This window comes from Rhodamnia argentea, chromosome 5, assembly GCF_020921035.1.
Source record: "Rhodamnia argentea isolate NSW1041297 chromosome 5, ASM2092103v1, whole genome shotgun sequence".
Lineage (NCBI taxonomy): Eukaryota > Viridiplantae > Streptophyta > Magnoliopsida > Myrtales > Myrtaceae > Rhodamnia > Rhodamnia argentea.
The window spans coordinates 28,449,469-28,521,557 of NC_063154.1; the positions used below are offsets into that span (position 1 = coordinate 28,449,469).

The following is a 72,089-nucleotide window of genomic DNA, read 5'->3' on the forward strand; positions in this document are numbered from 1 at the left end:
GCGAGGGCCAGCCGGCCCTTTCCTATGGTGGGCGGGGTTGCCGGCCCTCGCCGAGGTGCCAGCGACGCAGTCGGCCATTACCGCCGCTCCATCGGTAGTAAGACGGCGGCCATAGGCAGGAGGTGGCCCCTCCCGCCCTAGATGCGTTGCCTTTTTTTTTTTAGTTGAGTTTTTTTAAATTTAATTTAATTAAAAATTAGGTTAAAATTGTAAATTGATATAAAAAAAAAAAAGCCTTTGATTGGTCTGAGTATTTGGTTGGTTGGCTGGCCGGCGAGGTCAGGCCATTATCCGAAATAGCCATGACCACTTTAGGCCCTTATTTAAGATAATTATGACACTTCAGGCCTTTCTTTGAAACAATGTCAACTTCAGGCCCTTGTTTGAGAAATTAAAAGTACTCGGAGCCCTTATTTGGAATTTTCCTAAAGAAGTTGTGTCTTTTTAGGAAACAAATAGGGATAACTGCGTTGAAAATTCTTAAACTTTTAAATGAAAATGAAAGTGTAATTGAATCTTAATGTTTTTAAATATGTAATTAAGTTTTAAAACTTATCGACAAAGGCAATTGAATTCTAAAATATCGTGCAATTGAGACCTAACACTTTTTAAAAATACAATTAGCTCCTAAAACTTTTAAAAGATATAATTAAATTCTAAAACTTTTCAGAGAATGTGAGTAGCTCCCAAAACTTAAAAAAAAAAAAATGTAATGAAGGATTAGGACTCGATTACACCGCTGCGACAAATATTATGATGTAATTGCATCTTTTAAAAGCCTCTGAATTTTATATTTTGAAAATTTTAGGAGACAACTTCCCGTGCATTCACCCAATTAAATATTGTAAAGTTTTATCACCTCATCCTCCTCCTTCAGCGACCCCTGCGACACTACCGTACATGGCTTGCGGTCGTCGTCGGCCGAGAGAAGATGGAGGTGCCGAGCCAGATATCGCGACTGGATGTCGTCTTCAGAGTCCTCACTTCTTCAAGATCATTCTCTCCGACACCCTTCAATCTGGGAGGCTCGTAAGTCCCGCATTTGCCCTGTCTGTTTCTTACGATTCAGCTCCCGGTGTCACGAGAGTTTCTGTCACGATTTCGGATGCTGTGTTCATCAATCTGGAAAAATTTCCATTCGATTGGCTATGAATGCACATTTTGATTCTTGCGAAAAGAAAGAAAAAACAAGAACGCTGCAGAAAAAAGTATTAATTTTTTATGATTCTACCATGAAAATCAGTTCTTTAACTGGGAATTGTCTGATCCAAAAAAAAAAAAAAAAGCTTGGAATTGAGGATTGGTTGGCTAAGGATAGTGTGGACACAGGTGTCGGGTCTTTCTAGCTTTACTCTCGTCAAATGAAGCGATATTTCATCCCCGTGTTGCAGAACTTAAAATTTGCTCAGTGCTCTACCTTTTCTTCCCCTGCACTTTCGATCTAATATTGATGAATTCGAGTCCCGGACATATAACTTTTGAGTTTCCCTTAATAGGGAATCCCGAAAAAATTCTTAGGAAGATATGGAAAGGATCTCTCAAGCTTGGTGCTGCTCAAAGTTCCGGGCAGTTCGACCTGGACTATAGGAGTAGAAAAGCGTGACAACGGCACAGTTTGGTTGTGGAAAGGGTGGCGAGAATTTATGCAGCATTACTCCATTGGTCATGGTCACCTCGTAGTTTTCAAATATAAAGGAAACTCCACTTTTCACGTGATGATATTCGACAAGAGTGCTTCAGAGATTAATTATTCGTTGAGGGCCTTGTCGAACATCAGGAGTGGATTTATCTCGCCGAAGAGGGAGCATGTGGTAGAAGTTGAAGATTCGGAGGATTCCGCTCCTCATCAAAAAATGAGGGTGGAACCTCATTCACCATGTTATCAGCCGAGTCCAAGCTGCTCGTCACAAGATCTCGAAGGTGTGTCTTGTCATTTTACGAGTCTTGTTTCTTCATATGGAGCTCTCTCCTTTGTTAGTTCCTTTTCCAGTACTTGAGAACTTTTTGATAAGCTTGTTTATGTTGACTGATAACATAGTGATTTCCATCATGCGTATTGTGGTTTAGTACTTACAACTTCTAAGGTGAAGAGAAGCAAATTTTTCGTTTGGCTAACTTATCTAAATGTTGATTTCCATGACGGCATTTTCTTCCATTCTGTGGTAATATATGTTCATGGTAAGTAAATCAATTAATGAAAAGTTCAAATTGGCATAATCTAAGTATTTCACTTTTACAAAGAACAGACAGGGTTGGACAGTTTAGAAGCAGAGCTAGCCATTCTAAGCAGGTTTTTGGTGGTCCAACAAGTCCGCGGCCTCTCTCTAGTTTTGAATTGGCTAGCAAATTTGACTTAGAGCATCCTGTTTTCAAGGTGTTGATCCGGCCATCTCATATTAAACGTGATATAGTTTTAAGATCGAGAGCTTAATTCATTACTATTTTGGCTTTTTTCTTAAGCTGATTGGATTTCTGTAGGAAACTACATAGCGTTTCCCTTGGATCTGTTCATTCTCATTTGTTTAAAAAGGCATAGATCCTCTACCCCTCATGCTAATTCTAAGAGCAGAGACTTTGACGTTTTGACTTTTGTCCTGTGAACTTGCTTGCTTGCTTGAATAAGGGAATGCTCCTCAGTCTTTCTTTATAAAGCATGGGTTGTTCAAACATGTGTCCGGGCAGAATGTCCCTCGTAGTTTCGTCATGCAGCACATTCGGAAAATCAAGGAAATCGGGACTCTCAGGCATTCAGACAGAACATGGCTGGTGAAGCTTAGTAGCTATCCTAGTGGGGCCATGTTCTCAACTGGTTGGATGGCATGTGTGAGAGGAACTTGCTTGCATGTAGGAAATGTCTGCGTGTTCGAGCTGATTGATAGAGATGATATTGTGTTCTGAGTCTATATTTTCAGCAGCACAGGAAGAAACTTGATTTACATTGTTTGGAGTGAAACTTTAGGCTGTTTATGGCATGGTATGAGTTCTATGCTAAAGATCTTCATAGTCAATTAAAGAACTATTCACACCAATAATGTCTCTTAAAGTTCTTGTTTTAACTCCAGGCAGGAACAAACGGTCTAAATGCAGAATGAACCATTCTGAGCCGGTATTTCGTGATCCTACTCCTCCAAGGCCTCTCATTACTCCTGAATTAGCCAGTGAATTTGATTCGGAGCATCCCTTCTTCAAACTGGTGATACGGCAGAGTCATTTTCAGGGAATGGTACAATCTCTAGCCTAATCCATCGCTGTCTTATATCAAGGTTTATTACGATCGCTATCTAATCTTGCCTCAGTTTTGTGTTTTCCCTGGTTGATTTGGTTTGTATTGGGAACCATATGACATGCTATTATTCTTGGAGTGATCGTGGAGCATCCCGGTGGTGGAGTGACGCGGAATCAGGGAAAACAGAAGTAGAGTCTGTAATTAGGAGGTTGGGACTATCCATTCGCTTGGATGTCCTTGACAAGCTGCTCCATCACTTCCTGCGTGAAAGGATGGACAGTCACTTGAATCCAGTACTAACCTAAAGTGGCAATATATGGCAGTAATTTGTTCGAAAATGCTTTACATAGCGGAATAAGATCGATGGCTTTCATGAGCCTCTTAAGACTAAAAGCGAGTCCGATTATGCCAATCCTAATCCTAAATTGGTAAAGGTCCTGAAACTCACAAATATGGCCTTGTATGTTTTTTTTTTCCAAGAGTGCAGGCTTACATCGTTGTCCTTCTTTCTGCATACATTGGTTGTTCAAATGTTGACTCATGTGCAGCATGTTCCCCGTCAATTCACCGAGCAACATATTCAAGAATTCGAGGGAACGGCAACTCTTAGGTATTCAGGCAGATCGTGGCCGGTGAAGCTCTTAAGGTATAAGCAGGATACCCGCGGGTACTTTTCTGCTGGTTGGGCTGCATTTGCAAGGGAAACTCCTTTGCGTGTAGGAAATGCCTGTGTGTTTGAGCTCATTGATAGGGTTAATGTTGTGTTCAAAGTCTCCATCTTCAATAATGGTGGTGAGGACCAGATTCACATTGATTGAGGTGATCATGGATGTGTTACTCTTGGAAGCTCCCAGCTGTGATATATATTCAGGATTCTTAACTATGTCTTCTTTATTCTGCAGTGGCGTATTAATCAAAAGAAGGCTCTTTTCTGTTCATGTTTTGTTGTTTTCCGGTGCTAGTTTCGATTCTGTACTTGACTCTTTTCGCAATATTTAGGCTCTGTTTGTTTTACAAAAAATGGATGATTTGCAAAATATCTTCTTATAATTGATCGCATAAAATAATTAGTCGACCAAAATGTTTTCATTTGATGACAACAATTTATGTCTATATTTTTTAATAAATGTTGGACCTAAGCAAGTCTTTAAACTATTTCATCCGAACTCTGGGATGTAAAACTTCAGGATATTCCATATGATAAAGGGAAGAAAAATATTTTCTCCCAACTTGGAGGTGACGGTGAGAAAGGTAGACTTCACGTCATTTTCGAATGGTTACTGTCGTGCTTATAATAGACTTGCTGGCAACGTACCCTCGGTTATAAGCACTATGCGAAACACAAGCTAGCAACGCAGGAGCCGAAACTTTGATGACTCACTCTAGGCATGGGTCACTACTATATAAGCCTATCCGGCAGTAGCCATCCGAAGATGGCATAGACTCTACCTTCGCCAACGTCACCCTCCAAATAATATTTTTTTTCCTTCAAAAAATATTTTCATTTGGCGACAACAATTTATGTCTAAACATTTTAATATATGTTAGACCTAAGCAAATCCTTATATTACTTCATTTGAACTCCAAGATGTAAAACTTCGGGGGGTTCCATGGGAAGAAGAAAAGAAAAATATTTTCTCTCAACTTGGAGGTGGCGGTGAGAAAGACAGACTCCACGTTATCTTCGGATGGCTATGTCATGCTTATAATCGGCTTGCTAACAACGTTCCCCCTGGTTATAAGCAATGTGCGAAGCACAAGCTAGCAGCGCAAGAGCCGAAACTCCGATGGCTCACTCCGGGCATGGTTCGCTACTATACGAGCCTACCCGGCAGTAGTCATTCGAATATGGCATGAAGTTTGCCTTTTCCACCGTCACCCTCGAGTTGAGAGAAAATATTTTTCTTCCTTTAAAAAATATTTTCATTTGACGACAACAATTTATGTCTAAACTTTTTAATAGATGATGAAAATATTTTTTGTGTATTCATTTTTATAAACGATATAAGCAATCATTGTTATGATAGTACTTTTCAAATCATTCATTTTCCATATTGGATAAGTGCTTGATTGTACTTTACTTTGACTAATTTATCTTGAATTGAAGGCCACGCCCACCACTCTATTGAAGGAGCCTTAACTTTTCTTCTTCTTTTGTTCGGTCGTCGAAGGAGCCTCATTGAAATATACATGAATGTGCCGATTCAGAAATTGAGAAATCGGTGTTGAGAACTTAAGAACTGTTTTTTGAGTGTTAACACTCTTAAATGCTAAAATATAATTTTTTTTTGTTAATCCCTAAATATGTTTCCGACGTAGGATCGCGATCATGATGGGTCGGTCCTAACCATATAGTTGGCAAGATTCTACTTACCATCAATTATTTCTTCTGCGGGATGAATTAAGTAACCCTTTTTAACATTAATCGAATCTTTTAAGATCACTCTCATTAGAGTTATCTAACAAGCTTAATATCACTAAGTTCTGAATTTTTAAGTTTCAAACTTTTAGATATGACGTGTTCTTCAATAGTTTTTATAGCACTATTAGGGTATGTGATTTCTTTCATGAATAATGATACAAATGGTCCATAAACTTTGACTTAATGAGTAATGTAATCCATGAACTTTTAATTCGACCAATATGGTCCATAAATTTTAATCCTATGTGCAATGTGATTCCTGAACTTTTTCTTTGACAAATATGGTCCCTGAACCATTGGAACATGTTCAACTTAGTCCCCGAACTATAGGAAGATGTTCAATGTAATCCTTTCATTGATTCAAGTTCGGAGAATAAGTTGAATTTGTTCTAAAAGTTCAATGACCATATTAGTCAAATTAAAAGTTAAGGGATCAAATTGCACATTAGATTAAAAATCAGCAACCATATTGGTCGAATTAAAAATTCAATGATTACATTATACATTATGTCAAAGTTAAGTGATCATTTATGTCATTTTACTTTTCTTTTCTTTAAGGAGGGCTTTGTGTTGATTGTTTAATGGTTTGGTACTGGGCCGGGCCATACAAGGCCCAAGCTGAACCAGCCCGTCTGCCGCCCCTACTTTACTGGTTATCTCCTTTCTTTAGTCCATTTAGAATCCCAGACGAAAAAGTCTAATCATATGAAAAACAATGATCCCCAAAACCACCTAATTTCCTTTAGGCACCCTCGACGCCGAAGTAAGGGTGGCAATGGGACCACCACATATATATATTTGGATTAGTATTACGAAAAATTCAAACTGGCATATCCGTGACAAATATATACAAATTTAATTTTTTGACCACAAAAAGCTCCAAACCGATATGCTCGTGATAAATTTACCTCAAACTAATTTTTTGATCACTAAAAATCTCAAACTGACATACATATGATAAATTTACTTCAAGCTAATTTTTTTTTACTATCAAAAACCCCAAACTGGTAAACTTCCGTCAAATTTATCCTTCGTTTGTTTCTATTAAGTATTATTATAAAATTTTTGAGTTAGATGACACGTGTCAGGTGACGAGTATATCAGTTTTGAGTTTGAACCCTTCGTTTGTTATAAGTGTATTAGTTTGGGATTTTCATTGTATTAACTCAATTTTGCGGAAGCTAATGGAGGGCAAATTTCTCACATGAGTACCAATTTGGGTTTTTTGATTGTCAAAAAATGAATTTGGATAAATTTATGGTAGGTGTATCAGTTCAAGGTTCTTTGTGATAAAAAAAAAAATCGTTTCAATAAAATTGTCATAAGTATATCGGTTTAGAGAATTTTTTCTTGTCAAAAAATTAATTTAGGGTAAATTATCACATATGCATTAATTTAGGATTTTTCATGGTATTAATCCTTATTTCTGTTATTATGGGCGACCTGTGCACTTACTTGGTGGTTCACCATCTCAACCGTCATAAAAAAAATTTGAAAAAGTCACATTGGATTTTAAGTTCCTTTTGTCTCGCGAAAAATGAGTTATTTGGAAAATATTTGCCCAAAAGATGATCACATGTATTATTGAAAATAGTTAGTTAATAAAAAATATTTTCATCAATAATAATAATTTTTGTCTAAACATTTATGTAAACAACGAAAATATTTTCGGTTCATTCATTCTTGGAAGCAATACTTACGATCATTTTCAGGAAAATATTTTTCAATTCACTTATTTACCTCGAAACAAATGGAGCCTTGGTCACAATTTAATCTACTTCATCCTCACACATGACTTAATTCCACATTTTTTTTTACAGAATTTATATGACAACGATATAGCGATTCCAACTTTTTATGTCATCTGATTTTTTTTTTTTTTTGGAGAAAATTTGGAACAAGCTTCACTTCCCTCCGGTGAGGCCCTGTCAAGCATCTTTGCCTCGAAGAAATCGTGAAATTCATGTTTATGACTTTTCAATTTCAAAATACCAGTTAATGGGAAATTTCCACCAACTAAACATCGAGGCTTAATTCCTTACAAAACCACAAATTTTAGGTTCAATCACAACTCCACCTCGAACTTTATTTTTTGTGTAAAAGAAAATTCGAAACTTTTATTTGAATCCTAAATCTATAATTCATCGTCCAAATCATCATTAGTTATTCTAACATGGCATGCCACACGGGACAACATAAATGGAAAGAATAAGAACAACCGAGAGAAATAATGAAAAATAAAAGGAAAAAAAAGTTGAGAGAGAGTGGGGGGACGCGGCCATGGCCACTCGAGCTCTGAGATCCTCGCGGTCATGGCCACTTGAGTTTCCAGCTCACGACGAAACTATCTTCGAGCTCGCGGCGGCCATGACTGTTGGAGTTTCGAGCTACGAAGCTCACGACTGCCATGGCTACTAGAGTTACGATCCATGAAGCTTGCCGAGGCCATGGCCACTCAACATGATGACTGAGCAGAGAAAGCAAGCAGACAGAGCTCTGTTTTTGTTTTCTATCTTGCGAAATGAGCGTGTTGTTGTTTTTTGAGTTGGTGTGTTTCGAAAATTGAACTGGAAAATGTTCAGGAGTGTATCCCCACGTTTGGAGTTCACGTTCGATCCATGTTAGCTAATATCTTTCAAGAACGTGAATTCCTTTAGGGATTAACTTGCAATAGAGCAAAACGATGGCGTCACTCTCGCTTGCTTATCTGCTACTCTTCTTAACCCTCAAAAGGATTGCCCGCGACGGCTTTCGCTTTCAGTGGCTTCACTCTTGCGAATTCTGGCTTGACGGGGAGGTCTCACCTCTGAAGTCTTCCAGTAATTCTAAGCTAACGTCTTCCTATTCTCTGGTGGCATGCTCAGAGCGTCAATCAAGCTTGTGAGCTTTCAGGTGAGTGACGACATATGGCCAATGCCGCCGTCGCCCCTCTCTACCCTTTCGCTTGCCCCCATCTCTGTCTGCTCGCTGCTCTGCTCAGTCATCACGTGATCACGGTGGCCATGGCCACAGGCCGGTCGAGTTGCGTGCTCACTGCAACTGGGAACTTGGAGCATGAGCGCCCATGGCTGCCTCTCTCTCTCTTATGCTTCTCTTTTCTGACAATATTTTTTAGAAAGTGGAAAATGGCAATATTTTTTGCTGTTTGGCTAAAATTTAAAAGTAAATAGGAAACACTTTTTCGCCATTTGATATTGAAAATATGATTTATTTTTATTGTTATTTTCGCTATTTTTTTTTTCCCCTCTTCCTCGGTCAGTCGCCAGCTGCTGCCACAAGAGAGGGACAAGCACGGAGCCTCGCCGGCCTAGGGTGAGCTCGTCCCTCCCTTGTTTGGCTCGTTGCTCTTCGTATCCGATCACACCGTACTTGGTATCGCTCTCTCTCGTCACTCCACGAGTGTGAATCTTGAGCTCCGTGTCGAGCTCACGACTTCAATTGAATTCTCAGAGGTTTTTTACTTCCGCTCTATAAATGTGGAGCTGAAAGCTTCTGTATTTGTCCTAATTCGAGCGAAATTGGCGAGTCGTCGAGGCTGATTTGATTCTTGGGACGTGGTTTTGGTGTTTCCAGTCAGAATGTGAAATTTTTGGTGTTTCCAGTCGGACGCGAGAGGGAGCTCCGTGGAGGCGGCGGAGCGTAACATGGGGAAGAGATTGGTAAGGAGGTGGATTTCACGGGGGTTGGAAGAGCGAGAGAGAGAGAGAGGCATTGCCGGAGCATCCATAGCTGCAAGCTGTTTCTCGAGTGGTGGTGATGCAACCGTCGGCCCGTTGCAAGTGGTGGCGGAGAGGAGGAAGAAGTTCGGAGGCGTGGAGGAGGAACTTTGGAGCCGAAGCGAGATGGTGAGTGCACAGGCTTGAAGAGGGAGATGAACGAGTGCAGGAAGGAAAATTTGTTCCGAGCGAAAGAAGGAGGAGGGAAAATGATTTTATCTTTTTAACCTATTGGCCCTAGGCGAAGAAAGATAATGGAAAATGAATTCATCTTTTCAAAAAAAAAATCATTTTCCCACTTGTGAAGGTATTTTTTTTCATTGACAAAAAAAAATTTCCTTGATTATTTTATTTTCTATGAACTAAATTCGGAAAATAGAAAGTTGTTTCTTGTGATATAAACTAACTTTAGTTTTGTTTTTTTTTTCCTTCTTTTTCCCTTTCTCTCTCTAAGTTTTACTTCCCTTATAAATTATGTGGTCTGATGTGGTAATACGGCCATCTTGGATAACTAATGATGACGACGATAATAGATTTGAAAATCAAGTGAAAGTTGAGGTTTATTTTGTGAGAAAAAGCTCGAGATAAATTTAAGACTAGACCTAAAATTTGGGGTTTCTTATGGAATTAAGCCGATTAAGGACGTGACCCCTAATATGATAAGATGACTCTACATGATACGCAGGCAAGGAACTATTTATGGTAGAGAATTTCCGGTTCATGGAAATAGAGCAATGGAGGCTATATTTGATTAAATAATAGCTTCATATGACTCTTTACTATCTAAGTAGCACCGACACTAAAACGTGACACGCGACACAACACGATATGATACGCCGATATGTCATTTCTCAAAAATAGAAAATTCCGAAACATTGGAACACGTCGTATATTAAATGTATATTTTTAAATATACATGATTATATAAAAATATCATTGAGTTTTTATTCTTATTACGCTAGGGATTCACGATTAGTTTTTTTTTTTAGGCTGATAAGTTACATTAATTTTGGGGTGGCTGTAAATATGACTTACATATATATATTTCGATGAATCTATATGTTGATCTCTAATTAGTTGAAAATGCTCAAAATGATGTGTCGGGATATTAGACTCATGTGTCTTTGGCGTGGCTATAATGCTGATCACTTGTGGATCACATGTCGAAGAGTGTCGGACACGATACGGAAGCCTCCGGAGAGTGTCGGTGTTTCTTAGTTTGCTATAGATTGGATTGATGTGTGGACTTTTCTATATGTAGCAAATAATTTGTGCCTTTTTAGGAAATAAATATTATAAATTTTATCGGTAGAAGGACACCGCAAGTGCTAAAGTTTATGTACGACGCTCACTTTGGTACCAAATTTTTTTTGGATCACTTAAGAGCTAATTTTTTTTTAAAAACGATTATTTGAGTAACAACTCGGATGAGCTTCGTTGGAAATCTTATGTGGCATCTACATGGCTCTCCCAGTAATAAAAAAAAGATAAAAATTAATAATAAATTTCATGTAAAATTATAAAATTTAAAATAAGCTAAAAATTTGAAAATAAATTAAAATTTTAACAAATAAAAATGGTTAAAAAGATAGCTAAAAATCATCGGGACTTTAACATTTTTATTTGCAAAATGACAATACAATCTCCAGCACTTTTATTTGTAAAAATATCAAATTTGCTCACTTATTTGTACTGAAAAAATAAAAAAATCTAGAAAAATAAGCTAAATAACTAAATAAAAAATTAAAAAAAATTAAAAAAAAAAAAACAAAGGCTACAACAGCGAGGGTTGGTCGGCGGGGTCGTGAGGCCTCGGTTAGTGGCCTACGTCCCCCATCGACTGCTAGCGAGGGCTAGCAAGTCCTCACCCAAATTGGGCGAGGGTTGCCGGCCTTTGGATTGGTAGGCGAGGGTCATGGGGCTCGGTGACCCTTGCCTACCAATCCCCATCCATTGCAAGCCATTGTTAGCAACGGTGGCGAAGGATGTGCAAGCTCTCGCCCGCGGCCTTTTTTTTATTTATTATTAATTATTTTTAACTTATTTTTTTTAAATAAAATAAATTTTTCCACGCGGGCTAATTTTTTTAATAAATTTGCTTGTGAATTGATTTTTTTTCCTAAAAAATTGTTACGTGGCATGCACGTGGACTTATAAATGACGTGGGATTAAAATATTTTAAGTATAAATGTCAAGTATATTTTTCGATCGGAATCTCTAATTGTTGATATTTAAATCATTATTTTTATTTAGCACTAAAAAAATTTTAACATCAAAATGAGCACCGTACGTAAATTTTGACACTAGAGCTGTCTTTCTCCAAGTTTTATCATATCATCAACACCATTATTAATCTGTGTCAGGTTCTCTTATGATAAGGTCGCCTCAGAAAAAGGAAATCGGACAAATCACCACCACCTCCTCCTTCAGTGACCCCTGTGACACTACCGTACATGGCTTGCGGTCGGCGTCGCCCGAGAGAAGATGGAGGTGTCGAGCCACATATCGCGACTAGACCTCGTCTTGAGAGTCCTCACTTCTTCAAGATCATTCTCTCCGACACCCTTCAATCTGGAAAGCTTGTAAGTTCCACATTTGCGCAGTCTGTTTCTTATGATTCAGCTCCAATGTCTCGAGAGTTTCTGTCTTGGTTTAGAACTGTCGCCCTCTTGCTGTGTACATTCAATCTGGACATCTTTCTGTGCGTTTGGCTTCGTATTAACCTTTTGAATCTTGCGAAAACACAGCATAAGCAAAAGCCCTGAAGAATAATTGTTCATTTCGAGTTATTCTAGATGAAAATCAGTTCTTTAACTTGGAATTGAGGATTGGTTAGTGTGGAGAAAGGTGTTGGGTCTCTCTATGAAGCAACTACAACTAAAACTCGATCCTTAGTTGCCCGACGACACCCTGTTTGTGTGCGAACCGAATCTTTCATGACCATGTTGCAGAACTTTAAATTTGCTCAGTCCTCTTCCTTTTTCCCCTGCGCTTTTGATCTAATTTTGATGAATTAGTGTCCTGGACCTATAACTTTTGAGTGTTCCTTAATAGGGAATACCGAAAAAATTCTTCGGGAGATATGGAAAGGATCTCTCAAGCTTGGTACTGCTCAAGGTTCCAGCCAGTTCGACCTGGACTATAGGACTAGAAAAGCGTAACAACGGCACACTTTGGTTGTGGAAAGGGTGGCGAGAATTTATGCAGCATTACTCCATTGGTCTCGGTCACCTCGTAGTTTTCAAATATAAAGGAAACTCCACTTTTTGCGTGATGATATTCGACAAGAGTGCTTCAGAGATCAATTATTCGTCGAGCGGCTTATCGAACCTCAGGAGTGGATTTATCTCGCCCAAGAGGGAGGATGTAGTAGAAGTTGAAGATTCGGAGGATTCCGCTCCTCATCAAAAAATGAGGATGGAACCTCATTCACCATGTTCCCAGCCGAGTCCAAGCTGCTCGTCTCGAGATCTCGAAGGTGTGACTAGTAATTTTATAAGTCTTGTTTCTTTTTATATTGCTCTCTCCTTCGTAAGATCTTTTTCAAGTGCTCGAGAACTTTTTGATAAGCTTGTTGATGTTGACTGATAACATAATGATTTCAGTGATGCTTTTTGTGGTTGAGTAGTTACAACTTCTAAGGTGAAGGGAGTGAATTTTTCGTTTGGTCAACTTATCTAAATCTTGATTTCAATGATGCTATTAACTTCCATTATGTGCTAAAGCTTTTCATAGTAAGTAAAGCAACTAATGAAAAAGTTCAAACTGGCGTCGTATAAACATTTCATTTTTTCTAAGGACAGAAGGGAATGGACAGTCTAGATGCAGAGTGAGCCATCCTGAGCCAATTTTTGGTGTCCCTACAAGTTTGTGTCCTCTCCCTAGTTTTGAATTGGCCAGCAAATTTGACTCAGAGTTCCTTTTTTCACGGTGGTGGTCCGGCCATCTTATATTAAACATCATATAGTGGTAAGATTGTGAGCTTAATTCACTACTATTCGCATTGGCGTGTTCGAGCTAATCGATAGAGATGATATTGTTTTTGGAGTTTACAATTTCAGCAAGTGCAGGTGGAAACTTGACATTGTTTGAAGTGAAAATTTAGGCTGGTTATGGCATGACATGAGTTCTATGCTAAATATCTCCATACTCAATTAAAGAGATATTGTCCAAAAAGAAAATTAAAGAAATATTCACACCAATAATGTTGCTTAAAGTACTTATTTTAACTACAGGCAGGACCAAACAGTCTAGATGCAGAATGGACCATTCTGAGCCAGTACTTCGTGATCCTACTCTTCCAAGGCCTCTCACTACTCCTGAGTTAGCCAGCGAATTTGATTCGGAGCATCCCTTCTTCAAAATGGCGATACGGCAGTCTCATTTAAAGGCATTGGTATAATCTTGAGCCAAATCCATCACTGCCATATCTCAAGTTTGATTACGATCTCTATCTAATTTTTCATCTGTTTTTTCCCTGGTTGATTTGGTTTGTATTGGGAACCATATGACAATAGTTAGTTTTCTTGGAGTAATTGTGGGGCATTCCAGTGGTGAAGAAAAGCAGAATCAGGAAGAAAGGAAGAAAACACAGAAGTAAAGGCTGTAATTCGGTCGGGACTATCCATTCACTTGGATATCCTCGACAAGCTGCTCCATCACTTTCTGCATGAAAGGATGGACAGTCACTTGAATCGAGTACTAACCTAAAATGGCAATTAATGTTCTGTAATTTGTTTAAAAATGCTTTACATTGCAGGTTAAGATCAATGGCTTTCATGAGCCTCTTAAGACTGTTGGCTAAAGCTCCTGAAACTCGCAAATATGGCCTTGTGTGCTTTTTTCCAAGAGTGCATGGTTAAATTATTGTCCTTTGTTCAGCTTACATAGCATACATTGGTTATTCAAACGTTTACTCATGTGCAGCGGCTTCCCCGTCAATTCTCCAGGCACCATATTCAAGAAAACAAGAAAACTGCAGCTCTTACGTATACAGACAGATCGTGGCCGGTGAAGCTTTCAAGATTTACGCGGGACACCCGAGTGTTGTTCTCTGCTGGTTGGGCTGCATTTGCAAGAGAAACTCATTTGCGTGTAGGAAATGCCTGCGTGTTTGAGCTCATTGATAAACATGATGTTGTGTTCAAAGTCTCCATCTTCAATAATGCTGATGAGGAACAGATTCACATTGATTGAGGTGATCATGGGGTGGGTTACTCTAGGCAGTGTTCGCAGCATTGATATGAATCCAGGATTCCTAATTATGCCTCCTTTATTCTGCAGTGGCGAATCAATGAAAAGAAGACTCTTTTCTGTTCATCATTTCTTGTTTTTTGGTGCTAGATTCGATTCTATACTTCCATTTTGGCAAGAATTTCGCAGATTTGGGGCATCTTTGAGGATTCTGGTTGCTCAACTGACCTGAAGTGTCCATATGTTTTTTCTTAACATCTTAGTGTTATGTCTTAAATACTAAATCTTTTTGTAAGTAATATAACAGTACAAAGAATGCAGTCCTTCGTTTGCTTTTTTTGCATTCATTTCCTTTTAGAGTTATCTGACAAGCTTAATATCATTAAGTGCTGAATTTCTAATTATCAGCGCTGAGGCTATTAGGGGTGATCGGTTTCCGGTTCGGTCCGGTCCGGTCCTATGCTGAAACTAGGAATCAGACCAGAAGGACAGGTTCTTAGTTTTTGTGACTGGCCCGATCCTGTTTTTGGGTGATCTAATGGAACTGGTGGAATCGATGCGTCTCCGATGATTCGAGCATCAAAGAGCCAGAAAGAGTCTGCATTATCACCTCTACCACCCAGTAATCCTTGGAGGAGTGTCTGACCAAAGTTATGTCTTCCATCTCCACCTCCACCTCCACCTCCTCCTGCGAAGAGATCCTGGAGAACTTTGTTCAGAGCGTTGGCATACCATTTCTTTCCAATACCCACTGGCCGCCCAACTCCATTGATGCAAGGGTTGGCAGGGGGAGGAATCTGGAAGATGCAGGGCATCCTTGAAAATGTGTTGTAGCAGAAGCCATTGGATCTGTTTGGTAACGCTGCATCATGTGAGTTCGATCTGGGTAACAAGGTAGAGCTTGTGGAAGTTGAGGAGGGGGCTCGTAATTTTGAGCCTGAGGTGATTGTCCGCGCAGGAGTGAGTTTGCATCAGGGGATGTTGAAGCGGAGTTGAAATTGGAGCAACTAATTTTGAAGACAAGTGAAAGCAAGAATTCGCTGGAGCGGCAACGGTAGAGCCACCGGTTGGAGCCCGAGTTCCTGCAGATATCGCAAGGAAAACTCCGGTTCATTCGAGCGTGAAAGAGGGCCGAGGTAAGGCATGAATTGTGACGGTGAAAGAGGGAAAGAGAGGCGTGCGTGTGAGTGCTTGTTTAGGTTTCGGTCTATATTTAAAAATTTTAAAAAAATTTATTCGATCTTATCAGGACGGTCCGGTTCCCCCCTAAAGCCCCGGGAACTAGATCCAACTGGTCGGTTCGATCTGATCCGACGATCCTTGGTTCGGTTGGTTGATTATGCTCAGTCCTAAGGGCTGTCTGGGTCAGAACTACCAAGCAGCGTGAGAAGTCAGAAGTTTGGATATGACAGTGTTCTTGAATTTCTTTTAACCAAGAAATCACTATTAGGGTACGTGGTTTCTTAAGGGAGGTTTTGGGTTGATTGTTTTATTAAGAATACCACGAAATTTAAAATATATCAAGTTAGCCCGCATTACATTCAAGCCATTGTAAAATGGCATAGTTGCGACTGGTGTCCTCATACATCTATTCAGTATCTAAGTAAAAATCTTGATAGTATTAAAAATCTCATGGTACCTCATGATGCGTTTATCATAGACTATTTTTCCGTCTGAAAAAGAAAAATTCACAAATCGGTGCCCTCTCGACACATACCTTCACGACATAATTACTCGAAACTAATTTTTGTCCCGCCTCGAATCTCAAACTGGTACTCACGATCCAAATCTACCATTCTTGAACATTTCATGCAATGCGTAGTTAAAACTCCTGTCACACAATGACGTCGTCCAACGGCCAAACTAGCTGAATTTAGTGTAGGAGGGACTTGATTTCAAAATTCTTTCAAAATAGAAGGACTCGATTGGACCAATTAAAAATACCGAAACTGGATTAGAAAAAAAAAAGGGGGGGGGAGGGGGTGAAAGTACAAGGATTGAAAAGCAGAATTATTTTGAAACAAAATTCCATCAAATGTTGATGGAGTGCAACTAGCTTGATAGATGTCTTACCATATTGATTCTCAAGCTCACAGAAAGCTAGCGACTCAAAGATTCCAAAATTCCGGGCCCTTTTTCATAGCAAGTGTTGGGATTTGTGGTTTGCTGTGAATCCAACTAGACGGACCATTGATGGGAAAAGTCATAATAACTCGCTCGAGAAAACTCCAATGGAGGCAACTGTCAAGAGATTGGAAAGCTTACGAATCTCTTCGATTTATAAAAGACGGTAGTTATTTGTCTGACTTCATTTGTATCGAAATTGTTAAAAGTCGTGATATCTAGAAATCCGATCGCCTAATTTAGCAAATTGGATGGCACTGGAAAGATCTTACGATGCGCAACTAAATTGTACTGCTCGGTAGTAATTTTTATCAAGGTTGTCTCTTGAATCGAAAGTTAGTCAAATTGTGATTGACAATTATATGTTTATAGAGACTATTGCGAATGTCCGTTCAGTCTTTGGTGGCCCATATTTGAGATGACCTTAGAGAGCGATATTGAACTTGAGGCCGATGACGCTGCTGCTGAACACACACACGTACAGAGAGAGGGACGGCTCATGCGAGCGGTGGCATTACGTCGCCAGAGATGGGAGGTGGGAGCAGCCGATGAGGTGAGAATGAAAATTAGCTCGAAAAATAAGGAAAATTTTGAAAGCTTTGGGAGATGAAGAGAATGCGAGATTTCAGAATTTCTCCAAAATTTTTCACTTCTACCCTTTCTCTAATTGCCCAAGCGAGCATAATTGTTCCAATCATCAGTAAGAGAGGATCTTGTAAAAACAATACTATTTTTGTTTTCAAAGAATATAAAAGAATAATTAGAAAGGTAAAGCAGACAAGAAAGTGACCACAATCCTAAAATTTATTTGAAAAGCGTAACAAAATTATAAAATATTTGAAAAGTGCAATCAAATTCCAAAACTTGAAAAATTGATTCCAAGCGGAAGTATCACTCCAGAAAAAAATAAAATAAAAATTAAGATAAAGAAAAAAGGACAAAAACTGTTATAAGAACAATTAGTTTATAAAAATCAAATGAGTTTTACTGTTCATCTTATTCACTTCATAAAAAAAATATATCATTAATAATGATTATAAGATCTGAGTATGACCTTAAATTGCTTCGTCTGAATTTTGGGACGTAAAATTCGAGAGTATGCCTTGAATTGAAGGAAAGAAAAATATTTTCACTCAATTGGGGGGACAGGGCGAGCGGGCACCAGCACATTAAAATAAGAAAAGCATCCATGGAGCCCGCCGCCCTTGTATATCAAACAGATAAGCCGTGGAAGCCCCTGTCGGAGCTTCGGTTCTCTTATTGTCGTTTGTGCTTCGCATAGTATCTATAACCGACTTATCGGCGATGTACCCCTGGTTAAGAAGGTGGCAACAATGTGATACCTACCAAGCAGAAGTATCATTGTAGAAAAAATTATAAATTAAGATAAAGAAAAAAGGACAAAAACTGTTTAAAAGAATAATTAATTTATAAAAATCGAACGAGTTTTACTGTTCATCTTCTTCATTTCATTAACAAAAAAAATATATTTATCATTAATAATGATTATTCAACAGTTAGGCCTTCACGAAATAATTAATGTTCGTCTTCTCCAGTTAAACGTTGGCTAAAACTAATTCTTGTCAAAAGTTCATCTTCTTACGTTAAATAAAACTGATTATTTGGTGTTGCAATTTTTGGTGTGTAAGGCAAATCAATTTAGCGCATCTTCTTCTTACATTCTCTATCTATTTTTGCTTTTACTTCTGGTAATACAATCTCTATTTAATTGATCAGCTAATAACCTAAATTGCCAAGAGCATCGACTCCATACAAACAAATAAAGGAAAAATTACCAAAAAAATTCAAAATCTAATGTAATCGTGCCTATTCGGTTAGAATTTTTTGCTAATTGAGTCATAAACCTTTTGTAATTATTTCAATTCTGTCCATTTGGTCGGTCAAGACCGACGTGGCAAATTTTTAATAACATTTTAAGATTTTTCCAAATTTTTAAAATTTTCTGAAATAATTTTTTTTTTGGTTTTTTTAGATGATAGATGAGGGTCGTGAGCCCTCGTCGCAGATGGTTGAGGGCCGCGAACCCTAGCCCAAGGGCCGATGGAGGTCACTAGTGGCCGGTAGCCTCCTGCCGACCCTAGCAAAAAGAAAAGACAGAAAAAAATTATTAAAAATGTAAAAGCAATTGAAAAATTCAAAAAATGTTAAAGTATTATTAAAATTTGCAATGTCAGTATCGGCCGGTTAAATGGATTGAATTTGAATAATTATAAAAGATTTAGGACTCAATTGGTAAAAAAAAGTTTAGGACTCAATTGACATAATTGCAATAGATTTAAGATTTTTTTTTTTTGTCAATTCTCCCAACATATAAACGAAGAGAGAAGAAAGGCTTATCATGGCTGCGATAAAGAAGAGACGGACAATGATTTGGAGACAGCCATGGCCGTGAGCCTGAAGAAGTTTGGGCGCTGGAGCGACTTGGTCGAAGCTCGACGAGGCTCCGACGCCTATTGCCTTAGCTTGATAAACCTTAGAAGTTTGAGTGGCCCGGCCTAGCTCGACGAAACTCGAGCGGCCATGGTCGAGAGCACGAAGTGGCTTGAGTGGCCCTGGCCTAAAGTCGACGAAGTTGAAGCAGCCATGGCCGTGCACCTCCTTTCTATTTTCCTTTTGGCCATGGCCGCGAGCGCCACCTTTCAGTTTTCCTTTATAACTTCTTTTATTTATATATATTTTTTGGCTAAAATTGCTGACGTGGTTGACACGTTAGCACCTCTCCCTTTGGAAAAATTGAAAAAAAAAAAAGCGACTAACAACGGCTCAAAGTGGACATTTCCGTAATTTTGCTTAAAGTATTCGTAAAACTTGGTCACAAAATCTCAAAAGAGGTAAATGTGTAATCCCATTGACAAGACGAATTGGCATATTGATGATGTCAATCCTTTTTTTTTTAAATTTATTTCTCATACAAACAAAACAAGGTTCTGGGCTTGCTGGTCGGACAAATATTCGCTGGCCAGCGATTCCAATTAATTACAGATTAATCTTGCCTTAACTTGAATTTCGAGCACATGGTGCGATTACGGTCGAATTACTTGTTTAATCTCATGGCAACTTCAGGAAAAACAAAAAGTACAGCTGCTACGAAAAAAGCACAGAGCCTGAAAATCAAATCACATTATCTCTCACAAGTAATCAAATAATCAAAGGGAAAAGTGTAAAAATAAATCATAAACTTATCGGATTAGTGTCAATTTAGTCTTAAATCGTTAATGTGGACGTCGATTGTCTTGCGTGGCACTACATAGACTCAAGAGCTTGATCACTTCACTGAAAATCACATCACACTTTAGAGAAACTTGCTCCCCACCCTTTCCCCTCTTGCCGTCCATAACCCCTAAGGAACGCCTTCGCAAATTCCTCCCCGGGCATGTCCTCGTATCTCGGATCATCCCCCAACTTTGCCACCTCCTTCCTCAGTTTCAGCCGAGAATAATCATCCAGGGTACCCGGTTGTCCGGGCGCTTCAGGCTTGACCTCGTCTACCGACAGTGCCCAGCCATTCTCTTTCCGACGGACAGTGAGGCCGTGTGACACGGCACCGGCGTTGGCCTCATCGTCGAGGGACCTGCACTATGACTGGAATCGGGAGAGATCGGAAGAGGAGGAGGCGGAGTCAGGATGGAGAGGCAGGTCGCAGTTCTTCATCCTCTTGGCGGGACACCACTCGTTGGGCTTCAGCAGGATAACCGGCAACTTTCCGCGGTTCTCCACATCCGCTGGGGTCTTGGAGGAATCGTAACGGGTGATCTGCTCACGCCGATGAAGGCGGTGCTCCCCGGCTACCATCGGCAAAGCAAAAGGTGATGGAGAGGCGCTTGGCGGCCAACCCCGGGCGGTGCCCATAGCAACCTTGCTAGCAGCGGGCGACGCGGCCGTTGCCGGCCAAAATGAAAGGAAAAAAAAATAAATCGAAATTTTCTTTAATAAAAGTCCGCATAAATAATTTACATCCAAAATTGCCTAGAAGGATTAAATTGCGAAGGATTCAATTGTGAATTGTGAAAATGTTCATGACCGTATTGACATAATTAAAATGTTTAGAATTGAATTGACATAATAGTAATATGTTTAGAACTTTTTTTGATAATTTCACTTGACATTTATCAATGAGTTTTGTTAATCTACAAGGTGTTCTTCTTTATTGCTAATTGTATCGGGGTTTGGTGTTCCTATCGGTGTTTACGCAATATATACGGAAAAATATATTTTTAGTGCCAAAAGTTATGTACGGAGATTAATTTGATACCAAAAGTTTCAATCGGATCACTTTAATACTAAGACAGAGACAAAATGATCATTTTAATGTCTTTGGCGAAATTTTCCAGCCAAAATTGCCACGTGTCATTAATAATTAAATTTTTAATGTAAAATGACAGTTAAAAATAACAATAAGTCTATGTCAGCTGCTGCACTTTAAATAAATCAAAATTAAAAATTATCTAAAACTAAATTCTTTTAAATTCAAATTGTATATAAAATAAAACTAAAAATAAGTTCAAAATTTAACAAAAAATTAAAAAAAAAAAAGAATAGGACAAACCTTACCAAGCGGCGAGGGCTTTCACAAGCCCTCGCCGCCGTTGCCCCTACCATCTCCGGCAATGGTCGGCGGTGGTGGGCCACCGCTAGAGGGGGTCGTCGAGACCCGGCCAAGGGCCGACGACCCCCGTCGGCAGTAGTCAAGGCCGACCTCGGTGAGGGCCGACGACCCTCGTCAGATCCGGGTGAGGGCCGCACCCTTGTCTTGATCGGGCCCTCGCAGGCTGGGGCTCGGCGACCCTTGCTGGCTATGCCCCACCCCCGCTGGACAATACCGATGATGGTGGGCCGGTGGCGGCGAGGGCCGTGCAAGGTTTCTTTTTGAGTTTTTTTACTTTATTTTGTTAATTTCTTACCCAAAATTTTCAATTTATTTTAAATAAAATTGTCCAAATTTTAGATTTTTATTTTTAATATTTATTAATTTTTACCTTTTTTAATTGTTGACCGGACCTCAGCGGAGCCACGTTAACATGAAATATCAGTTAAATAATGTCATTTCAGATTTTCGGCGGACCAAATTGGACTTAGTACTAAAACGATCTTTTTAAAAAAAAAATTGATACTTAAATGATCTGAATAAAAATTTTGATATTAAAGTGATCTTCATACGTAACTTTTGACTCTAAAAGCATACTTTTAGTTTTCTCCAATATATTATCGATTTTCGCAAGAGCGTAGCTGAATGCTTAAATACTTGATGCGCGTGAGAAGCCACGTGTAAAGCTGAAACAATTATAACACGAGAGCGCACGCTTCCATTTGACGCGCCAACTCTTTCTTTCTTTCTTCTTCTTCTTGTCCTCCTTCGGAAGTCAGACCGTCACGGTCACCGAAGCTCGATCATGGCTCGTCTCCGCCGTCACCATCGTCGCCAGAGAAAAGACGAAGGCGCCGGGCAGGAGGTAACTGCCGCCACTCCACCAAGCCGCCCTCATTTCTTCAAGATCGTACTCTCCCACGCCCTCGAATCTGGAAAGCTCGTAAGTTCGTCCGCACACTTGGCAGTTCGTTCCATACCCATCAGTCATCTTCACGAAATTTTCGATTTTGCCTCCACCGCCATGCGTCTCTTTCGTTGGAAATCTCACGACTCATGCTGCTCATCAAGGACGTCCCCTGTTTTCTCTCGCCCTGCTTTTCTTCTGGCGTCTTGAAATTTAGCTTCGTATAAGTGCAATGGCTTCACCATGAGCTTTCATCACAGGGAATCCCGAAGGGCTTCTTAAGAAGATATGGAGAAGATCTCTCGGGTCTGGTGCTTCTCAAGGTTGCAGGTGGTTCAACCTGGCCTGTGAAGCTAGAACAGAGTGACAATGACGGGGTTTGGTTGTTGAAAGGGTGGCGAGAGTTCATGGAGCATTACTCGATTGGTCATGGTCATTTCATAGTCTTCAGATACGAAGGGGACTCTGTTTTCCATGTGATAATATTCGATAAGAGTGCTTCGGAGATGGGTTATCTCTTGAGCATCGAAAGTTACACAGTGAGCCCGGAGGGCGAATTCCTCTCGCAGAAAGAGGAAAATGTCGTGGAAATTGAAGATTCAGAGGGGTTCGTCCCTCGTCCTTGGCCAAGTTTTTTTTTTTTTTTTTTTGGTCAGACGTCCTTGGCCAAGTTCAAACGGCTCGTCCTTGGGCAATGTAGTTAGTTTAGTTTGTTTATGTGTTGATTGATGAAGTATTTGGACAATGTAGCTAGTTTAGTTACTTCTAAAATGAAGGTGGCGACAAATTTACTGCATCAAGTTATCTTTACTTTGAAAATGGATTACGTTATCTTGCGTTCTATCCGAATGTCATAATCAGTGAACTGATAAGACCTAGTGCAGTTCTCATTTTTAAGTGCAGACGAAATCAAACAGTTTGGATGCAGAGCAAGTCATCTTGAGCTGGTTTTCGGTGGTTCTACAGGTCCAACTTCTCTCCCTGCTCTTGAATTAGCCAGCAAATTCGAATTGGACCATCCATTTTTCAAAGTGGTGATTCGACCTGCTTGTATTCGGAATTATTGGTAAGATCCCGAGCTCTATTCATCGGTGGCGGACATCGATTTGAAACTTGATCGCTGTTGGTATTTTGTCTTATATTCTAGTGTTTACCAAGTTGATTGAGCTTGTGTAGGCCGCATGACATGTTATTCCTCTTGAAGTGTCCATGGCCTGAGTCAAAAGTGTGAATTACATCAGCAAGTAAAACCGGTTGATTAGAACTCCTAAAACTGGCATATTTTACCGTAAATCCACATCTCGTGCACGTTTCTCTCATGAGTGTGTCCTTATTCTGCCACCTTTCTTGATCATATACTGGTAGTTAAAAACCTACTAGGCAGGGCAGGGCATTCCTTGGGAATTCGTCAGGAAGCATGTTCAAAAGAACAAGCAAGTTGCGACTCTTAGGTACTCAGACAGATCGTGGCAAGTGAAGCTGAGGAGCTATGATCACAGAGGAATGGCATTTCTCTCTTACGGTTGGTCCTCATTCACGAGAGAAACTGGTCTTTGATTAAGAGATGCCGGCGTGTTCGAGCTCATTGATAGGGATGATATCGTGTTCCGAGTCTCTATTTTCAGAAGTGATGGTAAGGGACCTGATTTATGTGGATTGAGATGAACACTGGAACTGGAAGTGTCGCTTTGTGCCGTCCATATCACCTAGGAATTCAGTATTCCTAATTATGAGTCTTTTGTTCAGTTTAGTACTGCTGAATCCATAACAAATGCACTTTTTTTTCTTTCTTAATTACGGGCCTTCGAAGATGATGAGTTTTCTGTATGGTTTGTGAAGTTCATGGTAATTCAAATGCACAGTCACTGTCGCCGACGGCGCCACATTTGAATCTAAATTTGGAAGTGTCTGTCACTTGTTGCTTTATAAGTTATGTCTCTGCTGACATTCTTCCTATTCTTAATCTGTATTCAAATCCTAGAAAGAAACCTTTAAGAAGCCGTTCGTTTTTCGATTGATGAGATAATCATTTGGGAGGTGCGAATTCTACTTGGTTATGTCTTCTGGGAAGAACACGAAAGCGATCATGTCGTGATCCATGTTGAATTCTTTCACTGTCCGTCCATGAAAATTTTCATACCGGTGCTTATGAGAATTCTCCTCTTTGTAATGCAGGTCGGATCGAAATCGAACTGTCCCAATGCCGAGAGAGCTCTTCGGAGCCAGCTTTGCACGGTTCTCCTCCATGTCTGAGTCCCGTCACTGCTCATGAAAAAGCCAGCAAATTCAAATCGGAGTACCCGTTTTTCCATGTTGCGACATTGCCAAATCATGTGAACCAAAAATTGCTAAGCCAGAGCTATCTTCTATGCTTCGCTCATGCTTATCTTATATTCGTTTTCTACCATACATTGGTCGGTCATCAAACTACTACGTGAGCAGAACATTCCCTGGAAGTTCGCAAAGACATACGTTCGGGATGGCCAGCGAATGGCGACTCTTGTTAGTTCCAGCAGATCGCGGGAGGTGAAGCTCTATGGCTATCGGCACTTCCACATTGCATTCTTGGCAGCCGGTTCGGCCGCGTTCACAAGAGAACCTTGCTTGCGCAAAGGAGATGTCTGTGTGTTCGAGCTCGTCGATAGGGACGATAACGTGTTCAGGGTCTCCATCTGCAGTAATGCAAACAAAGAAGTAATTTGCGTCCACTGAGATGAGCCACGGACGTGTCGCGCGTTGGGCTGCGTACGTTTCTGAACATATTTTGCTGATGGGTTAGAAGAAAAACAGGGGAATCATGTTTGGACATTTTTTGTCCATTAGATAATAACTTCATTTGCCTCTTCACTGTGGATTGGATTGATGTTTGGACTTATTTTGTTTGTAGCGAAGAAGCTGTGCCTTTCTAGGAAATAAATAGACATAAATGCGTTCAAATTTCTAAAACTTGCAATTAAGTTCTAAAATTAAAAAAAAATAATTTAGTTTTAAAACTTATCAGAGTGTGCGTTTGAGTCCTAAAACTTTTTAAAAATTCAATCAGCTCCTAAAAATTTTGAAAAATATAATTTTGTTTAAAAATTTATTAGACGGTACAGCTGACTTCTAAAACTTTCAAACGGAATCAAGTCTTAAAATTTATTAAATTGATGAAATTAAGTCTTTTCGTTAATTATATTTCTTGAAAGTTTTAAAACTCAATGCATTCTCGTGACAAATTTTATGATTTAATTGTACTTTTTGAAATTTTTTTTTAATTGTAGGACTCACTTCCAATGCAATTTCCTTTTTTGTGGGTCACCCCAAGGGCCCAAGTAATATTATAAAGTTTCATCACCTCTCGGCTCTTCCTCCTCCTTCAGCGACACCTGCGACGCTACCGTACATGGCTTGCGGTCGTCGTCGCTCGAGAGAAGATGGAGGTGCCGAGCCAGATATCGCGACTGGACCTCGTCTTCAGAGTCCTCACTTCTTCAAGATCATTCTCCCCGACACCCTTCAATCTGGGAAGCTCGTAAGTCCCACATTTCCAAACAGTCTGTTTCTTATGATTCAGCTCCAATGTCTCGAGAGTTTCTGTCTCGGTTTAGAAACTGCCGCCCTCTTGCTGTGTACATTCAATCTGGAGATCTTTCTGTGCCTTTGGCTTGTTATTAACATTTTGAATCTTGCGTAAAGACAGCAAAAACTAAAAAACCCTGAAGAAGAAGTGTTCATTTTGAACTAGTCTGGATAAAAATCAGTTCTTTTTCTTGGAATTGAGGATGGGTCGGCTGAGGATAGTGCGGACAAAGGTGGTGGGTCTCTGTAGCTTTACTCTCGTCAAATGAAGGAACAATAACTAGAACTCAATCTTTGCTTGCCCGGTGACACCCGGCTTGGGTGCAGAACTTAAAATTTGCTCTGTGCTCTACGTTTTCTTACCTGCACTTTTGATCTAACTTCGATGAATTCGAGTCCTGGACCTAAAACTTTTCATTTTCCTTAACAGGGAATTCCGAAAAAATTCTTAGGAAGATATGGAAAGGATCTCTCAAGCTTGGTGCTACTCATGGTACCTGGCAGTTTGACTTGGACCATAGAAATAGAAAAGTGTAATGACGACGAGGTTTGGTTGTGGAAAGGGTGGCGAGAATTTATGCAGCATTACTCCATTGGTGATGGTCACCTCATAGTTTTCAATTATAGAGGGAACTCCACTTTCAGCGTGATAATATTTAATAAGAGTGCTTCGGAGATCAATTATTCGTCAAGCAGCATATCGAACCTCGGGAGTGGATATATCTTGCCAAATCAGGAGGATGTGGTAGAAGTTGAAGATTCGGTGGATTCCGCTCCTCGGCAAAAAATGAGCGTCGAACCTCATTCCCCATGTTCTCAGCTGAGTCCAAGCTGCTCATCGCAAGATCTCGAAGGTGTGACTCGTCATTTTATGATTCACATTTCTTCTTACAGTGCTCTCTGCTTTGTTAGTTCTATTTCATGTACTTGAGAACTTTTTGATAAGATGTTGACTGATAACATTATGATCTCAGTCATGCTTATTATGGTTGAATAGTTTATTTTTAAACTTCTAAGATGCAGAGAAGCGAATTTTTCATTTGGTCAACTTATCTAAATCTTGATTTCCATGGTATTTTCTTCCATTGCGCTAAATATGTTCACTAAATCAACTAATCAAAAGTCCAAATTGGCATAATCTAAGTATTTTATGTTTTTTAAAGAACAGATGAGGTTGGACATTCTACAAGCAGAGCTAGCCATTCTAAGCCGGTTTTTGGTGGTTCTATGACTCCATGACCTCTCTCTAGTTTTGAATTAGCTAGCGAATTTGACTCAGAGTATCCTTTTTTCAAGGTGGTGATGCGGCCATCTTATATTAAGAATGAAATGGTATGATCAAGAGCTTAATTCTTCACTGTTCTGGCTTTTTTTCTTAAGCTGATTGGATTTCTGTAGGCAACTGCATTGAGTTTTCCTCGGATATGTTCATCACTATTTGTTCAAAAGGGAAAATATTGTCCATCCCTCATGATAGTTCTATGAGCGGAGACTTTGACTTTTTGACTTTTGTCCGTTGAGAGTGTTTATCAGAATTACCGTATCAATTTACATTTTGCTTGCTGGGTTCTTTCTTTGCCAAGCATGGGTTGTTCAAACATGTTCTGGGCAGTATGTTCCTCGTAGGTTCATCATGCAACACATTCTGGAAATCAAGGAAATTGCGACTCTCAGGCATTCAGACAGATCGTGGCTGGTGAAGCTTAGGCGCTGTCCACATTCAGTCCGCGGGGCGAGCTTCTCTTCTGGTTGGGACGCATTCGTGAGAGAAACGCGCTTGCTTGTAGGAAATGTCTGCGTGTTCGAGCTAATTGATAGGGATGATGTTGTGTTCAGAGTCCACATTTTCAGTAGTGCAGGTAGGTACTTGATTTGTGTTGTCTGAAGTGAAACTTTAGGCTAGTTATGGCATGACATTAGTTCTATGCTAAAGATCTTCATAGTGAATTAAAGAACATTCACTCCCATAACGTCTCTTGAATTTCTCATTTTAACTCAGGCAGGTACAAACGGTCCAAATGCAGAGTGAACCATCATGAGTCAGTATTTCGTGATCCTACTCCTCCGAGGCCTCTCACTACTCCTGAATTAGCGAGAGAATTTGATTCGGAGCATCCTTTCTTCAAACTGGTGATACGTTCATTTGAAAAAACTGGTACTATCTTTGAGCCTAATCCATCATTGCCACATATCAAGTTCGATTACAATTGCTATCTGAATCTTGCCTCGATATTGCGTTTTCCCTGTTTGATGTGGTTTGTATTGGATACATATGACATGATATATTTCTTCGTGTGATCGTGGGGCATCCTGGCAGTGGAGTAACAAAAAGAGGAGTAGGAAAAACAGAAGTAAAAGATGGTAATCAGGTCGGGACTATACATTCACTTGGATATCCTTGACAAGCTGCTCCATCTCTATCCAAGTGAAAGGATGGACGGTCACTTGAATCTGACTACTAACCTAAGATGGCAAAGCCTATTTGTTTGAAAATGCTTTACGTTGTTGGTTAAGACCAATGGCTTTAATGAGCCTCTTAAGACTGTAAGATTAGAGCTCCTGAAACTCGCAAATATGACCTTGTGTGCTTTTTTCCCAAGGTTGTTTGCTTACATCATTGTCCTTCTTTCAGCTTAGACTGGTTGTTCAAACATGTACGCATTTGCAGACTTTTCACGTTCGATTCATCAGGCAACATATGCAAGAAAACAAGGGAATGGCAACTCTTAGGTATTCAGACAGATCGTGGCCGGTGAAGCTCTTAAGATGGAAGAAAGAGCGAGCGGCCTTCTCTGCTGGTTGGTCTACATTTGCAACAGAAACTCATTTGCGTGTAGGAAATGCCTGCGTGTTCGAGCTCATTGATAGTGAAGATAATGTGTTCAAAGTCTCCATCTTCAGTAACGGGGGTAGGGGCCAGATTCACATCGATTGAGGTGGTCGTGGGACGTGTTACTATATGCAGTTCACAGCATCGATATGGATGCAGGATTCCCAATTATACATCCTTCATCCAGCAATGGCGAAACGGTGAAAAGGGGACTCTTTTTTGTTCATGTTCTCTTGTTTTTTCGGTGGTAGTTTGAGTTCTGTAGTTCCATTTTGGGAAGAATGCCTCATGTTTGGCTCTTCTTTAAGGTTTATGGTTCATATGTACTTTCTTAACTTCTTAACGTTTGGTTACGTGACTGATTCCTGATCAAATTATGTTTCAAATTCAAAGTAATCTCAAATCGGTGCTGACAACTTAGGAACTTTCTTTTAAGTGTTAATAATCTGAATGTGTCAAAATAGAAAGAGAAAGCTTTGGCGATCACTAACGCTTCGTTTGTCTCGCAGAAAACATCTTTCAGAAAATACTTTCCTCATTGTCCTGCGTTTGGGGCTTGAAAAATGAACGGTCAAAGAAAATACTTTTTGGCCGATAGAAAATGTCTTTTTAAATTAGGGAAAATTATTTCCTTTCCAAACCTTGGACATTACCTTTTGTTTGATTTTTAGGTTTCAACCAAATACCAGAAAATATAGTCATTTTTCTAAAAATGATTTCCTGAAAAATATTTTTCAAAATTTTTACATTTTTCGCGAAATAAACGGAGCCTGAGTTTCTTTCCAAACATAGAATCGCCACCATAATTGATAAGTACTAACCTGTACAATTTAAAAGATTCCGACTGCTTCGACCAAAAAAAAAAAAAAAAAAAAGATTCCGACTGCCATCAATTGTTTTTTTTTTTCTAGAGAATGAATTAAGTAGCCCTTTTCTTTATGTATTTTTTTCAGGCTTTTCTTTATGTATTAGATAAGTCAATTTCTAGCTAACTTTTTTAAGTCAAAACTAATCAGAGGTAGCTTCTTCTTCTTCTTCTCCTTTTTTCCAATCCACAATTCTGGACGATGACGATAACGAAGAAAGGGGAGTGCTGTTCATGTAGGTAATTCCGCTCTCCGATCTCAACGGCATCGTCTTGAGATGCAGAGACTCGTCAATGGCGCGAGCAGTGGAGTGAAGAGATGGATATTAAGATTGAAATTCAGGTCGAAATTGAGATTGAGATTATACAGAGGAAACGGAAGAGAACTAGAGGCAAAGGTTCCCGATAAGAGCAGCCTCAACGCTCCGGCTGCGAGCTGTACGTGTTGGCGTCGGCTTCTATAGGGGGTCATCGTCGTTGCCCCTTCCCAGCATTCAAACCAAAACATGGCAAACATCACCGTTAGCAATCCCCGGACAAGAAGACAAGTGATCCAAAAAAAAAAAAGGATCTACGTAGGCTCCAAAGAATGTCGTATCCGTCATCTCGAGGTCCTGTTTTCCTCCATTTTTAATCAGGCAAAGCCCTCTAACCAAGCCTTTCGATTGAAGAGTCATACATACGAAAATTGTTGTCATGCAAGAATAAAGCATATGGACATATAATATTATTTCATTCGAGAGAAATTAGAACAAAAAATTATAGTGGTGGAAAAAGTTGACTCACAGGTGAATAGTGCAGATTTTTTTACCGAGGCAGTGAGTGCTGATACAAGGAAGGAAGTGGAGACAAGCCTGAACCTGAAGCAAGTATGCTATCTCCAACACTATACTCTCTTGGCAAATATCAGGGACTGCCTTTTAGCTTTCGAGCTCAATTTTGAAGCTCTATGAATGGTGTATAACCGAGTTGGGTTTAAAAAATTATGGAAAGTATTCACTAAGTGGGAGAACGTTGGGGTGTGGTTCGTACTCTTTGTGACTAGAAAGTACGTGGGTTTCACTCCACGTTAAGCGGGGGAGGGTTCGAGAGAGCCACCCCAGCGTGGGTCTCAAGGAGATAGCGCTCCCCTAACCACCAGAGAACTTTTGCGATTTAAACACCTAATTTTTCATTAATAGTTTGTGCATGAGCTCATGAATAGCTACTACTATGTATACTCTTTTTTGCTTGTAATTGAGTGATACAATGAAAGATGCGGGATGTTAATTATACTGAAATTCTCTACTAGACATAACTCTAGTTTAAAAGTGAACCATGATAAAATCTCGTATCTCTACTTCTCTTTCTTGCTTCGTTTTACTTTACTGTGATTGTACGTCACTCCTAACAAAATCACTCGCATCTCAACTTACTTGAAAATAAATGTGCACGATATTCGTGTTTATAACTTATCAATTTAAAAAGAAAAAATCGGTTATAGAAAGTTTCCACCAGATAAAGATTGAGGACGTGGCCTGTAATTCGACGGGGGGACTCTACCCAACATGCGTGTAAGCTATACTTGGTTAAATGATAACTCCGTTGGGTTGATTTTTCTGACTTTTTTTGTTTGTAGTAAAGGATTTATGCCTTTTTAGAAAGTGAAAATCTTGTAATTTTTTTTTTCATATTTTCAACAAGTTGTTAATAACAGTAAGGAATTTTTAAAGAAAATTTCAAAAAAGGCTAGGATGTGCCCATATTTTCTTAAAGGAATAAATGTGTTCGCAGTTTTAAAATTTATTATGAAAGTACAATTGAGTTCTAAAACTTTCAAAAAGTATAGTTGAGTCCTAAAACTAGTCAGAAATTGCAATTAAGTCCTAAAACTTTTAAATAGTGCAAGTAACTCCTAAATATTATCAAATTAATGAAATCAAATCCTTTCGTTGATTGCACATTTTGACATTTTTAAGACTCAATTATACTTTTATGATAAATTTTAAGACTTGATTACACCGATTATATTTTCGTGATAAATTTTAGGATTTGATTGTATTTTTTTATTTATAAATTCTAACACTTATTTGCACTTCCTTCACAAGTTTTAGCACCTGCGATGCAGCTATCCTATTCTTAAAATAAGGATTTAACGAGCTTTTTTCCAATTTAGTATAATTTTTTTTACCAAAATATGTTTAAAAAAATTATTTACCATTTTGAGTGTCGCTCGGCATTCAAAGTGCCGAGCGATGGGTGCTCGACAGTTTGAGTGCCGAGCAACCATATTTCTCTTTTTTATTGTTTTAGTTGCTCGGCATTCAAAGTGCCGAGCAACAATCCTTTTTTTGTAATTTTTTATTATTTTATTTTTATTATTTTTTAATTTCTTTTTCTCGTCGTTTCGTAGCCCCGTTGCCTTGCTCGCTTGTGCACCACGATGACGTGCCTCGACTCTGTGGCCTCGTCGCCTCGTTCATTTTTAATTTATTTTAAAAAATGATTAAAAGAAAACAAATTGAATAATAAAAAAATGATTAAAAGAAAACAAGAAAAAGAAAAACGAGCAAGCAAACGAACAAACGAGCGAGGCGATGGGGCCACAGAGCAATGAGAAAAAGAAATTAAAAAATGATTAAAAGAAAACAAATTGGATAACAAAAAAATGATTGAAAGAGAACAAGAAAAAGAAAAATGAGCGAGCGAACAAACGAACGAGCGAGGCGATGGGACCGCGGAGTCGAGGCGCGTCATTGAGCAAACAAACGATTGAGGCGATGGGGCCGCGGAGCGATGAGAAAAAGAAATTTTAAAAATGATTAAAAGAAAAAAATTGAATAAGAGAAAACAAGAAAAAGAAGAACCAACGAGTGAGCGAGCGAGGTGACGGGGCCACAGAGTCGAGGTGCGTCATTGTGGTGCACGAGCGAGCGAACGCACGAGAGAAGCGACGAGAAAAAGAAATTAAAAAATGATTAAATAAAAACAAATTGAATAATAAAAAAAGATTAAAAGAAAACAAGAAAAAGAAATTAAAAATTGATTAAAAGAAAATAAAAAAAATTAAAAAACTGTTGCTCGGCACTCATAGTGCCGAGCGACACCCAAAATGGTAAATAATTGTTTTTTAAACCTATTTTGGTAATTTTTTTTTGTATACTAAATTGGAAAAAAGCCTTATTTTAACATGAACTTTTCTTTAGAAAAGAATCCGAAGCGGTTTATGAAACAAGATTACTCCGTACATCTGTTGGCACTTAAGATCCAGGCAGACCCTTTGGGGAAATTTTCCGTTCTTTTATGACAAGGTTGCTCAAGAACACAAAGGTAAATCACACAAACCTCCACCACCACCACCACCACCACCTCCTCCTCCTTCAGTGACACCCGTGACACTACCGTACATGGCTTGCGGTTGGCATCGGCGGACAGAAGATGGAGGTGCCGGGCTAGATATTGCGACTGGACCACGTCTTGAGAGTCCTCACTTCTTCAAGATCATTCTCTCCGACACCCTTCAATCCGGGAAGCTCGTAAGTTCAACATTTCGCAGTCTGTTTCTTATGATTCAGCTCCAGTGTCTCGAGAGTTTCTGTCTTGGTTTAGAGCTGTCGCCATCGTGCTGTGTACAAACAATGTGGAGATCTTTCTATGCGTTTGGCTTTGTATCAACATTTTGATTCTTGCGAAAAGAAAGAAAGAACAACAACCCTGAAGAAAAAAGTGTTCAATTTTGAATTATTCTACATAAAAATCAGCGCTTTAACTTGGAATTGAGGATTGGTTGGCTAAGGATAGTGTGGAGTGGAGAAAGGTGTTGGGTCTCCAGCTTGTCTCTCGTCAAATGAAGCAACTATAACTGGAAGACACCCTTACTTGCTGCCCGGTGACACCCTGCTTGTGTTCAAACCGATCTTTCATCGCCCTGTTGCAGAACCTAAAATTTGCCCAGTGCTCTTCCTTTTTTCCCTGCACTTTTGATTTTGATGAATTTGAGTCCTGGACCTATAAGCTGGAACTTGAGTTTTCCTTAATAGGGGATTCCGAAAAAATTCTTAGGAAGATATGGAAAGGATCTCTCAAGCTTGGTGCTACTCAAGGTTCCGGGCAGTTTGACCTGGACTATAGGAGTAGAAAAGCGAAACAATGGCAGTTTTTGGTTGTGGAAAGGGTGGCGAGAATTTATGCAGCATTACTCCATTGGTCATGGTCACCTCGTAGTTTTCAAATATGAAGGGAACTCCACTTTTCACGTGATGATATTCGATAAGAGTGCTTCGGAGATCGATTATTCATTGAGTGGCATATCGAACCTCGGGAGTGGATTTATCTCGCCAAAGAGAGAGGATGTGGTAGAACTTGAAGTTTCGGAGGATTGCGCTCCTCGTAAAAAAATGAGGGTCGAACCTCATTCACCATGTTCTCAGTCGAGTCCATGCTGCTCATCACAAGATCTCGAAGGTGTGTCTTGTCATTTTGTGAGTCTTGTTTCTTCTTACAGAGCTCTCTCCTTTGTTAGTTCTTTTTCAAGTACTTGAGAACTTTTTGATGAGCTTGTTTATGTTGACTGATAGCTTTATCATTTCCATCATGCTTATTGTGGTTAAGTAGTTACAACTTCTTTGGTGAAGAGAAGCGAGTTTTTCAATTGGTCAACTTATCTAAATCTGATTTCCATGACGGTAGTTTCTTCCATTCTGCGTTAAATATGTTCATGGTAAGTAAATCAACTAATGAAAATTTCAAATTGGCGTAATCTAAGTATTTCATTGTTTTTTAAGAATAGACAGGGTCGGAGAGTCTAGAAGCAGAGCTAGCCATTCTAAGCCAGTTTTTGGTGGTTCTACAAGTTCGTGGCCTCTCTCTAGTTTTGAATTGGCTAGCAAATTTGACTCAGAGTATCCTTTTTTCAAGGTGGTGATCCGGCCATCTCACATTAAACATGATGTAGTGGTAAGATCGAGAGTTTAATTCATTACTATTTTGGCTTTTTTCTTAAGCTGATTGGATTTCTACAGAAAACTACATAGCGTTTTCCTTGGATCTATTCGTTCCCATTTGTTTAAAAAGGCATAGATCCTCTACCCCTCATGCTAATTCTAAGAGCACAGACTTTGACGTTCTGTCTGTTGTCCTGTTAAGACTATTGATGAGAGTTACTAAAATTACCATATCTATCTACATTTTGCTTGCTTGCTTGAATAAGGGAATGCTTCCTCAGTCTTTCTTTTTAAAGCATGGGTTGTTCAAACATGTGTCTGGGCCGAATGTTCCTCGTAGTTTCATCATGCAGCATATTCGAAAAATCAAGAAAATCGCGACTCTCAGGCATTCAGACAGAACATGGCCGGTGAAGCTTAGTAGCTATCCTAGTGGGGCGATGTTCTCTTCTGGTTGGATGGCATTTGTGAGAGGAACTCGCTTGCACGTAGGAAATGTCTGGGTGTTCGAGCTAACTGATGGAGATGATATTGTGTTCAGAATCTACATTTTCAGCGGCGCAGGTAGAAACTTGATTTACATTGTTTGAAGTGAAACTTGTTCTATGCTAAAGATCTTCATCGTCGATGAAAGAACTATTCACACCAATAATGTCTCTTAAAGTTCTCGTTTTAACTCCAGGCAGGAACAAACGGTCTAAATGCAGAGTGAACCATTCTGAGCCGGTATTTTGTGATCCTACTCCTCCGAGGCCTCTCACTACTCCTGAATTAGCCAGTGAATTTGATTCGGAGCATCCCTTCTTCAAACTGGTGATACACCGGGGTCATTTTAAGAGAGTGGTACAATCTTGAGCCTAATCCATCACTGTCATATCTGAAGTTTGATTACGATCTCTATCTAATCTTGCCTCGGTTTTGTGCTGATTTGGTTTGTATTGGGAACCATATAATACGCTATTTTCTTTGGAGTGATCGTGGGCATCCCAGTGGTGGAGTGACGCGGATTCAGGAAAAACAGAAGTAAAGGCTGTAATTAGGAGGTCGGGACTGTCCATTCACTTGGATATCCTCAACAAGTTGTTCCATCACTTTCTGCGTGAAAGGATGGACGGTCACTTGAATCAAGTACCAACCTAAAGTGGCAATATATGGCAGTAATTCGTTCAAAATGCTTTGCATCGCGGGTTAAGATCGATGGCTTTCACGAGCCGCTTAAGACTAAAAGCGGGTCTGATTACACCTATTCTTAATCCTAAATGCCTAGAGCTCCTGAAACTCACAAATATGGCCTTGTGTGCTTTCTTTTTTTTAACCAAGAGGGCATGCATACATTATTGTCCTTCTTTCAGCATACATTGATCGTTCACATGTTGACTCGTGCAGCATGTTCCCCGTTGATTCGCCAAGCAACATTTTGAAGAATTCGAAGGAACAGCAACTCTTAGGTATTCAGATAGATCGTGGCCGGTGAAGCTCTTAAGATTTACGCACGAAACCTGAGTGTACTTTTCTGCTGGTTGGGCTGCATTTGCCAGAGAAACTCATTTGCATGTAGGAAATGTCTGCGTGTTCAAGCTAATTGATAAAGATGATATTGTGTTCAGAGTCTTCATTTTCAGCAGTGCAGGTAGAAACTTGATTTACATTGTTTGAAGTGAAACTTTAGTCTGTTTATGGCATGGCATAAGTTCTATGCTAATGATCTTCATAGTCAATTAAAGAAATATTCTTGAAGTTCTCCTTTTAACTCCAGGCAGGAACAAACAGTCTAGATGCAGAATGAACCATTCTGAGCCGGTATTTCTTGATTCTACTCCGAGGCCTCTCACTACTCCTGAATTCGCCGGTGAATTTGATTCGGAGCATCCTTTCTTCAAACTGGTGATAGACCAGGGTCATTTTAAGAGAGCGGTACAATCTTGAGCCTAATCCATCACTGTCATATCTGAAGTTTGATTACGATCTCTATCTAACCTTGCCTCGGTCTTGTGCTGATTTGGTTTGTATTGGGAACCATATAACATGCTATTTTCTTTGGAGTGATCGTGGGGCATCCCAGTGGTGGAGTGATGCGGATTCAGGAAAAACAGAAGTAAAGGCTGTAATTAGGAGGTCGGGACTATCCATTCACTTGGATATCCTAGACAAGCTGCTCCATCACTTTCGCGTGAAAGGATGGATGGTCACTTGACTCGAGTACTAGCCTAAAGTGGCAATATATGGCAGTAATTCGTTCAAAACGCTTTGCATCGCGGGTTAAGACTGATGGCTTTCATGAGCCTCTTAAGACTAAAAGCGGGTCTGATGATGCCTATTCTTAATCCTAAATGGCTAAAGCTCCTGAAACTCACAAAAATGGCCTTATGTGTGTGTGTGTGTGTGTGTGTGTGTGTGTGTGTTTTTAACCAAGAGTGCATGCATACGTTATTGTCCTTTTTTGGCATACGTTGATCGTTCAAATGTTGACTCATGTGCAGCATGTTCCTCGTCGATTCGCCGAGCAACATTTTGAAGAATTCGAGGGAACGGTAACTCTTAGGTATTCAGATAGATCGTGGCCGGTGAAGCTCTTAAGATTTACGCACCAAACCTGGGTGTACTTTTCTGCCGGTTGGGCTGCATTTGCCAGAGAAACTCATTTGCGTGTAGGAAATGCCTGCGTGTTTGAGCTCATTGATAGGGATGTTGTTGTGTTCAGAGTTTCCATCTTCGAAAATGGTGGTGAGGACCAGATTCACATTGATTGAGGTGATCATGAAATGTTTTACTCTAGGAAGTTCCCAGCATTGATACGAGTTCAGGATTCTTAACCATGTCTTCTTTATTCAGCAGTGGCGAATCAATCGAAGGAAGACTCTTGTCTGCTCATGTTTTGTTGTTTTCTGGTGCTAGTTTCGATTCTGTACCGAAGACTCTTTCTCCGACATCCGCGTTCCATTTGTTTCACGAAAAATGGATGATGTGCAAATTATTTTTATCACTTGGCATAATTAGTCAATAAAAAATGATTTCATTTGACGACAACATTTTTTGTCTAAACATTTTAACGGACAATGAAAATATTTTTTGTTTATTCATTTTTATAAGCGATATAAGCAATCATTTTACTCTGTTTGTTGAGCCATATTCAAATCTACATGAATGTATCGATTCAGAAATTGAGAAATCAGTGCTGAGAAATTAAGAACTGATTTTTGAGTGTTAACACTCTTAAATGCTAAAATAGCAAGAATTTTCTGATTACGGGTGCCACGTGGGCACTTACTTGGTGCTTTATCAATCTGTCATAAAATAATTTTGCAATGGCCACATTGGATTTTGGACTCCATTTATTTCGCGTAACATGCATCATTTGAAAAATTATTTTTTTTAAAATGATCGCATGTGTCACTTAAAATAATTAGTCGATAAGAAATATTGTCATCATCGATAACAATTTGGTGCTTTAAGTTTTTATTTTTATTTTTTTTGTGACAGGGACTATCTGCGGGCTCGCAGGGGCCATGACTACTGGAATTTCGAGCTAAGAAGCTCACTACCGCTATGGTCGATGGAGTTCCGAGCCACGAAGCTCGCCGAGGCCGTGGCCACTCGAAGATGATGACCGAGCAGAAAGCAAGCGCAGGCAGCTCGTTTTTGTTTACTATTCTCTAGTGGGATGGCCGGAGCGTCAATCAAGCTTGTGAGCTTTTAGGTGAATAGTTCCATATGGCCCGGCCGTCGTCGTCCCTCTCTCTCCTCCCTTGCTTGTCCCCATCTCTGTTTGCTCGCGTGCTCTGCTCCGTCATCATGTGATCGGGGTGACCATGGCGATCGCGAGCAAGCGGACGCAGCTCTGTTTCGTGCTCACTACGATCGGGAGCTTGGAGCATGTGTGGCCCGCTAGAAGCTTAGAGCTTGAGCGGCCATGGCCGCCCCCTCTCTCTCTTATGCTTGTTTTTTTTTTTTTGGTCATCTCTTATGCTTGTTTGTTTAGCTGAAAGTGAGACATTTTCTGACAATATTTTCGAGAGAATGGAAAATGACAAATTTTTCATTGTTTGACTAAAACTTAAAAATGAATTAGCAAAATATTTTTCGCCCTTTGATATTGAAAATCTAATTTAATTTTCTAGGGGAAATTTATCAATTTTTTTGAATTATTTATTATTTTCTTCTCTATTTTCTTTTTTCTTTCTTCCTCGATCGGTCTTTGGCCACGGCGGTAGCTGGCCACAAGTGAGGGACAAGCATGTCCAAGGTCGGCAACCTCATCCCTCATCTGTTGGCTTGCAAGCTGCAGTCTCTCTTCGTGTTTGATCATACTATTTTTGGTGTCACTCTCTCTCATCACAGCTCAATTGCGAATCTCGAGCTCCGTCACAAGCTCACGGCTTCCAAATTTGAATTCTTGGAGGTTTTTTCCTTCCGCTTTACAAACTTGGAGCTAAAAGCTTTTGAATTCGTCCTAATTTGAGCGAAATCGACGGGTCGTCGACGCAGATTTGAGTATGGGGACGTGATTTTGGCTTTTGCAATCGGATTGTAAAATTTGAGATGGAAATTGATGGGACAAGGCGGGGCTGCGGAGTCTTCTTCGAAGAGTCAGCAATCGGACACAGCCGTGGGGGCCGGGGAAGAGTAACACGGGGAAGAGAAGGGGAGTGGAACGTCGAAAGTTCAAAAAAGATTTTCCTAAAAGTTGTTTTTTTGTTATATAAATGGACCTAGTTTTGTGTTTTTTCAATTCTTTTTCTCTTTGTTTGACCCAAAAAAATTCTTTTTTCTCTTTTTCTCTCTTTTCTTTCCCTTATAATTTAGGTTGTCTAGTGCGGCAATACCATCACCTGGAATAACTAATGGCGACTTGGACCACCACTATAGATTTGAGAATCAAGTAAAAATTTGAGGATATATTTCGCAACAAAAAAAAAAAAAAAATTAGAGATAGATTTGAGATTAGAACTAAAGTTTTGAATTTTTTAGGGACTGAAGCCAGATCGAGGGTGTAGCGTGTAATCCGATAAGATGACTCTACACAACATTTGGGCAAGTAACGATTTTCTGTAGAGAATTCTTGATTTGTGGAAATAGAGTAATGGAGGCTATATTTGATTAAACAATAACTTCATATGCCTCCTTACTGCGGGCTGGATTGATGTTTGGAATTTTCCGTTTGGAGTAACTAATTTGTGTCTTTTCAGGAAATAAATATTACATAGTTTTATCATTTGGCGACAATAACATTATCAATCTCGGTAAGGTTCTTTTATGATAAGGTCGCCTCAGGAGCAAAGGCAAATCGCACAAACCACCACCACCAACCACCTCCTCCTCCTCCTCCTCCTCCTTCAGTGACCCCCGTGACACTACCGTACATGGCTTGCGGTAGCCGTCGGCCGAGAGAAAATGGGGGTGCCGAGCTAGATGTCGGGACTGGACCTCGTCTTGATAGTCCTCACTTCTTCAAGATCATTCTCTCCGACACCCTTCAATCTGGGAAGCTCGTAAGTCCCACATTTCCAAACAGTCTGTTTCTTATGATTCAGCTCCAGTGTCTCGAGAGTTTCTGTCTTGGTTTAGAACCTTCGCCCTCGTGCCGTGTACATACAATCTGGAGATCTTTCTATGAATTTGGCTTTGTATCAACATCTTGATTCTTGCGAAAAGAAAGAAAGAACAAAAACCCTGAAGAAAAAAAGTGTTCAATTTTGAATTATTCTAGATGAAAAATCAGTTCTTGAACTTGGAATTGAGGATTGGTTGAGCAAGGATAGTGTGGACAAAGGTGTTGGGTCTCTCTAGCTTTACACTCGTTAAAAATGAAGCAACTATAAATAGAATTCAATCCTTAGTTGCCTGGTGAAACCGTGCTTGTGTGCAAACCGATCTTTCATCACCGTGTTGCAGAACTTAAAATTTGCTCAGTGCTCTACCTTTTCTCCCTTGCACTTTCGATCTAATTTTGATGAATTTGAGTCCCGGACCTATAACTTTTGAGTTTTCCTTAATAGGGAATTCCGAAAAAATTCTTGGGAAGATATGGAAAGGATCTCCCAAGCTTGGTGCTACTCAAGGTTCCGGGCAGCTCGACTTGGAGAATTGGAGTAGAAAAGCCTAACGACGGCACGGCTTGGTTGTGGAAAGGGTGGCGAGAATTTATGCAGTATTACTCTGTTGGTCATGGTCACCTCATAGTTTTCAAATATGAAGGAATCTCCAGTTTTCACGTGATGATATTTGATAAGAGTGCTTCGGAGATTGATTATTCGTCGAGCTGCATATCGAACCTCAGGAGTGGATTTATCTCGCCGAAGAGGGAGGATGTGGTAGAACTTGAAGATTCGAAGGATTGCACTCCTCGTCAAAAAATGAGGGTCGAACCTCATTCACCATGTTCTCAGTCGAGTCCAAGCTGCTCATCACAAGATCTCGAAGGTGTGTCTTGTCATTTTGTGAGTCTTGTTTCTTCTTACAGAGCTCTCTCCTTTGTTAGTTCTTTTTCAAGTACTTGAGAACTTTTTGATAAGCTTGTTTATGTTGACTGATAACTTTATCATTTCCATCATGCTTATTGTGGTTAAGTAGTTACAACTTCTTTGGTGAAGAGAAGCAAAATTTTCGTTTGGTCAACTTATCTGGATCTTGATTTCCATGACGATATTTTCTCCATTCTGTGTTAAATATGTTCATGGTAGTAAATCAACCAATGAAAAGTTCAAACTGGCGTCATAGAAATATTTCTTTTTTCCGAAGAACAGAAGGGATCGGACATTCTAGATGCAGAGTGAGCCATCCTGAGTGGAATGGCCTGACAAGTTCGCGTCCTCTTCCTAGTTTTGAATTTGCCAGCGAATTTGACTCAGAGTATCCTTTTTTCAAGGTGGTGATCCGGCCATCTTATATTGGACATGGTACACTGGTAAGATCGAGAGCTTAATTCACTACTATTTTGGCTTTTTTCCTAAGCTGATTGGATTTCTGTAGGAAACTACTTAGCGTTTTCCTTGGGTCTGTTATATCCCATTTGTTTAAAAAAGGCAAAGATCCTCTACCGCTCATGCTAATGCTAAGATCAGAGACTTCGACATTTTGACTATTTTCCTGTTAAAAGACTGTTCATGGAGTCGCTAAAACTACCATATCGGCCTACATTTTGCTTGCTTTCTTGAATAAGGGAATGCTTCCCCAGTCCTTATAAAGCATGGGTTATTCAAATGTGTGTGGGCAGAATGTTCCTCGTGGTTTCATCAGACAGCACATCCGGAAAATGAAGGAACTCGCAACGCTTACGCATTCAGACAGAACATGGCCGGTGAAGCTTAGGAGCTATCCAAATGCAGCGGCATTCTCTTCTGGTTGGATGGCATTTGTGAGAGGAACTCGCTTGCGTGTAGGAAATGTCTGCGTGTTCGAGCTAATTGATAGAGATGACATTGTATTCAGAGTCTACGTTATCAGCAGTGCAGGTAGAAACTTGATTTACATTGTGCGAAGTGGAACTTTAGGCTGGTTATGGCATGACACAAATTCTATGCTAAAGATCTTCATAGTCGGTTAAAGAAATATTCACGGCCATAATGTCTCTTAAAGTTCTCATTTTATCACCAGACAGGAACAAATGGTCTAGATGCAGAATGAACCATTCTGAGCCGGTATTTCGTGGTCCTACTCTTCCGAGGCCTCTCAGGACTACTGAGTTAGCCAGCGAATTTGGTTTGGAGCATCCCTTCTTCAAAATGGTGATACGACGGTCTCATTTTAGGACATTGGTATAATCTCGAGCCTAATCCATCACTGCCATATCTCAAGTTTGATTACGATCTCTATCTAATCTTTCCTCAGTGTTTTCCTTGGCTGATTTGGTTTGTATTGGGAATCATATGACAGTAGTTAGTTTCCTTGGAGTAAGCGTGGGGCATTCCAGTGGTGGAGTAATGCGGAATCAGGAAAAAAGGAAGAAAAAACAGAAGCAAAGGCTGTAATAATGTCGGGACTATCCATTCACTTGGATATCCTCGACAAGCTGCTCGATCACTTTCCGCATGAAAGGATGGACAGTCACTTGAATTGAGTACTAACCTAAAATGGCAATTAATGTTCTGTAATTTGTTTGAAAATGCTTTACATTGCGGGTTAAGATCGATGGCTTTCATGAGCCTCTTAAGACTGTTGGCTAAAGCTCCTGAAACTCGCTAATATGGCTTTGTGTGCTTTTTTTTTTCCAAGAGTGCATGCTTAAATTATTGTCCTTCGTTCAGCATACATAGCATACACTGGTTATTCAAACGTTTACTCATGTGCAGCGTGTTCCCGGCAAATTCGTCCGGCAGCATATTGAAGAAAACAAGAAAACAGCAACTCTTACGTATTCAGACAGATCATGGGCAGTGAATCTCTCAAGATATAAGCGGGACGCCCGCTTGTTGTTCTCTGCTGGGTGGCCTGTGTTTGCAAGAGAAGCTCATTTGCGTGTAGGAAATGCCTGCGTTTTTGAGCTTATTGACAGGGATGATGTTATGTTCAAAGTCTCCATCTTAAATAATGGTGACGAGCGCGAGATTCACCTCGATTGAGGCAATCGTGGGTCTGTGTTACTCTAGGCGGTGTTTGCAGCATCGATGTGAATCCAGGATTCCTAATAATGCCTCCTTTCTTCGGCAGTGGCGAATCAATAAAAAGATAACTCTTTTCTGTTCATGATTTCGTGCTAGCTTTGATTCTATACTTCCATTTTGGCAAGAGTTTCGCAGATTTGGCGCGTCTTTAAGGGTTCTGGTTGCTCGACTCACCTGAAGTGTTCATACGGATTCTCCCAACATCTCATTGTTATGTCTTAAGTGCCAAAGCCTTTTGTAAGAATAAAACAGCACACAGAAGGCAGTCCATTCGTTTGGTTTTTGCATTCCTCGCCTTTTGGCCTATCAACATTATTTTTTGTTTATATTGTTTTATGGCCAAATGAAAACAAAATTGAAAGAGCATTTATAGAAATTTGCATGGGTAAGGCTAGATTGTAAAGTGTTCCAATTCAGGTTATACATGAATGAACCGATTGAGAAATCAATGCTGTGAACTTAAGAGCTGATTTTTAGGTGTTAAACACTCTTTTATCTCTATACAAACATAGGATCGCGACCACAATGGGTGAGTCCTAACCATATAGTTGGCAAGATCTCTAATTGCTATAAATTATTTCGCTTACCAAATGAATTAGGCGACCCTTTTGTATGTTAATTGGTTGTTTCAAGACAACTCTAATTAGGGGTGATTGGTTCCCAATCAAGTCCAATCCGATCCGATTTTGGATGGTCTAATCATTGGACTAGTTGCCTTTTCTTTTTCTTTTTTTTTTCTTCTTTTGTAATTCGTCGTTTTGTTAAATTTTTCTTGCTAACTTCATATTCACCGAACCACCTTTCGTTAATTATATTGCATTGCCGCTACGCTTGAAAGTTATACTAGTAATCTTAGATTAGGTTTGGATTTATGTTTAGGAAAAAATTTTAAAGAAAAAATGTTATTCGGATCGGTCCGATTCCCCTTGAAATCGGGAACCGGACCCAATTTTATGAAACCGGGAATTGGATCGAGGTATCCGGGAACCAAACCAAACAGACAAATCCGATCCAATCCCGGCGGTTCTCAATTCAATCAATCCATTATGCTCGGTCCTAACTCTAATTAAAGTTATCTAACGAGCTTAATATCATCAATCAGTAAATTTTTAATTTCCAACCCAGAGGCTATCAAGCAGGTTGACAAGTCAAAAGTTTGGATATGACGTGTTCTTGATTTTTTTTTTTTATTGTTTGAATCACTATCGTGGTATGTGGTTTCTTAAGGAATGTTTTTTATGTTGATTTTGTACTGTTTAGGCACTGGTCCGGGCCGCACCGGGCCCAAACTAAACCAGCCCATCTGCCATCCCTACTTTACTGGTTATGTCCTTAGTTTAGTCCATTTCGATGATTGGATATGATCTAGCCGGAACAAATAGACCTAATCGCCGGAACTCATCCACGAAACAAGCGCTAACTCAACATAAATTTGGAGATACTACACTTGCAAATCGAAAATAATTGCTAAAAGAATTTGATAACGTGGATGTAGCAAAAACCACTTAACATTGTTTGTGCACAGTAATGAAATAAGGGTGGCAATGGGACCACCACCACCACCGGATTCCAAACTATGACTTATTATGGGTGCCACATATATACACTTGCTTGGTGCTTTATCAATCTCAACCGTGATTAATGAATTGGTATGGGAGTTCTCGGTGTGTGATACTGAATTTGGTGATCGGCCGTCGAAATTTTGTGGTGGTAGATCTGTTCTTGAAGGATGAGAGTGTGCTTCTAGTTGCAGAATATGTTTTGTTATTTGCTTTCCGGTATTTGCCTTTTTTTTGTAGTTATTTGGGAGCTTGAAAGAATTTTATATACCTCTCAAGTATTATCCCGATCAATGAATGGAATCTTTCTTTCGACAAAAAAGAAAAGTCTCCATGCTCGTCAAATAAATTGGAAAGACCACATTAAATTTTGATCACAATATAATTTAGTTCATCCTCACACATGAGTTAATTCGGAAAAAGTGTACAAAAGGTCTTAAACCTTTTGCATTAGATGTCAATTGTCCGAAACTTTTTAATTGTATCAATTTAATCATAAATATTTTTATATTTGTGCTAATTTAATCTATTCGACCAATTTTGGTCAAAGATATGGACATCTTCCGTCCTACATAGCGTGGCCGAGGCCGACGTGGATACCATTTAGTAATTTTTTAATTATTTTTTTATTTTTTTTCTAGTTGAGGGCCTAGATTGATAGGGTTTCGGCATTGTAAAAACACAGCGGGATATAAGTCTAAACCTAAACCCTAGACAGGATCCATGCGTATATTGAAATCAATCGAAGTTCAAGGCGTACCTTTTACGGATCGAAGTTAAATTGACGAACAGTTGTGTCTGGATTAGCGCCCCAAGTGTTGCGCCTCTACCGGTATCCACACACGCCAATTGAAGTCTCCAACGATTCAAGTGCTAGCTTACAAATCTTGGAACTTCTCCTCCTTGATTGCTTTCTTGATCTCCGAGACTCTCTCAAAGATCTCACAACGGAGAATGGCTCTCTGCGTTTTTATTCTCCTCCACCTCTCTAGGGTTTTTCCACATCTTTATATATGCGTCAATATTTACGCGTAATAAAAGAAGTGGAGTTGGGTGGCTCGGGCTCGCTAAACCGTCTATCTCCAATAGTGCATTTCATTGTTATCTCATAACACGTACGATCGCGTAGATATTTAGAATAAGAGAATAAATGAAAATCTACTTCTTAAGTAGATCAAGGCACGGAGAAAATATAAACTCGGTTCGCTATTGTGTGCGACCCCGTAGGTTCACTAGACATTAGCAAGGTGCCCAAAACCTTTTTGGCCCACAAGTCATAAGCGGTCTCTAGCAACACATTATGACTACCTAAGTATAGTGAATGTCGTTTTTCGACACAACCTAATCCACAACTAATGTTAGAGCATCAACGTTGATTAGTTCCTAGGGCGGACCGCTAACAATCTCCCACTTGCACCGGAACCAATCTTACAAACTAAGTCCCTTTGTCACTTGATGTCCGAGTCAAGCATAAGGCAGGACAAGTGTCATCCTTATATGGCTCAAACTCATTTTTCCGATACTCTAGTTAGATCGTCAAACCAAGTAGTTGACTCCTCAACTCACTTGAGCATGGCCATGCATTTCACGGTCTCAACTCTACGGGAGACCAAGATATCATACTCTCGTTATATGAGAGGGACAAATCCCATCTTGTCTACTCATATCCCTAAGCACGATTTATGACATGCCCAGCCATTACTTTTATAATCACCTATTACAAGTGACGTTTGGTAATGTTAAAGCATGTCAATGTACGTCTAGGAAACGACGGCGCACTCGTGTCAAAAGACTATACTCTATAGCTATGATGAGAAATACCGATGACATTATATAACAATCCTACAGTATTCTCATGGCGGGTCTATCTAATTCAATGTTCTCCAACATGTATTCCATGTGATCAACTTTATATCTCTATATTCATGACTCATGAAACTTGGTCATCAATTGACGCACATGCTAGTCTCAAACACCATTAGCGTCCCAATGCTCAATGACAATTGACTAGAGACATTTAGAATATTAATATCCATTCTATTAATAGAGTTTCATGATCAAATCAAGCATTTGATTATCTATTAAGGATATTCAATATTCGGGGGACTAAGATTTCGCATATAATCATATACTCAAATTAAATCGTAATCAAATATAACATATATTCTATTAATGAACAATGCAAATGTATATTACATATACTCCCACTCACATCAATACCAATCACTAATGTGTCTAAGGCCTAAAGCGTTACAATGACACTCATGCTTAGATTGTGGAAGAGCCTTCGTCAGCGGATTAGCTACATTCAACTCCGTTGCAACTTTGCACATCTTGACATCACCTCTCTCAATGAATTCTCGAATGAGGTGATACTTTCCGAGTATATGTTTGGTCTTCTGGTGAAACCTAGGCTCTTTAGCCAAAGCTATGGCCCCATTGTTGTCACAATAAAGGTCTACTGGATTCGAACTAGTAGGATCGATTCCTAGTTCTTCTATGAACTTTCGAATCCAAACAGCTTCCTTTGATGCTTCTGAAGCAACAATATACTCAGCTTCTGTCGTAGAATCTGCAACGTTGTTCTGTTTGGAACTCTTCCAAGACACCGCTCCACCATTCACGCAAAAGACAAATCTTGACTGCGATCGAAAGTTGTCTTTGTCGGTTTGGAAACTAGCATCGGTGTAACCACTTACGGTGATCCGTTCCTCACCTCCATAGACTAAGAATAAATCCTTAGTTCTTCTCAAGTACTTAAGGATATTTTTAACAGCTATCCAATGAGGTTCTCCTGGATCGGACTGGTATCCGCTTGTTATGCTCAATGCACAAGCAACATCGGGACGAGTGCATAACATAACATACATGATGGATCCTACAGCAGATGCATAAGGAATCCTACTCATGCGGTCTCGCTCATCCTGTGTTGTAGGACACCGAGTCTTGCTAAGACTTATGCCATGTGTCATCGGGAGGAAACCTTTCTTGGAGTCTTGCATATTAAACCTATTGATGACTTTGTCAACATATGTACTTTGACTCGGTCCAATAAGTCTCTTTGATCTATCTCTATAGATCCCGATTCCCAAGATATAGTTTGCCTCTCCCATGTCCTTCATGGAGAAACATTTTCCTAGCCATGTCTTAACCGATTGAAGCATAGGAATATCGTTTCCAATGAGTAGTATGTCATCCACATACAACACTAGAAACATAATTGCGCTCCCACTAGACTTCTTGTATACACAAGCTTCTTCTTTGTTTCTAATGAAGCCAAACTCTTTGACAGTTTCATCGAAACGGATATTCTAGCTCCGTGATGCCTGCTTCAATCCATAAATAGAACGTTGAAGCTTACAAATCTTCCCAGCATTATCTAGTGATGTAAAGCCTTCGGGTTGTGTCATATACACATCATCATCCAGGTTTCCGTTGAGGAAAGCTGTCTTTACATCCATTTGCCATATCTCATAGTCATAATATGCAGCAAACGTTAGGATAATCCGAATAGACTTAAGCATAGCCATTGGTGAATAGGTTTCATCATAGTCAATACCATGAGTTTGTTTGAAATTTTTAGCTACCAGCCGTGCTTTATGGATGTGAACTTTTCCATCCATATCGGTTTTCTTCTTGAAAACCCACTTGCACCCTATAGGTCTAACACCTTCGGGTGGATCAACCAAAGTCCAAACTTTATTTTGATGCATTGAGTCTATTTCGGATTTCATGGCTTGAAGCCATTTATCGGAGTCTGGGCCCATCATAGCTTCTGTATAGGTCGTAGGCTCGTCATTTTCTATTAACAATAGATAACGATATTCTGTTACATGAAAACCATATTTCATAGGCTCACGATGTGTTCTTTCGGACCTACGAACTATAGGCGCCCTCGAAATAGACTCTACAACTCTTTGTAGATCTAATTGAGGTTCTTCATGAACTAGAACACTCTCTTGTGGCACAATAACTTCTTCGAGGTTTACATTACTCTCATTGGATCCTTTAGTAAGAAACTCTTTCTCTAAAAAGATACCATTGCAAGCACCAAACACTTTGTTCTCCGATGGGTTGTAAAAGTAATATCCTTTCGTTTCCTTAGGATATCCCACAAAGAAGCATTTATCAGATTTGGGCCCAAGCTTATCGGAGAGTAAACGTTTTACATAAGCTTCGCAACCCCAAATCTTTAGAAAAGACATACTATGAACTTTTCCTGTCTACATCTCAAATGGTGTCTTCTCTACAGCTTTTGATGGACTTCTATTTAGTGTGAAAGCAATTGTCTTGAGTGCATATCTCCAAAAAGATAATGGAAGATCTGAATGACTCATCATTGATCGAACCATGTCTAACAAAGTTCGATTTCTCCTCTCGGAGACACCATTCCACTGTGGTGTTCCAGGGGGAGTGAGCCGTGAAACAATTCCACACTCCTTGGGATGGTCATTGAACTCTTGGCTTAGATATTCTCCTCCTCGATCGGATCGAAGAGCCTTGATATTCTTGCCAAGTTGATTTTGTACTTCATTCTGAAATTCCTTGAACTTTTCAAAGGACTCGGATTTATGTTTCATCAAATAAATATATCCATATCTACTAAAATCATCGGTAAATGTAATAAAGTACCGATAACCTCCTCTGGCTATAGAACTTAGTGGTCCACATACATCGGTATGTATAAGGGCCAATAATTCTTGTGCCCTTTCGCTTTGATTAGTAAAAGGAGCTTTTGTCATTTTTCCAACTAAACAAGATTCACACGTATCAAAAGATTCAAAATCAAATGAATTTAATAGCCCATCACTATGGGGCTTGTGAATTCGTTTCTCGTTTATGTGGCCTAATCGACAATGCCATAGGTAGGTTGGATTCAAATCATTAGATTTAATCCTTTTTGTATATATATTATAGATTGGCACATCAAGATTCAGAACATATATCCCATCCACAATATGGGTGCTACCATAAAACAATCCATTAAGATAAAATGAACAACTATTGTTCTTTATATCAAAATAGAAACATTCCTTGTCCAAACACGAAACAGAAATAATATTCCTGCGTATAAGCAGTACATAGTAGCAATTGTTCAGTTCTAAAATCATGCCAGAAGGTAAAGCTACATCATATGTTCCTACGGCTAATGCAGCAACTCTTGCTCCATTTCCAACGCGTAGTTCCACTTTACCTTTTGCGAGTGTTCTACTTCGTTTTAGTTTCTACACATTCAAACAAATGTGAGTACCACAACCGGTATCTAATACCCATGAAGTAGAACTAGTAGTAACATTTACTTCTATAACATAAATACCTGAAGTGGAAGTCTCACTTCCCTTCTTCTTCTTCAGATCCTCCAAATATTTCTTACGGTTTCTCTTTCAATGTCCATTGTCACCACAATGGAAGCGAGACAACATCAACAATTGGGCCCGATTTGATCTTGGATTTAGGTTTGGGCTGAGTGCCCTTGCCCTTACCCTTGACCTTAATCGGCTTCTTAAAGCCTTTCCCCTTTTGAATCATGAGAACATTAGGGGTAGGGTCCTTCTTGATATTCTCGCTCAACGCTTTGAGTATCCCATACGGTTCGGTCAAAGACTTATTAAGATTATGCATGTTATAGTTCATAACAAACGTGTCATAATCACGAGACAATGATCGAAGAATAATGTCGATAGCTAACTCTTGACTAATGGGAGAGCCCGGTCGTTCCAGGTTTTCAATATAACCTATCATCTTTATGGCATGTGGGCTAACCGAGCTTCCACTTGCTAGCTTACACTCAATTAAGGCCTTTACCGTCCGGTACCTTTCGGTGCGTGCCTGCTCTTGAAATACATTTTTCAGGTTCATGATCATATCATAGGCATCCACGTTCTCAAACCGCTTCTGAAGGTCCGAGTTCATAGTAGCTAGCATTAGACATGATGCATCTAATGCATCATCTTTATGCTTCTGGTAAGCATTTCTTTCAGCATGGGGAGCATTGGAAGGAGGTGCCTTCTGGGGAAGTGGTTTCTCCGTAACATAATCCTTTTTCTCCCGCTTGAGAACAATTCTTAAGCTTTTATACCAGTCCAAGAAGTTTGAACCATTCAATTTGTCCTTCTCAAGGACAGATCGCGATGAAAAACTTGATGCAGAGCTACTTGCCATTATCTACAACAAATATGCAAAGTGAATTGTTCATTAATATTATTAATAATAAACTCCCACTATACTTTCATAATATGTGTCCCTATAAGTATAGTGGACCAAGATCCATATTTCACCAAGATATGAGTAAACTTTGGTTTACCGCTCAAGACTCGGTTATATAGGTAGACAACTCTTTGTCAATTGTATCGAATACAACTCTTGATTTTTGGGGTTAACATCTCATGTCTTATCCCCAAACTCTATGCCTCAAGGCTCAAAACTGTTTTGATAGCCTCGTTAAGTAAACCAATCTTGACATATGGATAACTATTACCCATCCTATCTTACTCAAATAGTTAAAGACACCCTACTTTGGCAGGCCCATCTTTTGACGATTCAAGTCTTGACAGGTGTATAATTGGAAATGCATCATTGTATTACTTAATTTTATTTGGGACTTTTGCGTTTTATTTAGTGATGAACATATACATCTTATGGACATAAACAAAATATCACTAATCACAACAAGATACATCAATCAATGGGTTTAATAACAATTGAACAAACAATTCCATGCGGGGGTCAAGGGGGCAACGCCCTCTTGCGGGGTCGAGGGGCCGAGCCCCTTGCGGTGGTCTCGCCGAACTATCCCCGCTAGGGCGGCCGATTTCAAAGGAAACTAACCGTCCCCTTGAACTATCCCCGCTAGGGCGGCCGATTTCAATTAAACTATCCTTAAGGCCATCCCTATTTCGTTTCTTCTCAATTCCGTAAACTGAATTCGTAATTCTGTTTTCTTAAAGAAACGCCTTTGGATCAATCACATTAATCCACATCGGTGCAGGAATTCAAATTTGTTTCAATGTGAAATTACTCAAATTGATCATATCAATTCGTATTTTCAATTCATCTAACCCTAATCAAGAATCACTTCGGGCATACATCATATGCATCGATAATTAGGGTTTGCGATTCAACTTCAATATATCACAAGGGGCTTTAATACCACCGATAGGGTTTCGGCATTGTAAAACACAGCGGAATATAAGTCTAAACCGAAACCCTAGACGGGATCCATGCGTATATTGAAATCAATCGAAGTTCAAGGCATACCTTTTACGGATCGAAGTTAAATTGACGAACGGTTGTGTACGGATTAGCGCCCCAAGTGTTGCGCCTCTACCGGTATCCACACACGCCAATTGAAGTCTCCAACGATCCAAGTGCTAGCTTACGGATCTTGGAACTTCTCCTCCTTGATTGCCTTTTTGATCTCCGAAACTCTCTCAAAGATCTCACAACAGAGAATGGCTTTCTGCGTTTTTATTCTCCTCCACCTATCTAGGATTTTTCCACGTCTTTATATATGCGTCAATATTTACACGTAATAAAAGAAGTGGGGCCGGGCAGCTCGGGCCCGCTAAACCGTCTATCTCCAATAGTGCATTTCATTGTTATCTCATAACACGCACGATCGCGTAGATATTTAAAATAAGAGAATAAATTAAAATCTATTTCTTAAGTAGATCAAGGCACAGAGAAAATATAAACTCAATTCGCTATTGTGTGCGACCCTGGAGGTTCACTAGACATTAGCAATGTGCCCAAAACCTTTTTGGCCCACAAGTCATAAGCGGTCTCTAGCAACACATTATGACTACCTAAGTATAGTGAATGTCGTTTTTCGACACAACCTAATCCACAACTAATGTTAGAGCATCAACGTTGATTAGTTCCTAGGGCGGACCGCTAACACGGATGCCCTCACCGACTATCCGGCGAAAACCAATAAGCCCTTGCTGGCCATTAACGAGGCCGCTATGCCCATGGCAAATAATTAAACAAATTACTTTGTTAAAAAACTTATTAAAAAATACCCACTTCAGATCTGGTTTCACTACATAGTCGGACGACGTCCACGTGCGAACCACAACATCCTTTGAACAACACTATTCAGCATTTCGGTTTGAGACTTGTGGCTTTAATTTCTTTATGATAGAAATTAATTCCAAAAAGTCTATTGATAAAACTTGGAAAGTATCTCTCAAACTCGATGCTTCTCAACGTTCGAGGAAATTTTTGAAACACCCCCCCCAAAAAAAAAAAAAAAAGGTTCGAGGCAATTTGATTTGAACTGTAAAACTAGCAATGTGTAATAATTATTGGGGCTAGCGGTATCACCTAGAGAGAGGTGAATAAGTGATTTCAAAGAACTTTAAAAATTAATGCGAAATTTTAAATAAATGAGCTCAGAGTTTAGTTTAAAGTTTGGGCAAGAGCAAGATTTAAGATGTCCTTAGAAGCGATAGCGTGCACAATTCAACTATCAAATGAAAATGACAAGCAGTTCAAGGGATAGAGAATGTACATGTAGAGTTTATAGTGATTCGGCTTTATTCAAGCCTACGTTTACTTCTTCACGTTGACAGTCAATCAGCTGGATTCCATTAGTGAATAGCTCGGAGATTACAACTCGATGATGATTCTCAAGTCGGTAGACTTCTCGTCTATCACTTACACACTTGAATGAAATCCTGCAAGTATTACAGTGTTTAGATCAAGAATAAATGAAGGATGTGAAGCTCTTTTAAACTTTGAAATTTAAGATTCTGGACTATCATGTTCTCTTCAGCATTGAGATATCCTTTTATACTCTTTCACCTTCCAACTAGCCATTGCAAAGTCTCCAAAGGATAACTCTCCAAACCTTCCGTTTGGAAGAGATTGTATACAAAGGATTTCATTACCGTGGAGAATATCAAAAGAAAGAGTCTCCCATTTAATTAGATTGCCCATATAATCGTGATCGGGGTTTCCCAAGATGGAGTTATTCGTATGGTAAGCCATCCTCTTCTTCCGTAATCCAAACTCTTGAATGATCTTCATGATTGGTAATCTTCAAGAATAAATCCAGCTTGATTTGTAGCTATTGTGATAATATAATATCTCACTTATATCATCTCGAATGTATCTCATAATAGTCTGATCGTTGCATATGAAATACTCCCTCAGAGCTTGAGCTTTGCGACAACATCTGAGCTCGTCTTGCATCAACGTTTGAGCTAGTACAAACTTCAAATGCAATATGCAGTGCTTCACTTGAGTTTCCATCTTTTGGTCTATTCCAGCATATTAACAATCGTGGCTCTACCTTATTGTTCACCTATCCAAGGTCCTTCCAAACTTTATTAAACTTCCTTTTCTAGGTTTGTTTACCTTGTACTTTGGTATCTCCAGTTTGTAGACACCTCTACGCCCAATACCTTATTCACCATTGATAGAGAACTCACAACCTTCAAACGTTCTGCTAAGACAACATATGCATAACAGCTTGTGCATCTTTCACCTAGCTCTACTCAATCAATAAATGCGTCAGTAGCCTTTGATTATTTGATCATCTTCAAAATATCATGAGAGATTTCTCCTGACAATAATAATATCATTTCGTTGTTGAAACGGTGGCAGGAATTCACGGAGCCTTGCTCCATTGGTTATATTCACCTTGTAGTTTTTGAATATACAGAGGACTCCCTTTTCGTCCAATATTATTCAACCAGAATGCTTCGAAGATATTATGACGGGAGTATCAATTATCATTGTCCAAAAACGCAACCATTAGTTCAAACTAAGCATGTAATTCAGTTAAATGGTGTACATTCCAAAGGCCACTCAATATGTGCATGAGTTCAATTGTACATCGACATGGCACTAGCATTTTCTTAGATTGGCCTTAATTGACATGTAGCTGCAAAATTACGGCACTCCATTTAATTTCAGTCTCCTGCAAGGACATTTTAGTGTATCAATGAATAGCAATATGGAATAACAATATGAAAAAAAAAGTAATCAAAATATACGAACATAAAAGTGCGGTAACAATCCATAGCGAGGAGTTGCGAGTAAATAAAGTTCCGGTCATGGATCAAGTTAGGCTCGGTTGTGAACAAGGTCGCATGCATGCCAACAGCGGACCACTGCACGTCTCGATCACATAGGAGGCCCCATCCGGTCACGAATCAAGCTTTGTCTAGTTGTGGCTTGATTCATTCTTTCCCTTTTTCAATTACATGAAAATTAGCCCTTTCCTTTGTCAATTTTAGCGTTACCATTGCCTTCATTCAAACTTTTGCTTGAGGTGATCCAAAGGTGGCAAGGAGTCATGCCCAAGTATTGTATGACTCCACGCCATTACGTTTGGAAGGAGGGAGGGGCAGGGCAATCCAAAACGGCTTACAGACCTGACCTTCAAAATTGAAATGGATTAGCGCTTTGCGTGCATGTCAGAGGGTCTTCTTGAAAAACCACATTAATCGGTACCGTGAGGTCTTGAAATACTTGCTTGAAATTTTGAGACGAGTCCCATATCGATCCCTTTTTTTTTTTTCGATGAAGTTGTTAACAAATTTCAGTTGTTTTAGCCAAAAGAATATCCATAATTTCTAAATTTGAAAGAATGCTTTTATATAATGAGAACGTGAGAATATTCAGTTGAGAATGAGCCCTGAATTTTCATGTATTAGGGATGAGTGATTTCAAGTTCCATAAAAGTTTCACTTGAAATCTGAAACCTACCCATCAGAATAGGTTCCTCATTTTTGGAAACCCGGAACCTACCATGCATCCTTTGGAACCTACTTTGCATATCTTAAAATCTGAAACCTACCATATATACCCTGAAACTTGAAACCTACTCTATCGGAGGTTTCATGATATACTCAGGTTTCTCCAAGACTTTTAATTGAATGATTGCAGTAAATCATCATGATTAATTATCATAATTTGCTATTACAATCCACTGACCACAACTCATATTTAACCATACGAATAAATATGAAACATTAATCTCATTAATCAATATCGCTGAAAATAAAAGCTCAAACTAGTAGTTCCATATACACATTCATCATCGGACGACATAGAATACCGTAGGATTGCGCAAAGACATATACCAATAATAACACAAAAACATGTTAAGGTTCCATCTTTCTAGAATTTGGAATCTACCCGTTGGAATATGTTCCTCAATTTTTAGAATTTGGAATTTATCGTGCATACTTTGAAACCTATAAGTTGGAACGTGAAACCGGATTGGGGTTAGGTTCCGGGTTCTACCTTAGAACCATGCTCGCCTCTAATACATAAAAAGTCAAGGCTCGGATTTTACCTTAGAACCTTGCTTACCCCTAATATATGAAAAGTCAAGGCTCAACCGATGGTCAATGTTAATATAAGGGTCTCGGGATGAGCATGGTTTGGGTCGGTCCGGCTCCTTAAGGAACTAGGGACCCGACCGGTGGTCCCGATTCCCAATTTTAGGAAATCGAGGACCACACCGTCGATTTGATCCTAATTCGGTTTGAGCAGTCCAATGGAACCGGTCGAAAACTAAAATAAGTGAGTTATGCATTATATCTTTATAGCAAGTCATTCTCTCTCATTGTATCTCCTAATCGATGTGGGACACTAAAGAGAGAATGACTTGCACAATGAGCAAATAATTTGCTATAAGTATTTAGCCCACCCATTCTTTTTGTGAAGTTGAGCCATGGTGATCCGTTTTCTCATCCACATAGATGTGATGTACGGAAGCACAAACAAAGGAGGCTAAATTAAGTTTATGTTTAAATTTAATAAATAAAAAAAGAAATAAAATTTATATGCTTTGGGCGGTCTTGTTCCTTCTTGGAATTGGACTGATCATAACCAATTTCAATTTATGAAATCGAAAATCAGATCGAAGCCTTTAGGAACTGGACCAACCCGATCGGTTCGGTTTGGGCGATTCCCAATTTGGACGGTCCATTATGCTCAGCTCTATAAGAGTCTAAGCTAGCTCAAGTGTAATATGTCAATATGTAGAACATTATGTCTAGAGAAACTACCAATCAAGCATTTTCGAGAGGCGTTTATGCTTAAACTAGAAATTAGTAGATTCCTGATTCAAGGTGGTTATTGCCTTTTTTTCAACCCTATGACCTTGTGTCCTAATTTATGCAAAAGGCCATGAACACTTCAAGAAAGGAAAAATTGACCAAAAATTCCTAAACCTTTTATATTGTGGCTAATTTAGTCTAAATCTTTCAATTTTGCTAATTGAATCCTAAACCTTTTCATTTTTTGCTAATTGAGTACATTTGACCCTTTTTAGCAGGAAATTGACTGCGTGGTCACTAATCGACCTTACGTAGCATGGGCGGCGCTGGTGTCAACATTTGATTTTTTTTTTTTTGAAATTTTAATTTTGTTTACTTTTTGTCATATGCTTAAACTAGAAATTAGTAGATTCCCGATTCAAGGTGAGGACTGCAACGCCCAAATCCGATGAGGGTGTCGTTGCCCTCACCCAAAGCCCACGAGGGCTATGACACCCTCGCCCGGTGCGTGCGAGGGTGGCATGCTGGCCCTTAGGCCCTCCGACCATCGCCTGTTATGCCATGTAGGACCATCGACGATCAAGTCATCAATTTTCGGCCAAAATTAGCTGGATGGACTCAAGTAAAAAAACATGAAAATGTTTAGGACTCAATTAGCATAATTAAAAGGACTCATTTAGCAAAATTAAAAGGTTTATAATTGTATTGATTAAAATACGTTAAGTTTAGGATTTTTTAGATAACTTTTCCCTTGAACGAGCATAACATGTCCTGTGGTTTCTACAGAAGCAAATTAACTTGGGAAAAATGTTTGGATAGTGGGGCGCAAATGTAGAATGGGTAACATTCATAATGGACATATGCCAGTTATGAAAAGAGATCGGGTCCTTAGCACCATTACCTTCTCAAGAAAAGATGGTCCCATCCCATTCCAATAAAGGGATACTCTGATTTGAGTTCTCCAGCTTTTCTCAAGGACAGTGAAAGGCTTAGGCATTTAGAACCATGGAAAAGATGCTCGAGAGCTCACTAGACATTTAGCTCTTGATTCAACATTTAAGAAAAGCCTTTGGAAAAATGTAAATGCTTTTAATCTAAAGGGTTTTGGAGAAATGCATGACTATTTGATAAGCTGTAATTGCAAAGTGCATTGAAAAGCAACTTTAGACTAAATGTTGTTTGGTAAACATTACAATTGGAAAGCCCTTTGATGTGACAAATTTTAGTTTATTCATTTTAATTTGTTTAAAATTGAAAAAAATGACCGTCAACTTTTATATTTAGCGTTCAAGTAATATAAAGAGACATAGCAATAAATTTATACAAGAGAGTCACTTCATTACAATAAATATGTTCACATATGTCCCCAACAAAGTACATTATCAGAACCAAACACACATGCTGCATATTAAAGACCATGAAATACACAGATCTGAGCAATTGAAAGCAGATCCATCGGGGGGTTTTGGGGGGGGAGAGAGGAACTTGCAGTCAAGCGAGCGGTGCGAAACTAAGCAAAGCAAATGAGCAGTTGAGAGCGAGAAAGGCGAAAAATCGAGTTAAACGTTCCTAGAAAATAGGGTTCTGATTCTAATAGGGAAAAATTGGACTTTCAATATTATTTTAGGGGCAAAAAAGGCAACTCGCCATAATTCATTAGTCGAAAGCTGTAGCATTCCAAAAATACTAAAAGCTTGAGACAGATGGGGATCTACCTTGAGTTTTCAACTTTGTCAAGTCCAGTATTTGGCTAAATAAGTTTCAAAATCATTTGTCAAGTGATCCAAATTTTCCTCAAGGGTCTTTGGAGGTCCATGGCCCCTTCCCAAAACTTAACCGAATGCACCCTAGACCATTTGGTCCAACTGTACAAAGGGAAAAAAAGGAGAATACTGATGAGATTGTAACTAGTTCAAAAAGAAAATAAAAGCCAAAAGTAAATGATGGTCGAATTCCTAATAACATCAAACTTTAGGTTCAGTCACAATTTTATCCCAAACTTTTTTTGTTTGAAAAAGTCTCAAACTTTGGGTCCAATCCCAAATCTATCCCCAATTTTTTTTCTCAGAAAATATCCCAAACTTTAGATCCATTCCTAAATTAACCCAAAACTTTTTATTTTGTCTAGGAGAAAAATCACCAATTTTTACTCTAATCTCAAATCTGCCTCCATTAGCCCTTTGTCCAAAAATCACTGTTAGACATCCCTAATTTCATATCTTGGAACAATTTCATTTTGGATAATTTAAATGATTTTTATTGCGGTCCATTTGTTATCCATGTGGAAATATCGGGTTGGTCCGTACCTATCGCCCCATTACTTTGCTAATGTTAATTTTTCTATTGATGTGAAAATGTCACGTCAAGTTAGGAATGGAGCACAGGGTATATTTGAGAATAGATTGAAAGTGTGTGATTTTTTTTTTAACGAAACAAAATTCGAGGCAATTTTGAGATCGTAACTAAAGTTTAGGATTTTTTCTAAGACAAAGAAAAATTCGGGACAAATTTGATCTTGGACCTAAAGTTTGAGGGTTTTTTCTTAGATAAAAAAAAATTGGGGTAAAATTGAGACTAGACCTAGAGTTGAGCATTTTTTAGGTCAACTTTCAATTGGCTCATCACAACCGAGTATACAGCAGACATATATTGGTACACTATTCTGCAGCCTCAACTAAATCTTCCATTGTTCATCTCGATCGACCTAAATGAGTTTCTTATAGCTATCAGCATTGCTGAAGATGGATAATCTGATTACAAGATTGTCTCTACCAATGAGCTCAAACATGCATATGTTACGGGCTTAGAGATTCTTTGGGTGTGGAATAGCTTGTGGGGCACCCGGCGAGTCGTGCAAGACCACGCTAGCCCTTTTTCCTCAATTATTCATGGAACACTCGGACGAATGTCTTTCTCGTATCGAGTCATACCACACTTAGTTTAGCTCGGGCATCTTTTGTATCAAGCGATAATGGACTGCATTATGTACTACAACCGGTTTCGGCTGCCATGGCCTCATTAGGAGAGCGGGATCAGCTCCCGATCGGATTGTACACTGGAGGTCAACCCCGCCTTCGGAGATCCTAAGGGATGTATTCTATCTAATCCTAGAACTCCTAGTACAAACCGTCATGACACCACTCCCACATACCCAGTTGACTCTTATCCTCTACATCGCTCACTCACTATGTGTGACAACAAAAAGCATCACTTCAAGGTTTACAAGTGTGGAAGGACCCCGACGACACCGGTCGCTTAGTCCCTTGCATCGTACAAGGGACACGAAACTCCCGACTTGTGTCATTCTTTCCACTCATTTTCGCAACGCCCTCATTGTGAATTCTGTCGCTTCCTTGTGCCTTTTCCTACTATCAACTCCAATGGAGTCGCGCGCTTGCCCAATAGAACTATTTTTCCTTAACATCGATAGCTTCTTTTTGTTTTCTTTTGTTTCTGTGTTGATGGCCGTTCGAGTTTCCTTTGGTCACCCTTGCAATTCAGTGTGGCACTTTGGCCAACTGTCTTTCCCCCGGCAGCATTGTTTTATAGTCACCGTCGCTTTCAAAGTGTGGCGCTTTGGTCAACCGCACTAACCTGGCGGCACCTTTCTTTCTCCCTAATAAGAACTTTTTTTTCTTTTATATTTAGCTAACCAATGGAGGGTTTTTGCTTGTTTATAACATGGTAGAGGACCCATCTTGAGATTCGCCAAATTGATCTAGGAACGTTTCCCATTTCGGTGAGAAACCAGTTTTTCCGTGTGCCCCCATTGGAATCCTCGAAGCAAGTTGAAAGCCGCACATTGTCTAAGCCTTTTCTTTTGTTTTGGCTCCGGCGATTCACTCTCCGCACTCGTAGGACCGAGAAGACCGCAAGTTTCTTCCAATTCACACACCTACTGGAGGGATTCTTGCTAATATACCATTTGTCGCGGGCTCGGAGATTCCTTGGCTGCGGAATAGCTTGTGGGGCGCCCGGTGAGTCGTGCAAGACCAAGTCAACCCATTTTATTTAGTTATTTATGGAACACTCAGGCAAATGTCTTTCTCATATCGAGTCATACCACGCCCATTTTAACTCGGGCATCTTTTGTATCGAGCGATAACGTACTACATTAGGCACTATAACTGGTTTCGGCCTGCCATGGGATTATCGGGAGAGCGGTATCAGCTCCCACCTAGTTTGTACATGGGAGGCCATCCTCGCCTTAAGAGCTCCTAAGGAATGTATTCTATCTAATCCTAGAACTCTTAGCACAAACTATCCCGACATCACTCCTACAGACCCAGTTGACTTTTACCCTTTGCAGTGCTCACTCGCTATGTTTGATATCAACAAGCATCACTTCAAGGTTTACGAGTGTGGAAGGACCCGACGACACCAGTCGTTTAATCCCTAGCATCGTATGAGGGACACGAAACTCCCCGCCCGTGTCACATACATCTGATTTAGACAAGATTCTCTCTCGAACGTGGGCCAACCACCAGAATAAATTCAAGCAAACACTAAAGAAAGATGGCAAAAAAAAATGCCCATTTTTGCTAGCCTTTTCTAACATAAAAATTTGAAGTCCTCAATCCCAACCTGGCAATTTGAAGCCAAAATGCCATTAATGTTTCGAACTCCTATAGTAACGCTTAAAGGATTGCTAACACTGATCGTCTCTATCACATCCTCTCGGTTTATAAATCATATATGTCTTCTTTCGACACACCTTTTTAAAAGAACCAAAAAGACGATCTCCTCTAATTGGTAATCTTATGAGCCCATAAACTAAAGGAAGTGAAATTTTTCAAATTGACAGAACTTGTCGGTTGCTTGCGAAGCTGAACTATCAGTTGAAGCTTCCCCCAAAATCGATATTTTCAATCGTTGCCATCAGAAGAGAAGACCGGTATCATGCTTAGGTCTGAGGTCGACTGAATTGACAATGCAGGGCTCGTACGCTTATAATTTAGGGCTTTTGTCAACAGGAAAATCCCCAAATCAAATCTAAGCATGCAATTCAGTAAAATAGTGTAGATTCTGAAGGTCACTCAATATGTGCATGATATCAATTGAACATCTGCATGGCGCCCGCGTTTTCCTACATGAGAGTAACCTATATTGACACGTAGTTGCAAAATTAAGGTACCCCGTCACTCAATTATGCTCACTTGGAAGGGGTTACTTGTAAAAGCGATATGAACCAGTCGCATGGTAGTATGCCAAAAAAGCTAATCGAAATATGTGGAATAGAAAATTGTGGTCACAATCAATAAAAACGAATGGCGGGTAAAGAAAGTTTCGGTCACGTAGCAGGCTGTCCCGGTCATTAATCGAGTTCCGTCTAGTTTTGGCTTGATTCATTATTGCCCTTTTTCAATTGCATGAACCTTATCCCTTTCCTCTTTCAATTTTGGGCATCCCCACCTTCCACAAATGCCTTTCATTCGAACTTTTGCTTGGGGTGACCCAGTCCTCAGGTGGCAAGGAATCATGCCCATTCCATGGCATTACGGTTGGAAGGAGAGAGGGGCCGGGCTTCAAAAGGGCTTTCAGACCTAACGTTCAAATTTGAAATGGGTTAAGGCTTCACGTGCATGTTAAGGGTCTTATTGAAAAACCACATTAATCCGTGCCGCGAGGACTTGAAATACTTTAATGAAATTTTGAGTCGGGTCGCATATTGATTTGGTTAGCAAAACCCCGAGTTTTATCTTAAAAAATATCCATATTTCCTCAATTTGGAAGAATACTGTTAAAGAATGAGAATGTGAAAATATTAAGTTTGGATGTTTTTATTTAGTCATAACATTTCTTTTTGTTAGAAATTAGTCATAAACTTTTTCAAATAGTAATAACCATTATGGTTGGCAAGAAACTTGAGCATTTTCAAATGTTTGTTATGCACTGAGTTTTTTTTCCCTCATTTAAAGGGATGATTTGAGGGCTTTTGGCCAACATATTTGAGAAAATTTCAAAGATAATACATGACTAATGGTCACCATTAGTTAGATATAAGGGTCTAAGTTAGCCCCAGGCTAATATGTCAATAAGAAGAAGATTATTAGAAATTGCTATATATATATATATATATATATATATTAAACGACCAATTTCCGTTATAATGAGTGTTTTCTTAATTTATAATCTAGAAGTTTATGTTATTCTGATATGTAAAGCCGATAAAGAGAGAAGTTTCCAATTGATTGTGGCATTAGAAGAAGATAATCAAACAATGTCTAATGTCTGACATGAATGAAATCTCTATACGATAAGTAGGAACACTTACAAGGCTAAGCAGTTGAATGAAAGGGCAGGGGCCGGAAAAAAGCACACAAGTGAACAAAAAGATTTGGATTTGATAAATACTTGTTCCTTACGCAACTCATAGAACAAATGCAAGGAGCCTTAACATTCAGAGCTCTTAGACTATACTTTCGTTTTCTATGACATCCTTATCAAAGTCATTATTTCCAAAATAGCAGCCATGCATTATTACAAAAGTCCAAAAGTTGAACCATTCATGCAAAAATATGGTCCACATGTTCTCTTTTGTCTGATAAAGCTCTGTCAATTAAAAAAAAAAAAAGAGCTACGCACGCTGCTCAGGACCAGAAGATGCAATAATTGGAACAGACATAAGATAGTGGGGTGTCCCATCTCCATCCCGGGTCAACCTTCAGAAAAGCCGCTTTATGAAAAAGCTAGAGTCCAAAGCGTCCATTACTCGGAAATGGATTAGCATGTGGCGCATCGCACACAAGATATGTTTGCTACGATGTGGAAATAAACCAACAGATTAATGTTTAGCCATGGCTATTATTGTAAAATTACGTGGGAACCAAATGATCTTGCAATTTAAATCCTAAGCGAGAGAACTAGATCACTAGAGAAATTAATCAGGAATAATAAATAATACGAGAGATTTATGTAGTTCGATTGAAATATTAGTTTATATTCTATGGGAGGGTCAATTGAAAAGCATATACTTATTAACCGGAGAATTACAGTTCTAGTTGCTCACGTTCAAGTATTTTCTAGCCCTAAAATACATCCAAGCCAACCGTGTTGGTGTCATGATGTGGTTATCTCACCTTTTTTCTTGGGAAGGACCTAAGTTTGGTGTTTCTCAAGCTTCCATTGGTTGTGGCAATGGCATAGTTTTAAAACATACCATCATAATATGCATGAATATGGTTTCATGGTAGAATCGAGAATCAAATAACCAAACTAGTGAAAAATGGTAGGTTTCGGGTTTCAAGAATTGGGATATTGGCTTTGACGGGTAGGTACCACGTTCTAGAAAGCGGAACCCGAAACCTAGAACAAGTCATTGTGCTTTTTATGTTCTATGTCTGCGAGCGATACTATAGTATTCTACAGCATCCGATGATGAGTGCGTAATCAAGAATCATTTGTTTGAGCTTCCATTTCAAGCGATATCTACGACTAAGAGTTTTACTTTATTGATATTTCATATTGTTATTGTGTTTAAATATGAGGTATGATCAGTGGATTGTAATGGCAAATTGCGATTATTAGAGATAGTAATTCACTACAATCATTAATTGAAAATACAAGTAGAACTTAGGTAGCCTCTACAACCGACCCCGGAACCTGTGATTAGGTAGGTTCCGGGCTTCAGAAAAAGGGGAATCGGTTTCGACGGTTAGATTCTAGGTTCTAAGTGGAATTTGAAAGGAGCCTAGAATCACTTACCCCTAATATTAGGGGCTTCCATTTTTCACACAATAATATTTGGTGAAAGTGCTCCAACGATATATCATTCCTCCATTTCTAAGTGTTAGTTTTAATCTATTTTGCTTTTATTCATACTTCAATTTAACTATTTTTCTTAACCTTCTGAATTTTAATTGGGTCCTTATCATGATTATTTGTTAAATTTTTTTTTTACTGAAATTATTATATACAACACATCATATGGACATTCTTCTCGAGATAGAGAAATATTGTCGGCCTCATACTTTAACATCTCCATTGTCATGAAATTAAAAATACTATATAAGGTATTTTTCAGAAGTTAAAATAAAGTTCCGGTAAAATATAACTTGAAGATTAATGCTGCCTATACTTTGAACTTGATGTTGCTGTAAATATACGCTTGAGAATATTAAATTACTCAATCAAGTAAGAAAATCAATGACGTCTTCAACCTCATTTTTACAAAGCATAATCCATGACAAAATCCATGAAAGACTTGTGCATGTATTTAGGAAGATCGCTAGTAATTAGTGAATCTCCTCCCTTCTAAATTTGGATTCAAAAAATTTCCAATATTCCATAATCTCTCACTTTTCCTTTCCCAACTATGGGAATTACTTTTAAAAAATGGGTCAAAAATCTTTACATACTTTTTATTTTTTTATTTTTTTATGATCTAGGATCCGCTAGTCATAATCGAGTTTCGCCCTTTCCGACGGCGACTATACATGGAGGGAGGCTGGCCCCGCAGCCCATCAGCAAGGGTCCCCACTTAAGTCCGAAAAACGCGTTGGGAGAGTTTCGAACCCCGACTGTGGCTTACGCAGATGCTAAAGGGTTTGATTCTCACCAAACACGCCATGCCCGTGGTGGGTTACATACTCTTTTAGTCTGTAACATTTTGATTTTTCTCACCATATCTCTTCACACGCAAGGCATATGCTTTATTTCTAATACTAATTAGAGAACAATTTAAAATGTAAATAAAATTACCACAACTTAACACGTTCATGGAGCTTGTAGGTCATGTTTCTTATGATTCTAGGTAGCTGGGCGACTCGGGCCTTAGAATTTTCCCACCTGGATCATAAAAATAAAAAAAAATGAAAAAAAATGAAAATGAAATGGACTTAATAAAGCCATGTTTTCTTCCATGGTAGGTTGCAAATACAAAAATACGGACATGCATTTTATTTTGAACTAAATCTGCGTATTTGTCATGTCCAAAGAGAACATCCCTCTCGAGTTTAATTAGTCATAACTATTTGTGGTTAGAAATTAGTCATAATCTTTTCAAAGAGTCATAACAAATCTGGGGATTTATGAGTAAATTATGGTTGCCAAAAAAATTGAACAGCTTCAACTTTTCCTTATCAATCACGTTTGTCTATTTTTAAGGGAAAATTGTATTAGAATTATAAAACTTGTCGCGAAAATGCAATTGAGCTCCAAAATTTACAAAAAAAAAGGTAATTGAATAATAAAACTTGTCAAATTGATGCAATCAAGTTCTTTCATGCATAGTATTTTCACTGTATACTTTTACTATTTACTGTCGTGTATATTGTCTAATTCACGAGTTCCGAGAACTCCCTTGCTCTTTGCCTATAATGGCCAATGTGTTGTAATGGTTTGGGGCGGATGAGCCCTCCCCGAAATAAAAAGTGTGTTTTAATACTCCCATGGCTTTCTAAAATCTTTCTCTTCTTCTCCTTGGAATGGTGTTGTCGTCTCGTTAGAATGGTATTTTTAGCTTGAAATGATGTTCTGGTTATAAGTATGCTCTACACCCACCACTCGATGGATTTTGTGGAATAGAAATTCTAAAGCCTTACGAGTTTTATAGCATAGTTTCATGATGCTTGAGGCAGTCCCTAGTTATGATTTGAGGTAGCCATCTAGTGAGGGATAGCATACCAACTGTGAGCATCGTGTTTCTACGCTATGACATTTCCACATCTAAATTTTTATCACACAAAAAAGGGCAATTGTCAAAGAAAATCGCGACATCTAAATTTCGAAGAAGATACGTCATGCAGGGCTCGAAAGAGTGAATAAATATTGCTAATTTAAACCATAGTACAGGGCAGATACAGATATAGATATGGGGACATGTGGGGCCTCCACTAAAGTCACATCGCATCAAGGTCATGGCCATTGCACTCGCCCTTCATTGCAGTCTTTGAAGACAATACACTAAAAAACAAAGACTTATTTTCAACTAATGGTCGAGCTCTAATCATGCAGCGACTGATAGTGACAGCCATCTTTCTTTAAATTTTATTTTGGCCCAGTGACGACGTGGAGTAGTCTGCTACCGTTCAACTTCTTTAGTCTATCTCCTCCCTCAACATTACATTCCATGCCCATCTCTCCTCTTTCTTCCTCGGCGTGGCGTTTGGGTCGTTCTCAAGGTTCTAGATCGTTGGATTGCTGGTACTAAATCTTCGCCGTTGATCCCTCGTGCTTTCTTGGGCACAACCATTCTTCCTCCTCCTCCTCTTCTTCTCCAGGGTCATCATTCTCCGTCTCTCTGTTTTCTCGCTCTTTGCTTCTGGTATTGGGAGATATGCTTGTCAACGAAACGAAATGGGTTGTGTTAGCGTATTAGTTTTTGAGTATTTGTGAGAATAACCGTACACGCGAGATGCAAATTCTTAAAAGAACGATCTCATAATAACACTTAATTAATCGTTATTTTTTTTTGTGGTCTAAAATAAACTATTAATTTTACAATTATTCAAAAATTATTACATAATCAATTCTCAAATGAAATCTACTTTTTTGTCCCGTAAAAATGACGGCTATCAAAGAAAATCACCATATGTAAGTTCCGCCTCGTTTGCACTGTACATGAATGAGTGACTCGCCCCAGCTTGGACACACTTTAGTAAACCTTTTTGAACTTCAACTGTATTCTTCTCTTGAATTTTAATTGTTCGGGCAGGAATCTAAGCCCAACCTACTGCCTTCATTGGTTTGAGTCGTTTGACCTTTAAAAATGCCCCAAAATATGATTTTCGACATAAGGCTCCTTTTATTTCATAGAAAATAAAAGATTCGAAAAATATTTTTTTTAAATATAATTGTTTGTATGGCTTGAAATAATTAGCTAATTAAAAATATTCTTATCGTGGATGATAATTTATATATGGATATTTTCGTGAAAGATAAAATGTATTCTTTATTCATTCATTTTTATAAGCGATATAAGTGTTCATTTTTAAGAAAATATTTTTCAAATCATTCATTGGTTTTAGTCGATATTGCTATGATAAAACAAAAATAGCACTAAAAATAACATGTTTTTGCCATTAACGAATGTCTCTACAACATATGAAAGTTTTACCATATATGAAAGTCATTTACCCCTATAATAGATACATTTACCAAGTACAAGTGGCACACATTTATAGTAATACGCAATCTTATCAACATATTAGAAATTGATCGGTACGGATTGCTTTTCAACGGCAAACATCTAATTTTATGGTTAGAATAGTTGATGGTGGAAGCCCCTCTTAAAATATCAAAAAAGTATTTGAGGATGTACTGACCAACCACAAAGGGGTTTTTGGTTTTCCTCGATCTGACGAGAAAATTGAATTTTATGCACTACTAACTAGGTTAAACTTATCGAGCTAATTACAAAGAAACATGTGCCTCATGACTTTTATTGTTTTGACTTAGTTAAAATACTTTCGAACGGTGATAATGCATCTACCCAATTGGGGTTAAATTGACCTTTCCAACCTAACAATCTTGTTTGGACCAAAAAAAAATAATAATAACAATTTTGATGGGCATGTTTGTCATGTGAGACTAATAGACGCATAGAAATTTAGCCGACTAACATTCAACTATATCCGAGGCCAATATGATGAATACCCATCATATGCTACTATTACTTTAACATTATACTTACTGACCATCTCTCTTGTACAATTATTAAATATCTATAGTACGGTAATTTTTACGTTGACATAATCATTTTCTTAAGAAGTGTTACGGAATGTAAAGTAAAATTGCTTGTTACTAAAAAAATGTTATGCTTACCTAACTACAGGATTGGTGCAGTTGGTTGAGCCATTGCGAAAGTTTTAGCTCGAAATTGGGGAATCGTTCATTTGAATCCCACAAATTGCGTGCAAGCTGTTTTGGGTTAGAGTCACCTATTTTGCAGGATATTTCATTGGCTTAACCTCCACACCTATGGCCCTAGATTGTAGCAAAAACAATTGCGTACTTTAGGAGAATGCTAACTTCATGTGGTAATTTTTTTTTCTAGTATGTGCACTTATTCTCCATATATTAGGTAGTTACCAAGCAAAAAGTCCTTATCAACTTAATTACAAAGTGAACGTCCCCGATGACTTTAATTAGTCATAACATTGTTTTTAAAAATTAGGCATAACCTTTTCGAATGGTCATAGTGGATATACAGGTTAAGGAGTAATTTCACATATTCTAATCTAACACTCATGGTTGGCAAAATAATTAAACAACTTCAATATTTCCTTATGAACTGAGTTTTTTTTTTTCCACTTAAAGGATTGATTTGAGGTGCTTTCTGTTAATAAACCTCTAAAAGTTCGGAATATGATAAATGAAAAGTCAAGGCATAACCTTTTCGAATGGTCATAGTGGATATACAGGTTAAGGAGTAATTTCACATATTCTAATCTAACACTCATGGTTGGCAAAATAATTAAACAACTTCAATATTTCCTTATGAACTGAGTTTTTTTTCCACTTAAAGGATTGATTTGAGGTGCTTTCTGTTAATAAACCTCTAAAAGTTCGGAATATGATAAATGAAAAGTCAAGACATATTGTCACCTAACAGTCAACATTAATTAGATATTAGTACATGACCACTTAACAGTGGAGGAAAGGAAAGAGACTTAGACATTGGTGCTCATGATCGGCCAAGGAGAGAAATAATCAAATGGGAGATACAAATATCATAATTTTTATACGGCAATCACTTAAGTACTATATTCTTTTTTGGATCATTAAGTGTCATGATTTATGTATGATGCTCACTTGAGAATCATAAGCGATATATAACTTTTTCAAAGGTCATTTGAGCGCCATAAGATTTTGAAATAACAAGTGCCATGCCATGTTGAATTTATGAGATTCTTGAATGAATGTTCCTAAAACAGTTTGGCCCTTCAGCTGTGATTTGAAAATTATCGCACTCACGGCGACGTTTGACATATGGTTTGCAAGTCCACGTTGGTGGCTTGACAGATGGGACCCGCTGCGGTCTTTCTTTCATTTTAAATCGTTGGATCTCCAGAACTGAAGCTCACCCGTTGATTCGTCATCCTTTTCTGCGCTCAAATCTTATTCCCCTCTTCTTCTCTCAATCATTCTTGCTCTGTTTCGCTCTTTCTTCTCCTCGGCCAAACCATCCTTCTTATTCTTCTTCACTGTCTCCCCGTTTTATCGCTCTTTCTTTCTCGAAAAGAAAAAATCAAAGCAAAATGTCGATCGATCCTGCCCTTCCTGTTGCATCTTTTGCATGGGATATCTTGAAGCGGGTAGTTGTTCCCGTCAAGCGCCAATTCGGATACGTGATCTCCTCCAAGAGCTACGCCCAGGATCTTCAGAAGGAAGTCGGGAAGCTGGCGTACGAGGCTGAGAGGATCCACAATGCCGTCGAAGTGGCCAGAAACAATATTCGGATGGTCTACAGTCTAGTCACCGATTGGCACGAGACTGCAGAGAAGGCCTTGAAGGAGGCGGGAGAGCTGTTGGGAGAGTTCGAAAAAGCGAGTAAGAGTTGCTGCTACGGGACTCTTCCCGACCCCAATTGTCGCTATCAGTTCAGCAGAAAGGCCAAGGATAAGATCGAGCTCCTTCAGCGACTCGCTCGAGAATGCAGTGAATTCAGGGACATCTCCTTCATTGATCCTGCTCCGGGGAATGTCACTGCGGCCTCCGCTCCTTCTGCCAAGGACGATGGCGTCTTCGAATCCAGAGCTTCGATCCAACATAAAATCATGGCCGCTCTTGCTGATAACCGCAACAGCGTGGTTGGGGTTCATGGGATGGGCGGGACCGGCAAGTCCACCCTTTTGGAAGAGGTTGAAAGAAGAATAAGGGAAGAGAGGTCGTTCGATCTGGTCGCTAAGGCCGACGTGTCGGAAAATCCAGACATCAAGAGGATTCAAGAAGAGATCGCGTACGGGTTGGGCCTTAGTGACATAAAGAAGGAAGAGAATGTCAGCTTGCGAGCGAAGCTTCTGCGTGAGAGGCTAGAAGATGAGGAGAGGACGAAACAAGAAAATGATGAGGGGAAGAAGAAGAAGAAGAAGGTGCTCATAATACTGGACAACCTGTGGAAAAGGCTTGACTTGAAATCAGTGGGCATTCCTTGCGGACACGACAACAAAGTCATAGGATGCAAGTTGCTGTTGACTTCAAGATTCCAAGATGTTTTGAGTAGGGATATGGGCTGCGACAGGGACTTCCTCCTCGATGCGCTGAAGGAGGAAGAGGCAAAAAGACTGTTTGAGAGGACGGTGGGCGACAAAGTTCATCACGATCCATTCAAATCCTTGGTGGATGAAGCACTCAACAAATGTGCAGGTTTGCCTTTCCTAATTATTGCAATGGCGAATGTTTTTAGAGACGCGGATTTTCGCGAATGGAAGGATGTTTTGAGACAAATCGAGATGTCTACAAACAGAGGACTTAGTGAGAGGATAAACGAGATGTTGCAGTTGAGCTATAATCGTTTCAAAGGGGAGGATGGCAAGGAGGTGAAGTCATTGTTACGCCTATGTGTTGTTTATGGTGTCTCTAAGCCCTCTCTTGAAAACTTGGTGAGGTATAGCGTGGGTTCGAGGTTATTTCGAGAAGATAGCAGCATGGAAGAAGTGAGAGACAGGTTGAGCTCACTGATCCAAACCCTGAAAGCCTCTTCCTTTTTGTTAGCAGACGAGAAAGATGCTGATGTTTTCAAGATACACGACTTGGTTCGTGGATTCGTTGCCTCGGTAGCTTCAAGAGATGACCCTCTTCTGGTGTTGAAAAATCATGATAAGTCAGTGATAGAGTTGCCGAAGGACAAGCTCAAAAGTTGCACATCAATATGCTTTCCCTACGTCGACATGGAGGAGCTTCCTGAAGAGTTAGATTGCCCTGAAATGCGGATCTTTTTGTTTTTCACAAACAATGGATCTCTTAAGGTCCCAGGTTCATGTTTCAACTCTATGAGAAAACTCATGGTCTTACATCTTTCTCAGGTGCGGCTCACTCGTTCACCTTCGCCATTCCAATTCTTGGAGAACTTACACACTCTGTGCCTAAATGATTGTTCGTTAGAGGATGTAGCCATGATCAGCGAGCTAAAACAGCTATGTGTTCTCAGCTTTGCCAACTCCAAAATTCAACGATTGCCAAAAGAAATTGGACAATTGGTGGAGCTGCGGTTGTTAGACTTAAACCATTGCTCAAAACTTGAGATAATTGAACCGGGTGTGCTTGGGAGCTTGATGAAATTGGAGGAGTTGTATATGGAGAATAGTTTTGATCGTTGGAATGCTGTGGAGCAAACTCCACCCACTAATGCTGGTCTTATTGAGTTGAATAACTTGAAGAATCTCTGCACTTTGCATGTGTCCATTCTCGATCCGAGTGTGCTCCCAGAGGATCTAAACGTCGAGAAACTAACCAAGTACCAAATCCGGATAGGTGATGTGCCACGCTGGCTAAGTCACAATGTGTCGAGCACATTGGAGCTATCGAGCACATTGGAGCTTCAGTTGGATCCAATGAGCGATATTCTTCGGAAAGGATGCATACGGACTTTATTAGGCAA

General features: G+C 39.3%; 2 protein-coding genes and 3 pseudogenes across 2 annotated transcripts; all 5 read left to right on the forward strand.

Annotated features, from left to right (window-relative positions):
• The first annotated feature begins 863 nt into the window (after positions 1 to 863).
• On the forward strand, positions 864 to 14,904 carry LOC115731604 (annotated as a pseudogene).
• Positions 11,780 to 24,906, forward strand: LOC115729403 (annotated as a pseudogene).
• A 672-nt stretch (positions 24,907 to 25,578) lies between these two features.
• On the forward strand, positions 25,579 to 28,922 carry LOC125315142 (annotated as a pseudogene).
• A 3,881-nt stretch (positions 28,923 to 32,803) lies between these two features.
• On the forward strand, positions 32,804 to 37,175 carry LOC125315143 (B3 domain-containing transcription factor VRN1-like). The gene is made up of 6 exons (XM_048279322.1): positions 32,804 to 32,965; positions 33,470 to 33,893; positions 34,219 to 34,384; positions 34,698 to 34,936; positions 35,055 to 35,215; positions 36,853 to 37,175. The coding sequence occupies exons 1-6, from the start codon at positions 32,837 to 32,839 to the stop codon at positions 37,120 to 37,122; spliced, it is 1,389 nt and encodes a 462-aa protein (XP_048135279.1). The 5' UTR covers positions 32,804 to 32,836; the 3' UTR covers positions 37,123 to 37,175.
• A 2,285-nt stretch (positions 37,176 to 39,460) lies between these two features.
• LOC115732581 (B3 domain-containing transcription factor VRN1-like) lies at positions 39,461 to 42,930 on the forward strand. The gene is made up of 6 exons (XM_048279321.1): positions 39,461 to 39,861; positions 40,369 to 40,792; positions 41,116 to 41,276; positions 41,586 to 41,823; positions 41,966 to 42,126; positions 42,661 to 42,930. Exons 1-6 carry the CDS (start codon positions 39,733 to 39,735, stop codon positions 42,928 to 42,930), a joined length of 1,383 nt encoding a protein of 460 aa, XP_048135278.1. The 5' UTR covers positions 39,461 to 39,732.
• The last annotated feature ends 29,159 nt before the right edge of the window (positions 42,931 to 72,089 follow it).

Bases quoted from the DNA above. Each gene is read 5' to 3' on its own strand.
- LOC125315143 (XM_048279322.1), top strand. From the start codon at position 32,837: ATGGCTTGCGGTTGGCATCGGCGGACAGAAGATGGAGGTGCCGGGCTA. The intron at 32,966-33,469 runs GTAAGTTCAACA...TTTCCTTAATAG, and splicing joins CCCTTCAATCCGGGAAGCTC to GGGATTCCGAAAAAATTCTT. The intron at 34,385-34,697 runs GGTAAGATCGAG...TGTGTCTGGGCC, and splicing joins CACATTAAACATGATGTAGT to GAATGTTCCTCGTAGTTTCA.
- LOC115732581 (XM_048279321.1), top strand. From the start codon at position 39,733: ATGGCTTGCGGTAGCCGTCGGCCGAGAGAAAATGGGGGTGCCGAGCTA. The intron at 39,862-40,368 runs GTAAGTCCCACA...TTTCCTTAATAG, and splicing joins CCCTTCAATCTGGGAAGCTC to GGAATTCCGAAAAAATTCTT. The intron at 40,793-41,115 runs GTGTGTCTTGTC...TCCGAAGAACAG, and splicing joins CTCATCACAAGATCTCGAAG to AAGGGATCGGACATTCTAGA.